Genomic DNA, 72089 nt, shown 5'->3' with positions numbered 1-72089 from the left:
TTTTTTCCCTATTTTCCTCCTCTAAAACCTAGGTGCATCTTATGGTCTAAAAATATGGTACCTTTTACAGATAACAAAGGAGAAGATGTTGCTAATTACTTCAAAGAAAAGGATGTTGCAAATGCAAGGGAAAAAGTGGTTGAACTGGTTACACTCCATCCTCAGGAGGTTTAGCACAGACTTTAGGAAGTTACTTTAAAGATATGCAGTAAACATTTGCTGCCTCATTCAGGGTGAGGGAGTTTTAGCAAAAAGCAAGTGTCATAGCAGCCTAGGTACAATGCAGGCCTGGTTCCCCACGGGAAAACTGATCCATGGGCCCGGTTCCTGAGGGCCTGGGCTACATTCGCCACTGCCACACAGATAGGTGCCCTGTAAGGAGGCATTTCCTTAGGCACTCCTTGTGGCCTTCCAACAGTGGGACTAGAGATGGTTAAGGGGCTCCAATGTGCTGAGTACTTTAAAGAGGTCCTTGCGGCCTAACAAACACTGTGCTGTGCAGCAAGTTGTTGAAACTTCAGAAAAAACAAGAAAATATAGAGTGGTTCAGGTTTGCTTCTGCCCCAAGTGAGGTATGAGACTTATCAGATAACCTCTGGAGGTAACCTTGGTACAGCATAAGGGGTGGTGGCACAGTGTGGGGCTGTTACGACTCACCATCTCTTCCGAGTGTCCTGGAAGCAGGTGACAGAAGCATGCTGTAGAAACAGCAGCAAAATTACATTCCTGGTGCCACCCTCTCCAGGGAAGTCAAGGCTCCTCTCCACCCAGCCCACCCTGTACCACCCAGGTATCTGGGCAAATGGGAAACAGCTGAATGCCTGGCCCCTCCAACTGACTTTCCATTCTTCCCCATTTGTGACTAGGGTCTGACTGTTGGTTTCGATGGCTGATGACTGACAAGGGTTCTGTTACTTCTGCCCCCTCAGCTGCTGGTTTGGGGATGAGTCAGAGGTCCACACTGACTTCAGCCTTGACTACTTGGCTTTCAGAAATAAACAAGACTCGGGGAAAAGCTAATGTCCATAGGTCCCAAGAACGGACCAGAGGCTCTATGCCAAGATTAAAATTAAAGAAAAATATTTTTTAATTGTACTTTTGAGACATTTTAGGTATTGATGCATAGGTGACAGTGAACCTTAAAACCCCTGGAACAAAAATGAGGAGAAAACAGATGATACTCTCTGGTTTGGGGCCTGAGGCCACTGTCACTTAGAACTATGCCCAAGTCTACCTATCATGGTTCTTTTCAAGATCCTACAAGTTTACCTGTCATTGTTTCTACCACTAAAAGTAGTATTGGTATTGATGTAGTTACTACAGTACAGCCCTGCTAGCCTTTGCCTACAACCTATGACAAAAATTACTGTAGTTAAGGACATTGTAGTTAGGGACATTGTAGTTAGGGACAAAAATTACTGTAGTGTCAGGGACTGTGAATCTATATGACTCCTGTGCTATAGCTAATAGCCTTGACATTTGATTTGGGGCACTGGCAACCCTTGGACTGACATGTAAAATGATGCTTTCCTGCGGGGATGGGACATTTAGATAAAAATAAATTTGGCTCCTAATAAGCTTTTTGTTACTCATGTAGGATCACACTTTACACCCAATGAACCGATTGTGTTTGTGAACTAAGCACAGAAACTGAAGGATCTGCCCATCCAGAGCAAGCAGATGTGCAACAATCGTCCCCTGGATCTTCAGGAGGACAGCCTGTGAAAACTAAGACACCACCCTAAACTGGCCCTACATGCATGGACTGCCACTGTCCTCAGAAGATGCCAAAGCAGTGTGAAAAGCCTACTCCACCTTCCACCTTGGCTGGACAAGGCTCAACTGCCCAGGCACAGATTCCTGGCCCAAGAGTTTGGACATTATTGGTAGGTGAGTCACACTGAGCCTCTCACACACACAATACATTCTTATGATTTTTGCTTAAACAGATGTCTTTAAGGACATTTAAATAATAAGATGATTGATCAAATAATATATCATATAGTTAGCGTTTTAGTGACTAGCATTTTAAAGACATCCATTTCTTTTTCTGGATCTACACTACCTTCTTTTTTTTCCTTCTTTTTAAAGTACTTCTTTTGACCTTTGTTTTCATGAATGTCTGTCTGCTGTCAATGAATTCATTAGGTGTATGTAAAAAAAAGTCTCTCTTTGGTTTTGTTTATGAAGAATATTTTTGCTAGATACAGAGTGCCAAGTGTGTTGTTTTGGTACATGTTGCTCCACTGTCTTTCCGCTTGCAATTTTTTTCTGTCGCAGGATCTGTTTTCAATTTTGTTTTTGTTCCTCTGCATACAACATGCCTTTTTTCTTTAGTTGTGTTTAAGTTTGTCTCTTAATCACTTGCTCTGAGCAGTTTGAATATGATATAGCCTGGTTCAGTTTTCTTCAAGGCTCCTGTGCATGGAGTTCATTGGGTTTCTTGGATCTGTAGATGTATATTTTTCCTCAAGTTTGTAACATTTTAGGCATTATTTCTTTGTACTCTTTTTTGTTTCTCCCTCCCTGTCCTTTTATCTACACATATGCTAGGCCTCTTGTACTTCCCCCTCAGTTCATTGAATCTATTTTTATTTTCTTTTCTCTATTTAATTTTTTATTATTCCTACCAGCTATGTCTTTAAATTTACTAATCTCTTCTTCTACAATACGTAATATGTCCTTGTACCATTCAAAGTGTTTTCTATTGCACATATCATAATTCTCATCTCTAGAAGTTCCACTAGGAACTTTTTAATCTTTTTAATTGTTGTTCAAGTACAGTTGTCTCCATTTTCCCACCACTTTCCCCCACCCCACCCACCTCCACTTCCCACCCTCAATCCGTCCTCCCTTTGTCTCTGTCCATGGGCCCTTTATACATGTTCCTTGACAACCCTTCCCTTTCTTTCCCCCAATACCGCCCTCCCCCCTCCCTTCTGGTTACTGTTAGTTTGATCTTTGTTTCAATGTCTCAAGTTATATTTTGCTTGCCTGTTGTTTTGTTGATTAGGTTCCACTTATAGGTGAGATCCTACAGTATTTGTCTTTCACTGGACTCATCTCACTTAGCATAATGCTTTGCAGTTCCATCCATGCCGTCATGAAGGGTAGGAGCTCCTTCTTCCTTTCTGCTGCATAGGATTCCATGACTAGGAACTTTTTAAAATATCTTCCATGTCACAATGATAATAACTGTTTTAATATACACATCTACTACTTCTGCAGGTTGGTTGCTGTTCCACCCATGAATAAAAGGCAGATCTTTGATTCCATGATATTGGCTGCCATGGAGTGAGGACAGATTTTTATTTACTCTGACCGGCATAGTTCTGATATTCACAAGTGAACTTCTGCGTGTTGGTGAATCTAGATGGTGTTGCATCCCTTACCTTAGTCTGAATATTCAATGATTTGACTGAAGAAACTATAAAGGTGTTAGAATGAAGAGTAAGCATTTTCCAAAGGTATTACAATAATTTTAATACTTTTTTACTTGAAATGATTTATAGAGATATTGTTAATAAACACTGAAATCTATATAAACTTAAAATTTAATGTCTTAATTAAAACATAACAATAATTTTTATTTGTATATTTTTAATTACTTTATTGTCTATATTATTACAGGTGTCTCCACTTTTTCATTCTCTGCAAACTTCCACCCATCACACCCCTTCCCTCAGGCAATCTCCATACCATTGTCCATGTCCATGGGTTATGCATGTATGTTCTTTGCCTAACACCTTCACCTTCTTCCATCCAGTGACCCCCTGACAGCTGTTAGTCTGTTTGACGTACCCATGCCTCTGTTTCTATTTTGCTCCTTAGTTTATTTTGTTCATTAGATTCCACATGTAAGGGACACCATATGTTATTGGTCTTTCACTGACTGCTTATTTCACTTAGCATAATAGTCTCAAGGTCCATCTTAGCCTCCTAGCCATTTCAATAGGAAAGAATTCCTTCTCTTTTTTGCTGCTGTACAGTATCCCATTGTGTAAATGCACCACAGGTTTTCTTTTTATCCACTCATATACTTAATGTCTTATTTAAAACATAACAATAATTTTTATTTGTATATTTTTAATTACTTTTAAAGCATTTAGGCTGTTTCCAGATCTTGGCTATTATAAGTAGTGCTGCTATGAAAATAAGGGCATATATATTTTTCAAATTGGTGTTTGGGACTCTTAGGATATATTCTCAGAAGAAGGATTGCTGGATCACAAGACAGCTCCATTTTTAATTTGTTGAGGAAATTCTATGTTTTCCATAGTGACTGCATCAATCTACATTTCCACCAACAGTGAGTGAAGGTTCCGTTTTCTCCACAGCCTTGCTGGCACTTGATGTTTACTGACTTATTGATAGTAGTCACTCTGCAAGTTGTAAGGTGATGTCTCATTGTGGTTTTAATTTACATTTCTCTGATGATTAATGATATTGAGCATTTTTTTCATATGTCTCTGAGCCCTTGTATGTCCTTTTCAAAGTGTCTGTTCAAGTCCTTTGCCCATTTTTTAATTGGATTGTTTGTCTTCCTGGTTTTAGGTTATATATGTTTTTTGCATATTTTAGGAATTAAACCCTCACCAGATGTATATCAGAAAATGTGTACTCACGTAGACTTGGTTCCCTTTTATATTGTTGATGGTTTCCTTTGCTGTGCAGAAGATTTTTAGTTTGATGTAGTCCCATTTGTTTATTTTTTTCCCTTTGTTTCCATTGTCCTAGGAGATATATCAGCAAAAAAAATATTGCTATGCAAGATGTCTGAGATTTTATTGCCTACATTTTCTTCAAAGATTTTTATGGTTTCAGGACTCACATTTAAGTCTTTTATGTATTTTGAGTTTATTTTTGTGTACGGTGTAATTTGGTGGTCTATTTTCTTTTTACTTTTTTTTTTTTCCTTTACCAGTCCAATTTTCCCACCACCATTTATTGAAGAAACTTTTTATTAGGTAAGTCCCTTTACCATTTAATATAATAAGGGCTTGGTGGTGAACTCCTTTAACTTGACCTTATCTGGGAAGCACTTTATCTGTCCTTGCATTCTAAATGACAGCTTTGCTATATAGTGTAATCTTGGACGTGGGTCCTTGCCTTTCATGACTTCTAATACTTCTTTCCAGCCCCTTCTTGCCTGAAAGGTTTCTTTTGAGAAATCATGCTGTATCATTTTTATTCCTATGAGGCTCAAATAGTTTTTTTTCCTGTGGCCAGTAACAACCAATTCATTTCCTGAATCCTTTTGGAGTGCCCTTTGTTACTTTTTGAAACTCCCTTAGTTTCTAGAATGACAAATGTTTTACATGTCTTGCCTAGTACCTGCAGCCAGCACTTCATTCAAGCATCTCTGATGCACTTCTCTGGAAATACTTCTCAAAGATCACACTCTATGTGTTGGTGATGCTCATACTAGTTTCACCCTGATGCCCAGTTTTCCTCATTATAAAGGGCAAATTAATAAATTAGTGTTTCTTATAAAGTACAGTAATCATGAATTCATACTGAAACTTTCAATTCATATTCAGAACATAAAAGCTTTTACTTAACCATTTATAACTATTTCTCATTTGTCCCATTTTGAAAATGTGGCCCCCAACATCACTAACATAAATATCTTTGCTGTATCATACAATACAAACATCTATATTATAATATCTTTGATCATATAATAGTCTTAAAATAGCAATACCAACACTACTTTTAACTTTATGACAGTAATCAAATAAAGATTTTCTTTTTGTTCTAATTTGTTTATTTGTGTTGCCTTTTGGATAACTAAGAGTGTTTGAAGATATTTGAAATATTTTTTTCTATTAGACCAACCACTGGGTATACAGTCAACATAATTTCTCTAATTTTGATTTTAAGTTTTCTAAAGTTATTTTAAAGAAAATTTTCTTATATTGATATGCAAAATAGAATTATGATTACAATATTAACTACACATAGTTGCCCAAGAGCCGCCATCTTTATGTGCGTATGTGTGTCTCTGTGTCTGTTTATCACATGTGCAAATATATACATCAGCATAAGTATATGTAACAGATATTATGTATACACACATGATATATGTGTCCCATATATTCACTGTATGTGTATGTATGTATAATGCCCACCCACGATAAGAAAATATCTATAAATTCTTATGGTTATTGAATGTTTAAACATACTTAGTATTAGATTTGTTCAAATGACTTCTGTCTCTACAGGTATATCATTACATAAGGTTTTTTTCTTTGACCTACTAATATAATAAAATATATCTATGTGTTTCTAATACTACACAATGGAATAAACCTTACCTAGTCATTGTGTATTATTTTCAATATGTTTTTGTATTATTTTTGTTAATATTTTATTTAGTATTTTATCTCAATTTTCTTAAATTGGCCTATTTTTTGATACATTGTATTTATGTTTCAGTATTAATGTCATAGTTCCTTATGTAAAATAATTTTTAAACTTATAATTCTGTATCTATCTTCTAGGCAAGTTAGAGTAGATATAATTATTTAATTTTTAAACCTGTTGCAAAATACACCTTTGAAAATATCCCTGCCCGATAGTTATGTGAGTAATCTCTTTAGTTACTCTTTTATTTCTGCTATGTTTAATGATCCTTCTTATACTGATAGGCTATAATTATTGCCTACAAGTTTTCTTTTCCTAGAGAATTATTCATTTAATTAAGGTTTTCAAATGTATTGTGAATTGTGTAAAAATCTTCATGAGTAGTCTTAAAATGTATGTCCCTTGTAATTTCTAATATCTTTTTGGTTTTCTGTATTTCATCCTAATTAGATTCATTAATGGCTCATCTACTTTGTTTTTTCTTTCTTTTATTTATAATAATAAATTTTAAAATTTCACATACAATTTAAATGACAAACCTACATTTGAATCCTGACTTGGTTACTTATTTCCATTTTGTCAGATTATTTAGTAACTCTAAGTTTCTTTACTGTAATATAGTAATACACATTGTGAAAATGTTAAAGAAGAAATATAAAATTCTAAGCTCAAACTGGTACTTGAAAAGCAATCAATATTTGGTATTATTATTTGTGGTAGTAACTATGGATAATATATTAAAAATGAAAAAAATATATCTCATATGTATTTTAAATTATTTTAGCAGATTCACTTGGTTGTACTAAGATACATAGTAATTGTCTTATTTAGAATAGCTATACAGTTAGTGGAAGGAAGGTAAATCACTTCACAAAATTAGCATTGCTAAAATTATGAATATTATAGTTACAAATGATCACATTTATAGAATTGGTCATAATGATAATTTTGTTTTTAAATTTAGACTGATATTTCCCATAAAAACAAATTTTAAATTATTGGTTTTTGCTTATTACTCAACATAAAGAGACAAAAAACACAAACTAAAAAGTGCATTAAACTACAAATACTCTAGAAATGACTGTGAAATAATCTTCTTATCATATTATTATTCAGTTAATGTTTAAGATACTCTTAATGTCTACTTCAAATGAATGAGTGACCTTTACAGTATTTTGCGGAGGACTGAGAAAAAGAAAACAGAATACCAAATAGATTCCACATGTTAAGTACAAAATAATTTTTTCCTCCCACCCTACAGTATTGTGGAAAGGGAACTGGATTATTTACTTATGTAGAATCATATAGTAAAATTGTAATATCTAATAGGAATTTTAAGAAACTAATATATAGAGAGAGAAATTAGGAAATGAAGTTAACTTTTATTTCAGTGATAATGTAGCGTTGTTTTAATAGAACTGCATTATAAGAGTTATATTTACAATATGTGAAGTCCAAATTAACATGGGGAATGTTGTTACGGGTGTTTACATGTGGTGTGTGCATGTGGTATGTGTGTGAGAAAGAGAGATTTAGGAAATTCCAATGTACTAACAGTTATCCCCTGTTATATTTTTTAAAATTTTAACTGGAAATTATGAGTGTATAAGATACCTGCTAGTTTATATTATTTATTTAACCATTTTTTAATTATTACTATATGTCTGTAGAATATTAAGATTACACCAAATTAAAATTGAAATGGCAATATTTTATAGACAATTACCAATGTAAAACTATAATTAAAGTAAAATAAAAAGTGCTTCAATGTTTAAAGTTTGAGTATCTTAAGACTTATTCTAATAACTTATTGTCACATACTATATATATAGGTATATATCTCTTTACCAAAAATTATACTTCTAAAATTAAGCTTGCTATCTTTTCATTGTTTATAAAACTACATAATTATTTAAAAGTATGAAATACAATAAAATCGCAATAACCATGTTCTGACTATAGTAAACAATTTCAGATGCCTTTTAGAAATGTTCACATCATATGAGTTCAGACTGTGGGGAAATGACAACTTGTTTTTTCTTTAAAACTTGTTCTCTGATTTTATTCCCATTAACAATGGAATCTAGTGTGTTCCTGAGGCATAGGACAGAAGATCTCTTTGAGAGACTGGAGTATGTGGTATCGTTAGGTAGGATAGATAGTAAACCAAGGCAGAGAGGAGGAAGGAGACATGTCTCACCCACTAACTCAGCAGTCCTGAGCCTGATCCGATTATATTGCCAGGTGGACCAACATCACAGGAAACACCATGCTAGCACAGAAGGAGGGGAGCCCTTGGAATTCTGTGTGTATGATTTCCACTATCTGGGAAAGAAAGCCATTGAAACTGCATATTCATCCCAAGTTCTAGAAGGAAGATGAGAAGGGGGTCCACAGTGCTCAAAGAAGAAGCCCATAAAACAACTTTGGTTAATTACTCGCCTTTGGTCACTATCTGTTTTAAAAGGGGCTCCCTAGTGCTTACAGAAAGAGCCCATAAATAACTTTGGGTAACTGCCTCACCTTTGATTAACTGCCTCCTGTCACGTATCTGTTTTACAAGATGACCAAATAGGGTCTGGAGCAAGATAAGAATTTGGGCTAACAATCCCCCCCACATACCTACCTTTGGGTAGTCACATCCCCCAAGGGAAGCTGGCACCACCGTTACTCACCAATCAATATATAACTCCCTCACCCCCATCCCGCCAACTATGTTAGTCCTCAGGACAAAGAACCTGATGCTTTTGCCACTTTTGCTCTTACCGTCCTTGCTCTGGATGCCCTTGCTTTTTGCCTCCAATGCTTTTGCCGCTCTCGCCTTGTTTGTTAGCCCCCAAGCCTATGCCTTTTACCCCCACCTCGGCAAGGCCCATTCTCTTCCATGAGAGCTTAGCACTAATAAACCCTGCTTACATGCTTATAGACTTGCTGATCTGTAATTCTTTACTTTGTCCATGAGGAGAACCAAGTTTTTCCTGTAACAGTATCACTTGTGATAAGGAAAACTGAGCACTGCAAAGTAGGAGGAAAGGGACTATACAAAGGCTAACTTTGACTTTCAGAGTAAAACACTTTGTGTAATTTATTTTACCCGATTCCTCTTTCCCCTGTTCCCATTCCAATTATCTCTTTTATTCAACTCCTATTACAGATCTTAGCCGCTGGCAAAAGTTGCACATAAGAATGATTCCTCTGAGGCAGAAACTCATGCTCATCCCCAGATTGCTCAATAGTCCCTCTAAATTTTGTGGCTTGAATTCCCGGAGCACATCACCTTTACAATAGCAGCTGGTGACCCCAAAATGATAAGTAGAAGCAAAATGTCCCAATTGCTTATAGCAACTTTACTTGCCCAAGGTCAGAACAACCCAGTTATCTGTTTAGCAATCCCAAGTGAGGAATTGTACTGATTTTACCTCTCTTCTGAATGAGCCTGAAACTTCAAAATGCCTTGAAAAAACAGAACTGTGAATTTGAAAATACAAATCATTTTCACGGCAGCATTGTCTTTAATCTTAATTACTAGACTGAGAATTCCTTCAACTATAACATAAGCAATGATTTGCCTGAGTGAAAGTAGCTAAAAGAACATGCACTTTAGGCCCTTTGGGATTTAGTGACAGTGTTTCTTAAATAAACCTGGCAGGGGAAGTTGTAGGGTGGGAAGGGGTGGATAGAGAGTAATCTGGAAAGTAGCCAAATGAGGCAGGTCTAATCATTATACTAATCAAATAAATGGATTGAACTTCTCTCTTTTTTTTTTTTTTTCTGGAAGAGGGCAGTTTCTTTCTTAGATAACTCTTAATCATTACAAATTTCATTCTCAGCTAATAAAAGTTAGTGATTATCCAATTAGTAAGTGGTTCTACTGCTTATGTGCTTAATTAAAGATGTTTGACCTAATTTCTCTTTTCAATGTTATGGAAGCTTAAAATATTAGAATTCATATTGACAAGTCAGCAACTACAGAATGTTAGGTTTCTCCACCCCTCAGCATTACCCTCCCCAAATAGCTAATGTCAATAAGTAATAGCCATAAATGAATGCATGTAAAAACACACCTTGAGATATGCCTTCAAGACATACTTTTTTACGTGCATTCACATAATTCTCAAATAAGTTAGAAATCTGGTATTATTTTGCTATTATTTTCTTACATAGATTAAGAAACTAAGGCTTAAAATATTACATAGTTATTCTAAACTCTCATTGATAAAAAAAAGATAGAAGCAGGGCTTTGAAACCCAGGGTTTTCGCACTTGAAAGACCATTGTCTCTCTAATCTAAAGCCATAATTCTCATTGCTTTTTAGTCAAACCAATCTGTTAGTAAATGTGCATTATAATAAATGAAACTAATATATTAAAGTGTGGTGGTGCAAAGGTCAAAATTGTAGAAATTTATTGGCCTTAGTAGGGGAAATGATGACTTGCTAAATTATCTCAACATGTAATCACAATTTAAAAATGACTCACTAAGAATAAAATATTGAATGTTAATGAGAATAATAATGCTTCATGGGATTTATGGAAGGAAAATAAACTTAAACTCTCAACTGGCAGATTGATAGATGAGGTCTGTCCAGAAAGTATCCAGCCATGTACTATGAAAAATAGACGCATTTATTGAAAAAGATACATGATACAAGAAGTACTGTACAGAGGACAATGATGCCCCAGTCCCCTTCAAAGTAGACACCTTGGGACCTCACTCAGTTCTAACTGCCATCAGCTGTCCCATCACATTTTTCTGTATCTCATCAACAGTCAGAAATGTGTTCCCTTTCAAAGGCAATTTTAGTTTTGGGAAAACCAGAAGTTTCAGGGCATCAAATCTAGGCTGTAGGGGGACTTAGTCACCTGAGTGATTTGATATTTTGCCAAAAAGCTCTGCATGAGACGTGATGCATGAGAGGACTCATTGTCCTGGTGAAGCTGCCAATCACCAGTTTCCCATCTTTTTTTCTGAATCATTCAAATAGTTTCCGTGGAGGAATGTTCAGCTTAACACAAAATTTGATGCAGATTCGTTGCTCTTCTCAGTCATTTTGAATGCCATGGACACACAGTACACATGCCCACTCCATGGCGTTTACCATCCCCACTGACTAGTACAATGAGGTCATCATTGTTCACACATGCACACTCCAGTCCACTCCTTGGCTGCCAGGTTACATCAGTGTCACACAAACTGCCCTTGTTATATTAACAATGGCTGGACATTTTCCAGACAGGTTTCATCTATATCCTCTCATGCAATCATACATGTATATGTGGATTGTAGATGTGTGTAAATATATACATATACACACTATGCACTTGCATATGCATATATACTTTGTAATACACACAAACATTTAATGCAATTCTTTTATATTTTCCCTTTTAGCTACTATACAGTTATTTAATTTATGGTTCAACACAGCACTTGGATTAATCAATTAAACTAGGTAGTCAAATGAATTAATAGACTGCATACACTGACATATAAAATATAAAACAATATCTAAGTTCTGTTTTTTTAATAAAATTTATTGGAATGGCACTGATTATTAAGATCACACAAGCTTCAAGTGTACCTTTCTACAATACATGATCTGTGTGATACATTATGTGCCCACCACCCAAAGTCAAGTCATCTTCCATCACCATACATTTGAACCTCTTTACCTTTTACTGCACCTTCCCTCCGGTAACCGCCATAGCTTTCCATTTCTATTTTTAACTTGTATCCAGTAAAACTTCCAAAGGTCACTATAGTAACTGCTAAGAAGAGAGTATTTTGTTTTTAATTATCCCATATTACTTCTTGGAAAAATAGGTATAGTGAACAAAACTTTGACATGTTGCCTATCTAAAATCGTGGGAGATAATTTTTGTTAAATTACTGTATTTTATTTTTTAATGTCTTGAGACAATAATGATGTATGGGAAAACAGTCACCAATATTTTTGGATAGACCATAACTAAATTATTTTATTTTAGTGGGCTTATAGATGATTTTAATGTAATGGGACATTGACATAACATGTACCATACTATTAAATATAAATTTATGAGAACTTATATCTCATGTCAACTGGAAATATTTTGGGTAAGCAACTTTGGATTTATTTATTTACTGATTTTTACATTGTTTTACTGTTTCTTTTATATGTTATATTTGAAAACTTCCTTCTCTGCAAATTATATACCATCATACATTTTCTGGGTCAATTTACTTTCTTAAACTTAAATTTAAGCTATATTTTTAAAAAAGATGAAAACTTTTATAAAAAATTATCTTTAAAAACACATAAGGCAGCTCCCTTGTAGAAAATTTTAAACTTTTACATGAAAAAGACAACTTGGTATATTTTAGCTATATATTTTATTAGAGAAATAACTATTCCTTGTTAAGTAATTTTAATCATTATTTTGAACTATAGTCTATAAATTTTATTTTACCAATGTCTATAAATGCATAAAAACGAAATCACTTGACACCGGGACGTTCCATACCTCAATCTACATAACACATATTCATGTTCTTGGTGATCCTATATGCTGTACTGAATTAGTTAGGTACTTTGCAAACTATAATGCACACATGTTTTGTGTACATTATACACAGAATTATTATGGTATGTAATCATAATAACCATGTATAATGTGATCCTAATTTTTCCCTCAAAAATGGGGTGGGGAAAAACATGATACACAACAAAATACAAGTATATATTGCTGTTTAACAAATCACTCCAAAAATTATTGGACTAAACCAAAAATATTAACTTGTTATCACTGATGCTGTTCATGAGTCAAAATTTCAATCAGAAGAGAGCAAAGATATTTTCTCTGTCTGAGGCCTCAGGAGAGACTCTAAATACAGTAATGGTGGCATCTGAAGGCAAACTCATGCACACATCTGGTAGTGTGAGACATTTCTGAGCATTTGGTCAGGGATAAATACATATGCCTCTCTACGTAGCCTACACTCTCATACAATGTGGTGTTTCCAAGGATAAGTGTCCGAGGTGAGACACAGAGAGCAGGGTGAAGCACTATTTCCTTTCCTGTTGCAGTTTTGGAAGTCAAGGCAGCATCACGTAGGCAGTTGCACAGATTTGTCAAGAATATGTTTGAAGGAACAAAGACCCCCCACTTTCTCACAGAAGACTTTCAACATTACATTATAAGATTACATGGAATGAGATAATTTATCATAGTTTATTTTTTGATCCACACAAATATAATTAATTTCAACTCATTCCCCCCCACAAAACTCCAATGTTTTATGTAATTAAGGTTTAAGATTGCTTTTCTGCAGTACCTGGGATACAGCTTTTTGACTATAGTTCCTTGTATTCTAAAGACCTATGAAATTAAGATAAAAGTGAATATGGTCCCCTCAACCAATATACAGTAGTTATGCAAACATGGCATGATTTCAACAGACACCCCTACCCAGTAAGGGATAAAATTGAAGCCACACAAATATCACCAGTCCATGGAAATTATGAAATTCAGCTGAGCACATGATGCTTGTTAATTATTTGATTAGGTCTTATCTCCTGGGAATAATTTTCATTGGTTGTTTGATGCACACTCTAGTTTATTGACTACCTTATCAGCCATGATTTTATCTCAATAAGATGTGGCCCAATGCTTGCAACTGCCTATTTTTCTCAGCCTGCTTCCATTTGCAGGTTAGACTCCAAAGGCATATCTGTATTTGTACTATCTTTACCTCTGATTCTGATCTGGTTATATGTCTGTCAATATAATTCTCTTAAAATATTTGTGGGTCTTCTATGGGACTTACATGGATTTTTCCTTTAAAAAAGCCACATATAAAGTTTTGGATGAAATACACTTTTCTCTACATTGGATTTCCTATAAAGCTGTGGTTGGATAAAACTGTCTTAGCAGTATTGTTCTCAGGGGACACATTTTCTGCTTGAGGTACCAACAAAAACTTTCTGAGCTCTACACAAGACTTCTACAATCCCAGCATCAGCTTCATCTTTAGACTGCTTGTCACTAATGCCTTTTATTTAAGATTTGCTCAGAAGCCATTTTTTAATTTTAGCATCACTGATCATCTACAGGACTAGAAATGAGAAAATTCACTTTAGACATAGAAACCCATAGCTTTTTAATGTTTACTCTCTCATTCTTAAACTTATCTCTCTTCATACACATTTTAATAAATTCATTTTGAAGAATTAAGCCACTACCTTCATCAGAAATCTCCCTAACTTTATCATTTACCTTCCTTAGGTACATTTCTTTAAAGAAGCAACAATCTATTTGTTTATTTTTTGTTTGTCTTTTGTTATAATTTTCTACAACTATTCAATATACCATCATACTTCTGCTAACTTTTACTTCAAGGTCATTTTCAGTTTCAACTGCCATTTGGTCTCAGTCACTAACCCCAGTTTTAGGGTTGTGTGTGTGTGTGTGTGTGTGTGTGACTACACTCTTAGTTGTGTAGCAATAAATCATTGACCTATGTTAGTTATTTATCACTATGTAACACATTGGCCCTGAACAGTAATTTAGCAGCAATCATCTAACAATTTCTGTGATCGGCATTTCAGGCAGGGCATGACCACTGCTTTTTCTCTGCTCCACCGTGCCAAGTATCTCATTTAGGAGACTTGAAGCCTGGGTACTATTATCGGAAAGCTTATTGTTTAGATTTTTGGTAGCTAAGGAAAGTGGTAAGTGTTTGTTGAGTGACTAGCCAGAGCTATTAGTTAGAATGTATACACTTAAACCCTCCTCCCTGTGACTTTTGCTTCCTGCAACACAATGGCTGGGTCCCAAACAAGTGTACCAGGCAGAAAAAGAGACAGGCAGAAGTGATTTTACCTTTTACGACATTTTATTACCTTTTAGCTTCAGAAGTCATGCAGATTACTTCTGTCACCTTCTACTGAGTAAAGCAGTTATTCTGCTCTGAACAGTTTTGAGCAGGATAAGGAATCCTTTTAAGGTCGTGGTGTGTCAACGTCATAATGGAGGACTAGTGTGTGGGATTGGATCTAGATTAATGTGGTCATATTTGGAAAATGCTATCTTTATTAGTTAACACCATGAGCTGACATAAAAAAATACCAAGAAACTGAGGAATTTCAGAACTCATGAAGAGAAACTCATAAGAATGGCAAGTTGTGCCATAAAATTAACTTTAATTGAAGCACCAATATTTCAGAATATGTTGAAATACAAGTAAATTTTCTGTCAATAATTTCATGTGATGAATTTTTAATATTAAAGATTAAGGCATAGAAGGATATATGCAGTCTCAAATTACTCATAAAAAGATTTCATTTTATCAAGTGATTCCTGACTACTTTATAAAGAATGGAAAATCAAATATAAATAAAATTCAGTGAAGGTAAAATTTTACAGATGTGTATAATGTGCATATTTTAATAGCAATTAATCACAATTTGGGTCTGTGCAGAGATCAGGAATAAAACTGATAACATTATGTTATGTGTGGAATGTTTTTATTGAGTTCTTTTGGAATATAGTAATATAAATTATCATAGTGTCCTTGGTTTTCTGCCAGTAAAAGTCTCCATTCTGAGTAACCGGGGTCATAGTGTTTAGCTAAAGTTTCGAGATAATAATTCTGAAGCATGAATGAAAACAGTGCACATCCAAGGTTTAAGGGTCTACAGGAACTGCATTCTTCATTCATTTCTCTCATAATTCCCTGTGTGTTTCCTGGGGTTCAGTGAGAATATACTGAAATTATGGCCAGAAGAATGTTTCCGAAGACAGGAAGGCAAGCTGCTTGCCCAAAAGCTGTCTGGTAAAAAGATTAGAAAATTTGGATGATCTAGGATCTAATATTTTATACTCTGGTGGAAAATGTAGGCTGAAATATAATTTCTCACGAAGTCTGTATACTTGTATGCATACATACCTAAAGGTGAACCCAGGCAACACAGAAACAAACCAGTAAAGATTAAAAGTATAAGGCAATGGATTTACACTCTGGGTAAGGTGCAGATAAAAAGTGTTTTCAGAGTAAGAAGGCCTCATTTTTCTCACAAGAAGCTTTAACAATGCCTATCATTTATTGCATCCTTGGCACTTAAGATAGGTGAATGGTAGGCCTGACAAAAATCAAGTAACTATTATCATTATCATCATTCTCATTCATCAACAGTGAATCAGTGCTTTGTGCATATGTTGAATGAAAAAAATCCACTATTAAGTGTGGATTGATGGATAATTTTACCTACCTCACAGCTTCACCAGTGAATGACCTCTCAGAAGAGATTAGAACTCATCATAAACTCTGTCATTAGTGTAATCAGTAGAATTCCATTACACTTGCTGGTTATTTGTCAAATGTTCCAAGTGAAAGCTGAATGAAAAAGCCTCACATGCATTGCTTCCCACAGGTACTCAAGAAGCCAGCAATTGCTGTCGCTTCCTGAATGGCAGCCACTGAGCCTGGCAGATCATGTGTGGTCTGTACAGCATTCTGTGTTCTTCCAAAAGAGTGTGCAAAACTCCACAGAATTTACCTGTTTTATTTTTCTGAAAAAATTTGAAATCTTCCACTCTGTAGTGGGATAATTGTTTTTATAATGCATACCTAAAAAGGTGTTGGTAATGCTGACAGTTTCAAAATATTTGCTTTTCTACCTGCTGACTTGCCAAAGGGCTCCAAATACCTTTTTCTGATCATCCCATGATCCACATAGGAGTGTAAATTGGAACTGTGAGTTAGTGGACTTTCCTTGAGACCTGCTGTATACTATGTTCTCGGTGGTTATTTCAAAGTCCAACATCAATAAACATTCAACTCTACTTCCTATTAATGATAGTTCTCTAACCTTCACTATAAGCCTCAGGATGGTAAAAAAAAATTACTGCTGCTGACTTTGAATTTGAAAAGAGGACATTAAAAATTCAAGCTACATTGTGTGTGGGCAAATTTTATCCAAGTGGTAAAAACAGTATGCTAAGAAAGACTTTCCTGCTGCTGTTGTTTTCCTTTGCTGATTATTGTCTTAGTGTTTTCCATACTGAAAGTACAACATGCATGTGGACATAGGCTACTTGAGAGTACTAACAGTAAGAGCGACCACCCTGAACAGCATCCTCTTTACCCTCGTGAGCCTAAAAGGGAGCCAGAGCTAGGGGTCTTGCTCAGGAGATTATGAATTCAACGGGAAACCAATAGATTATAATAATCTTCTCTACTTTTAATATTTGTACAAAATAAGTAAATTTCATATCTAGATATTTCAGGAAGACTATTTGTGGTTAAAAGTATGGGGGAAACACTATTCATCAATATTGCCATGATACACTATTTTATCTATATATCAGGATGTATAAGATAGTGATATTTGCCAATAATGACAAAAATTAGTGATTGGTTCAAGTGAATCAATAATTTCATCATATATGTGTGGAATATTTCCAAGTGAACATAGTCTGAATTGTTTAGCATTAACTAAATTTCTATGAGTAGAAAGTCTTGTATATTATTTAGGTAATGTTTCAAATAGAAATTATATTGAAAATCTATTTTCTTTTAAAGCTGTAAAAAGGAAAAATATTAATAAAATTTGATTAATTTTAGTGTATGAGGATTAAATTTATCACAACAGTACAGTGATATTATCCAAGATTATTAATGTTCTTGATACATCCCTCCATTTGTACCTAATACATCATATAAAATTCAGTAGATATTCAAATAGTCTTTGTAGGGTGATATCAATGTACAGAAAGAAAATATCCAAACTTAATTTGGTAAATTACAATAAAATCTATCTAAATCATCAATGTCAGTTATTAAAAATAGTCAATTAAAGCATGAAATTATAAATAATTACACAATTTACACATTTTATGTTAAAATATATAAATACATATTCACTGTATGATCATGTGTTTTAGAGAGTGTTTTCTTTAGAAAGTTGGGTTTTGGTTTGTTTGTTTGTTTGCATAAACAACTTCCATAAAGGGTTATCTATAATTTTATTTTTTATCTAAAATAATCAATGACAGCAACATTTTAGTTTTTCACACAAGTTTTACAAAGTGTTTAACTTAGTTCTTCATGAAAAAGATAATTCCATTTGCAATTATCATTTTCATCTTGTTAAAATATTTAATTAAAACAGAATTATGGCATCAATCGTAACTGGCACATTGTGACTTGGAAATAAATGCAGCTGACTGGAAAGAGCATGCGGCTCAATCGGTTGGAGCAGAAGTGCACGTGGGGTCCTGAAAGAAGCATGTTCATTATTATTCTCAGTGCATCAGGAGCTTGTGCCAGTAGGTATTATAAAAAAGAATCAAGATAAATGGTTATCACAAAAGGCTAATGAAGTCAGTGATTTTGTTAAATTGGAGTGCTAATGTAAATATTGGTGGACATGATTCCCTCTGGCCCCCAGAAACAGCATTTATTATGGTGCAATGTGTAAGGTAGGTGTTCAATAAAATTTAAGTGAGTTATTCAGTGATTTCCTATTGGCTAATGACATAGTATAAACAAACCAGAGACATGCACTTTTTAACATATGTCTACACACATTGTCTATTTTTAAGGTCTTAGGATGGCAGGCTAATAGTCATTAAGAGGCACTGTTTTCTTTTTTCCTGGAGTAATTGTCTTAGAGGGTAACCATTTAGATTGGACATTGGTGTCTGGAATATCAGAAGAAAAGTTGTCACTAGAGAATGGAATTGATTGCAGAATGACATAAAAGTTAAAAAACAGAATAAAAATAATGTAATAGAATTGAAATTAAAATCTGTACACAAAAGAAAAGTCATACAAGAAGACAACAAATAGTTTCTTGGTACTATTGACATTTTGGCCAATTATTTGCTGTGGGGCTACAAAAAGTTTAGCAGCACCCCTGGCCTCTACCCACTAGGAGCTAATGGCAGCAGATAGCCAGCATGTTCAAGATATCCAAATCAATAACATTATTGGTGACAATGAAAACTGTGTCTTTTATTTTATGGAAAAAATATAACAGACATTTTGCCCAACCAAATATTACAATGGCTGAAAGCAAAAAACAAACACAAAATAAAAAAGAAAAAGTCAGCTTAGGATTCTAATTAAGTAAAACTATCTTTTAAAATGCAGGAGAAATGAAGACACTTCTAGATAGACAAAAACACAAGAAATTCAATACTACCTACATCTGCCTTACAAGAAATGCTAAAGAAAGTCCTCCAGGTACTGCAAAGCCAAGCATATGAGGACTTGAAGATTTGCACTAACGGCAAATGCATGAGAGAATACAAAAGCTAGTATTATTGTAATCTTGGTTTGTAACTCCACTTTTTGTTATTCATATAATTTTAAAGACAGATTCATAAAAAATAAGTCTTACAAATAATTTTTATACACTTAGTAACCCTTGTCTTCAAACTCTTCAGAAATCCTTAGTTATATATTCCTTAGATTTATAATGTCCAACATAGGAAACAGAGCCCTCATATATCTCTATGGATTTCAACTGTAAAAATTAATCCTTAGTCTGTGTTTTTAGAAGACCAAAATAGCCCTGGCTGAAGGGAACTCATGGTCAAAGGCATGGGTAAAGAATAATGTTAGGCTTTACTCAAGACTTAGCCGGAATATAAAGGGAGAAAACAAGGCTTGAAAAATGAGTCAGCAAGGGGAAAGAGCATCCCCAATGACAAGCTGAAAAGTGCCTGGTTCTGAAACCTAGTATGGTGGAGGCATGGACCAGCTGGGGAATGCCTTGACTCAGGAAAAGAACATAAAATCATTGTATTGATCCACTAAAAAAATAAACGCTACACAGTAACTCTCAGCCTCCCCCTTGATTACATTTCTGAACACAGATTATGGTTCCGAAGTACTGGTTCTCCACCAGCAATCCAAAGGAATGACTTGGTGAATGATTGCAGATCCTACACTACCTGTTCTATCATCTGTAAAGGAGAGCTGATTGAGTCCACAATGGTGTCAGGTGACCACCATGCCAATGCCCTAATTAAAAATAGTGCTTGACTACTAAGTGAAAGCAGATGTCATAGATGTCCCTTCATGATCCTTTCCTTTTCTGTTTCACCACATTTAATTACACTTGCATACATCTCCATATATTATCCATCTGTCAATGCAATACATCATCATTTCCTGAAAACCCATGGTGAAAACCGCTAGTTTTCTACCCAAAATAAGCTCTTCCTGTTTACTTAGTAACAGAACTCTCATCTTACTCAGGTGGCAATGTAAACAGCTTTAAACAGTTCGTCCCAGTCCACCTTACAGATTCATATGGCATGTAAAGTAAGTGTTGCGGATACGTTAAAAAGCAGCATGTATTGTATGGGACGCTTGAATAACTTCCTTAAAAAGGTGGAGGAGAGCTCTCCCACTTCTTACTTTCCTGCTTAGAATCTGAAAGGATCATGAGGCCGATTTGAGAATGGAAGACTGGTCTAAGGACAACAAAGCAAAAACAGAACAGGACATATGTTTCTTGTAAATGAGCTATTATACCATATCTGAAATGCATTCCTCTGGATTTACTTACAAAAGAATCAATTAATATACAGGGTTTGGCAGAAGTAAACCTGCTTGAGTGTGGTTGGTAGGGTAATAATATGGCTGTAATATATTTTTAATTTGGACATTTCACCTAAAATGTCATATGGTGTGCTTGAGTGTGATATTGTTATGTTACAGAGTCGCATGCTTATGATTTTGTAATAAAATATTTTGTAATAAAGGGGACTTTATTTGTTCCAGACCCTGTATTTTAAATTATATATTTTTCTGACTATTGTTACTGGAGGTAAATGTCATTCCTGTCATATACACAGACTAACTTTTAATAAAAATTAAATAATCCACTTTAATTTCAGAATATTAATTATTTTGTTTTTATTTTAGAAGCTGTTTTTCCCTCTCTAAAATGATTTGATGTAATTAATTTCTCCTTCCTATAAATAAATTTGCCAATATTATTCACCTGAAAAAATATTTATTTAATTATTTTGGGCCTGGATGGAATATCACATAAAATATAAAGACTTCCCAAATGTTTCTCCTCCACTCATTGCCACATTGCAATGACCTCCTCTGCTTTGCTCTCATAATTTCACCACTTTCTACTCTAAATTGATTAGCTTTTACACATGAGAATTGTATGAGAATTTTGAAGATGTAAACCATCTTACCTATTTTGGATGTAAACACACAACACATGTCAATTTAGGTCATCCACAGATGCACAATATATATTCAATATTAAATCTTAATTATTTAATGTCTGTAAGTAATCCTGGGAAGTGTTCAAAATGTCACCAATATTTGAAATATATATTATTTATGTATATGTGTCTGAATTATATATATTACATGCATTTAATATATATTATAAGTATATTCGATATATATATAATATCAACCCTACCCCTAAAAAGAACCACGATTTTGGTGAGAGTCCTGAAATAATACTTAATCATTGCTTATTCATTTCCAATCATTTCTAAATTTAAATGAAACATTTTTTAAATGTTAATTAGCTACCTAGACAGTTCAGCTGGTTAACCACCTCAATTTTAAAATGACATTTAATCAAGGGAAAATGTGAAAAAAAAAAGTGTATTTCTTTCCAGTGTTCTTCTTTTCTTGAATGATAAAGTACTTAAGGAACTTCACAAGTGAATTAATTCATCCACGATTTACCAAGATCCAGATGATAAACATTTTCACTTGAAACTCTCACAATTCTCATGAATTTAAACTGAAGTTAACACTACCCAGACCAGTTCATATTCCATTGTCTTTATTTTGTGTATTACTGTTTTAATCTCTTGGTTCATAACATGATGAAATGTCACTTTGTTACATAAATCAATTTTGTCTGTCACATCTTTCTAATTATCTTCCATACCCATCCTACTGTTTCTATTTCTAGAGTTACTATGCTGGTCCATGGCCTCAATTATTGCATTATTTTTACTGGTTTATACCATGTTACCTAACCTAGAATTTACAATGACTCTTTGCTGCATAGAGATAAAATTCCTCTGACTTAAAAAGGCCTCCATATTTCTTCCTTGCAATTTGTCACAGTGCTAATTTACACCCTCTTTTGAGTCCCTAAAACTTTCATATTACTTTGTTATCCCAAAATATATATGTTGCTGTATGCTGTACTTCATAATCTCATATTCCTTCTTTTAGGTATGTTTTTCATTCTTCTGAGGATCTCAGATCTTTGTGCTGTCTTAATGTCTTCCTATTTCCTAGTCACTTCTTTTAATGTTAGGAGTCATCTTCATTATCTGCAATTTCTCACCTCTTCTAATCAGTTACCTCATTACACAGATAACAAATGGCCAGAATGAATGGCACATGAGTGGTTTTCTGTCTTTTTAATGGGATTTAATCTGTGGACTTGATGGGCCTCTCATTCAGAGGCTTTGCTCTCAATGTCTGCTTGCTTGTTGTGTTGTGCTGTTTGTTTGCCTGTTTGCAGATTATTAGATGTCTGAACACTTGTTTGGAAGAAAACAGAAAAGCCAGTTCAATAAAAAAAAAATGATATAATTTAGGAATAATGATAAGAGATATTGAATTCATGGACATATATTTAGTGGTGGTAATATTGTCAATGTTCTCAAGGATCTTTAACGTTATCTAATAAAATATTCACAATAATATTTGAAATAGGTATCATAGTTTTATATTTAAAGAGGAAAAATTGAAATTGAGAGGTTATTGTTTGCATAACTCACTTACTCTGCAAATGGTGGTACAGTAATATGCACTGAAATCTATTTCACCGGAAAATTTATTCCAATGCAAAGCTGTGATTTTGGTTTAAAAATAAGAGAAATTTAAAATATATGTTGAAGAAGTTTTTTAGTTTTTCTTGCTCACTATGGTAGCATAACAATTAGAAATCCTAGAAAGGAGGAACATGAAATACTGTCTATTTAATATAACAAATAAATCAAAAGGAAGTATTAGTCTCCTTTGAACTGGAACTTTCAGGGAGCTGAACTCTGGCCAATCTCTCCCTTTCACTTTTGGAAGCGATAGCAGAGCATAAGCAGCTGGGTGAACGTGGCAGTCACTTATGTGAAGAAAATAAATTTCTCATTTGTTTCAAAAGTAATAACCAAAAACTCCTTTAATTCTTCATGGACAATTTAGAAATATGATGAAGATAGGATCACTGCATAATTATTGTTATTTTTTGCAGCTAATAGACACAGGTTGATTGCACTTACAAAGACAATCACACGTTAACAAGCTAACCCTTATGTAATTAACCCAGTACAAACACACAGATTAATCAGTCCTCTCCATCAGGGCAGCCTGGTTTGGGAAAAAAAAAAAAAATCCCTCACATCTAAAACCAAACAACAACAAAAGAGAACATGGAGAGAAAGATATAATTGTGTTGCTTTTCTAAGTCATTTTTAAATGACATATATGAGCAATATAAATATAATTTTTTAAAAAACATATAGGGTTTATTGTTTATATTTTTCTGGGAAATTTAGATCTTTTACCAAAATATTAATGGAATTTTACATAATAAATCATGGGATTGGTCTCTGTAAGTGTAGTGTAAATCTCAGCCATGCTCGAGGGCACTATGAGTCATTTACCCAAAATGGCCAAAATCAGCATTGGAGGTAGCAACTATAAGATATCACATGTTAGGATATGGGAAGTATAAGTAATTTGTGGAAACATTTGCTTATACTTTTTCATTCTTCTTTTTAAAAATACTTATTTTACTTCATTTAAGTAGAGTCAAAAAGAAACTTAAATTACTTTACTTAAATTACTCCCTTAAAATCTTCCTCCATTACCTATCACCAGCTTTTATAAATGAAAAAAACCCCAAAAAACTCACAAAGAGGGCTTGAATTGAGAAGTTACATCTTCCCAGTCATAAGTATTCAGCATCAGTGGTAATTCCCTCATGAAGATATTCTGTATGTACAACAAAAGATGTCAATTCCTTTGATGGGGTAATATAATTCAACAATATAAAAGTGTTAGAAAAATAAACACAATTGAAAAGGAGTAACAAAACACATGTGGAAATATGTTGATGTGACATTTATGACTCTCAATTTAGTTTTGACACATTTATAAAAATGTTAAATGTTAGGAAAAAACATAGTTATTTCCCAATTTTTCTTTATCATTATTTAGGCTTACTTAGTGCTGAAATTAAATTAATTTTAACCTCTTATAATTAAATCACATTCAGTTTGGGGTGTCCACATGTCCAAGCTACTGTGGAACATAAGACTATATAGTAAACAACAATAATTTAAGGTTATAAGGACCCTGAAGAATAACATACTAGCATCTTTCATAGTGAACATGGCAATATCCTAGGAAGTTAATCTAGCCACTATCACAGAAGTATTTATTGTCCTAAACTAACACCTCTAATTCCTTTTACTTTGTTCTCTCAGAACATAATCATGCTGCTCACCGAAGCAATTTGTTATTCTGCCGTGACTAAGAGATTTCAGTTTTTCATCTATATTAACACTACAGTTAAGGAAGTATTTAGATTTTCAAACCCTTAATTGGAATCGATTATTCCATTTTCTGGCAACCTGTATCTATACCTAAAGGCATAGTCAATCAAGTCCTGTGCATACTCCCTCATTGTGAGGTGTGGTGAAGAATATGTTCAGAAGAAGAGAGGAAGAGGAAGCTGTAAAGTCCAATGTATTTTCAAACAGTGTGTTATTTTTCTTAAATGATCTTTTGTCAATGTGTCATGTCAAATCATTTCATTTTTAGCTTGTTATGATATATTTAAACTGCAGTAAATTAAGACATTCATACCTAGTTCGCAACACTACACATTGCCACTGTCACCAAATCCTGTTCATGTCACTAGTTGCATTGTGCTAAGTGATAGGATGGTTTCTTTTTGTCACAAAAGTTGATTAAGCTGCATTTATATATTCAACCCAACTGTATCACTATGATAAAATATCAAATGTATCTTAAATTAGAAAACTCGGTAGTCTTCTAATTAGAAACACCCACAGTTGATGAATTTCCTACTCAAATTAGAGAATATTTTCTTCTCCACTCTAAATAACAAGCTTTACCTGGAAAATATATGCACAATTCGATATTATAAAGCTGTCTACTTTATTTTAAACCCCCTTGTTGATAAAGAACAATGGTGGACATAAATAATCAGAGATGATCTTATATTGCATGAAAGCTCATACATGTTCTACATAGCCATTGTGGTTGCAGAGGAATAAGTCTCAGAGAGACCTAATCCCAAATGAAACTCTTTGTTTAAGGAAAACAAAATTCATGAGTAGCATCACAGTGCTCTAGCACTTATATCAGTCAGAATATAACCAAATAAGTATATCAGTGAAAGTCTTTTAAATAAAATATGCACATTTAACAGCAAAGAATGCAATACAATATAATTTTGAGCATTAGACCAGTGTGAAAAAAAGTAAACTAATTTTGGATTCATTAACCTAAATGCTATTGTTGACGTAAATGACTTAAGTTTTTAGCATGATGGTTACCATCTAGGAGACTGAGAGCGCTAATTTTTAAATAATTAAAATTTTACTTACAAGTACACTCATCACATTCTATACGCATATATTTTTTTGAGGTTGATCTGAATTTAGTCACCCTGTCACTTTTCTGTAGCAAATATACAAATCTGATTACTATGGTAATTTTGAAAAACACCAAAATATCATAATAGCTATTAGATGAAAGGCATAAGAAATCATTTGTGATATATTGATAACAAGCCTGTGCTACAATATATAATTGTATTCAAAGATGTTTCCTTAATATATCAAAATATTATGAATTCTAGGTTTATTTCTAAATAATTGGGAAGTGAAGTTTTACATATAGTATTGTTTGATAGAAGAAAGTATTTTTTGATGATCAGATTATCAAATTATGACATAGCTCCAAATTCTGCTATTTCCTCCTTTGTGTGGAAATATAGTGAAAAATCACCGACATCAAAGCTCACTGAGTTAAATTTTATTATGCCTAAACAAGGGACTTAGATCAGATACCGTGTGGGACAAAAGTAGGTTTACAGTTGTTGATATGGAAAATAATGTAATAATTAATAAATAAGAATACAAGAATAATGTCTGTGTTTTGCATACTTTAAACTGTAGAACTACTTTTGCTTCACCCTATATTATGGTTCTTTATTTTTTTTTTTGATTCTAGAAGACTTTTGCTTCTTAGAATATATTAACATCACCCAAAAAGCCATAAAAATTTAGCTCCTCAAATGGATATAATGTAAAGTTATATTTTTGTGGTTATTGTTGTGCTTTTTGTTTTTTTTTAAATAAGAAAAAAATTTTAAGGTTAAAAAGTAAAATGTGAGATCTTGTGAATATGAACTCAATATGCAAAATCAGAAAGGAATAAAATAGTTTATAACATTTAGAGAAATAAAATAATTTTAGTATGATGAAGGCAACCAAGTTTGTGTTTAAAGTTATGTATACTGGGCTGGAGTGAAGAATTTGAAAATATCTAGTTAGAAAATACGCTAGAACCAGATAATGATAGACATTACATGCTATGCTATGGAGTTTGGACTTTGACTCTAATGCCTGAAAAGAAAATAATTGTGAATGGTTCTAAATACCTACTCAACATATTAACATGGTCAGGTTTTTTAAAAAATATCTTCACTTTTAACTCTTAAAGGAAGGCAAACATAAAACATAATGAAATCTACATTGATTATTCATTGTTTGGTTTTGTTAGAAAAGAAAATTACACAATAAATTTAAATGAAGTAATTGAATCTTTGGATATCTGCCTTTGATATCATGGGAGCTAAATTTAATCTCAAATTCTACCCATTTCTTTATATTTCTTAATAGTTTCCTTTAAAATAAGAAGAGAAACATTTATTAATGGTTCCGTAAATGATCATATATTTTGAATTATAATGTAAATTTTATTAATAAGTAACATTGTTTAGTTGATTACTGCCTGCGGAGTACAGTGCTTTGGTCTTTGTATCAGTTTTGACCCGTGGAATTGTAACACTACTCTAAGAAGATTTCAGAGATTTAACCTCCCTGCATGTAACCTATTATAGTGGCTGAAGTGAAAACACAGTTAAACTTTCCTCAAAAATGATGCATTTGCAATTCCAAGATGGCTGCAGAGTAGATGGAAGCAGTGCCTACTTGCTCCCAGCCTCAAATTGCATTTACAACTAGATTACTTATCAATCAATCTGAAGACCCAATTGCAGGCTAGCTGATCTGAACTATAATGACCAAGGATTACAGGTGAATTTGCCTAGAGACTGGTAAAAAGGACAGATATGTGAAAAGGGATAAACCCCATGCAGGTGTGATGGTGGCTGAGAAGCCAGAGGGATATCACAACTGCAGAACTCCTTCCCTCTAGGAGCATGTGGACTCTCAATCCCATACCGGACTCCCCAACCCAGAGCAACAGAGATGGGAAGTGGGGCCTGTGTTGCATCTGGCAGTGGGAATTAGTGGGGACTTAGTCCTACTGGGAAACTCAAACTGCACCCTCCCAGGAACAAACTCTCTTATTGTTACAGCACCTGGGGAGTTCTCTGTCCAGATTCCAACTGATGGTGAGGTAATTCTTCTGTTTTCATATACTACAGAGTGGGCTTCTGACTGCACCCAGAAGTGACTTTAAGGGGGCTTCTACTTTCTGGGAAGACCCAGACAGTCACTAAACTGTGTGTCTTGGCTAAGAGGACTGGTCCCCCCAACCCCAAGTGCACAGTGAGCACCCCTACCACCACCACCTACTTGAAACACTCAGCCTGTCCTGTCCTCCAGAATTTGATCACACAGGGATAGGACTTTAGACAATATTCTGCTGGGGTTGGCAGCACAGGGGAGCCATGCTGGGTGAGAGTTTTGGCACTGCCCTCTCAAGACCAGCCATGTGGAGAAATCAGTGTTTTGCACAGGGCTGACATTTAGCTCCAACCTGCTTGGTTTGGGGAACTGCACAGAGCTGGGATTTTTAGACTGCTCCTCCTGGGAAGGATCTGTCTGGAAGCCAGATAGGTGAGTTCTGGGCTCTGTCGCTATGTTGTGGGAAGACAAACCCAAGCCCAAGCTCCCCTGTGAGGTCAGCCATGCTACACCAAGAAGGAGTGGTGTCTGCCCTCTTTCTGCAGGCTTGTGGGAACCACCCTCTATGGGACACAGATTGGATCAACCCTTCCAACTACTGGACACACCTGTGGAGTACAATTCCATTAAAGGTAGGAGGAGCTGCTCAGAGTGTGGATATTAAAAGTGTGAAACCCTGGGAGGGGATCTCTCTGCATAATCCCTAAGTATGGGACAGACTAGCTCTATATAGGCTAGTCTGGGCTCATTCTACAGTCTCTCTTTGGAAGGCTCTGGAGGAAGACCAGGAAACCTCAGAGGCAGGCAGAGTAGCTGACAGGTGGAGGTGGATCGCAGAGACCTTTAGTTACTTTACAGATCTATTCCCAGCTCTAAGCAGGAAGAAACTGACCCTTTTACATAGATTGGCCCCTCCCATGTACACTAAGGTCAAGTAGGTGCAGACACAAATAGTGAACACTGTGGTAACTACATACAGGCATCTCAAGGCCAGTTATACACAATGTCTGACAGTGACCTGTGTCAGAACACCACCCAAGTGGACCCAGAACCAACACAAGTAATGGTGGGCTTCAGACCACACTAAAGATCAATGAAACTTTCCACACATATGGCACACCCAAAGGGATATTCTGGAAGGCACCAGACCTGCTGGGAAGAACCTCTTCTCAGGTGCAGCAGCCACACAGCATCTCATGCACAGTGATTGAGGTTCATTGTATAATCAACCAGACTGAAGAGTTAACTCCACCTGCTAAAGGGCCAACAACATTCAAGCCTCAACTACAGCAGAAGATGCACATCACCCATAAGAAACATTGTTGAGTCATGAAGCTTAGGTGATCAGCTCAACAAAACACCATCATCATAAAACCATCATAACAGGTCTGGGAGTCATAGCAGATCTACCAAATACACAGAGAAAAAACGGGGAGATGAAGAAGAAGAAGAGAAATCCACCCCCCCTCCACACACACACACACACACACACACACAGAGACACAACAGAATGATGAAGTGAAATGAATAAAATGGAAGCAACCAAAACACCACACGCAGAGTTTAAAAGACTGGTTTTAAGAATGCTCAAGGGCCTTAGGGAAAGAATGGGTAATCTCAGTAAGAATTTAAATATTAAAAAGAACACATAGTCCAGCAAGCACATAGAGTCCCAGATAAGGTAAACACGAATAGGTCCACACCAAGACACACCATAATTAAAATGGCAAAGGTTAAATATAAATAGAGAATCTTAAAAGCAGCAAGAGAAAAGAACTTAGTTACCTACAGGGAAATACCTATAAGGCTGTCAGCTTATTTCTCAAAAGACATTTTAGAGGCTAGAAGGGATTGGCAAGAAATATTCAAAGTCATGAAAATCAGGGATCTATAGCCAAGATTGCTCTACACAGCAAAGCTATCATTTAGAATTAAAGGGCAGATAAAGATCTTCTCAGACAAGAAAAAACTAGAGGAGTTCATCCTCACCAAACCACTATTATATGAAGTGTATAAGGGATTTATTTAAGAAAAAGAAAATCAAAATTATGAACAGTAAAGTGGCAGTAAACACATACCTATCAACAACTGAATCTAAAAAAAAATAAGCAAGCAAGAACAGAGATAGAATCTTGGATATGGAGAGGATTTTGATGGTTGCCAGATGTGAGCGGGTTTGGGGGAATAGGTGAAGGGGTGAGGGAATTAAGAAGTACAAATAGGTAGTCACAGAATAGCCATGGGGATGTAAAGTACAGTATGGGAAATGGAGTAGCCAAATAACTTATATATGTGTCATGCATGGACATGATCAAAAGGGTGGGGATTGCCTGAGGGAGTGGGGGGTGCTGGGTGGGGTGGGGCAAAGGGGGGAAATTAGGACAATTGTAACAGCATAATGAATAAAATATAATTTAAAAAAGGACATATAAACCAAAAAAGAACCAGTCAGAAATGGAGAATACAATTTCTGAAATGAAGAATACACTAGAAGAAATCAAAAATAGGTTAGATGAAGCAGAAGATCAAATCAGTGAATTAGAAAACTAGATAGCAGTAAGTACCCAAGCAAAGAATGGAAAGGAAAAGAGAATCAAGAGATATAAGGAAAGTCTAAGAGATCCCTGGTAAAACATCAAGTGTAACAACATCCACCTAGGAAGGGTATCAGAAGCAGAAGAGAGTGAGCCAGAGAAAAAAGAACCTGTTTGAAACTTATTTCTTCTGGTGAAGTAAAAGTCATACAAGCTCAGGAAGCATTGAGAGTTCCAAATAATATGAATCCAAAGAACCCAAAGTAAGGCACAACATAATTAAAATGGGAAAGGATAAAGACAAAGAGAGAATCTTAAAGGCAGCAAGAGAAGACAGATAGTTACCTACAAGGGAGTTCCCAAAAGGCTGTCAGCTGATTGCTCAACAGAAACATGTTAGGCCAAAAGAGATTGGCATGAAGTATTCAAAGTGATGAAAAACAAGGGCATACAACCAAGAATACTTTACACAGCATGGCTATCATTTAAAATTCAGGGTGAAATAAAGAGTTTTCCATACAAAAACAAACAAACAGAAATGAAAGAAATTCATTAACATCCATCTAGTATTGCAAGAAATATTAAAGGAACTGTTTTAAAAAAGAAGAAATAGAGAGAAAGGAATGTAGGAATAAAGAAATAAATTGTAATAAATAAGTACTTATCAATAATAACCTTAAATGTAAATGGATTAAAATCTCCAATCAAAAGGCATAGAGTAGCTGAATGGAAAGGAAACAAAAGCCATATATATGCAGTCTACAAGAGACCTACCGTAGAACAAATTATGCATACAGGCTGAAAGTGAAAGGATGGAAGAAAATATCTCCTGCTAATGGAAACAACACAAAACAAAAGCTGGGGTAGAAAAACTTGTATCTGACAAAATAAACTTCAAAACAAAGGCCATAAAAAGATATAAGTATGTCACTACATAATACTAAAAGGATTGATTCAACAAGAGGATATAACTTTTCTAACATATATATACCCCATAAAAGAGCACCTAAATATTTAAAGAAAATCTTGGTGGATTTTATGAGATAGATAGACAAATTATGCTAAGGAATTTTCACACTCCACTATCATCAACGGACAGATCTTCTATACTATATATATATATATATATATATATATATATATATATATATATATATATATATCAACAAGCACACAGTGACCTTGAATGACACACTAGATCAGATAGAATTAAATGATATTTACAGAGAATTTTATCTCAAAGCAGAAGAATATACAATGTTCTAAAGTACACATGGCTATTCTCAAAGATAGAACACATGTAAGAACAGAAAATAATTTTAAGAAATTAAAAAAATAAAATCATATCAAGGATCATCTCAGATCACAGTGGCATGAATCTAAAAATCAACTCCAATTAGAAAATACTCAAAAAACATTCAAATACTTGGAGGTTAAACAGCATTTTACTAAATAATGCATGGATTATCAATGAGATCAAGGAAGAAATTTTTAAAAATTACCTTGAAGAAAATGTAAATGAACGCTAAAAACACCAAAATCTATTGGACACAGTAAAAGCAGTCCTGAGAAGGAAATTCATGTCAGTACAGGCCTGCTTCATAAGACAAGAAAAATCTCAAATAAACAAATTAACACCATACCTAAAAGAACCAGAAAACAACAAGAAATATATCCCAGGAGGAAGTAGAAGGAAGGAAATAAGAAAGACCAGAGTGGTAATAATAAATTATAAAGAACAATACAAAAGATCAATGAAACAAAGAGCTGATTCTTTGAACAGAAAAACAAGATTGACATACCTTTAATCAGACTCATCAAGAAATTAAGAAAATGGACCCGAATAAATAAAAACAGAAATGAAAATAAGTAACAACTGTTAATACAAAGGATTATAATTACAATAGTCTGAACAACTACAAACCAATGAATTAAACAATGTGGACAAAATGGATAAATTCCTAGAAACATACAATCTTCCAAAAATGAATCAGGAAGAATCAGAAAATATGAATAGACTGATTATAAATAATGAAATTGAGGCAGAAATTGAAAAACTCTCAGTAAATAAAAGCCTTGAACCAGGTGGCATCACCTGCAAATTATATTAAATATTCAAAGAGGACCTAACAGCTATCTTTCCCAAACTATTTCAAAAAATTCAAGAGGAGGAAAAACTCCCAAGTTCTTTTTTAAAGAGCCCAGTGTTATCATAATTCCAAAACCAGATAAAGAAACAACAAAAAAGAAAATAATTGGCCAATGTATCTAATGAACATAGATGCTAAAATTCTCAACAAAATATTAGCAAACCAGATCCAGAAAAATATCATACACCATGATCAATTGGGATTTATCCCAGGATGAAATATTGGTACAATATTAGGAAAACCACAAATGTTATACATCAATACAAAATGAAAGACAGAAATCATATGATCATATTAAAAGAATCAAAAAAGCATTTGATGAAATCCAGTACCAATTTATGATAAAAAAAAAAAAAACTTTCAGCAAAGTAGGAATAGAGGAATCTTACTCAACATAAAAAGGCCATATATGAAAAACCTACAGCCAACATCACATTCAGTGGGCAACAATTAAAAGTGTTTCCTGTAATATTAGGAACAATACAGGGATATCTTTTTACACCATGCTTATTCAACACAGTACTGGAAGTCTTAGCCACAGTGAATATACAAGAAAAAGAAATAAAAGGCATCCAAATTGGAAAGGAGGAAGTAAAACTGTCATTATTCACAGATGATATGATATTGTACATAGAAGACCCTGAAGAATTCACCAGACAACTACTAGACTACTAGACCTAATGAATGAATTTGGCAAAATACCAGGATATAAAATCAATATTCAGAAATCAATTGCATTGGTACACACTGATGATGAACTATCAAAAAAAGAAACTAAAAAAAAAAATCTTATTTAATATTGCAACAAAAAGTAAGTTCCTAGAAATAAATTTAACCAGGAGGTTAAAAACCTGTACTTGGAAAACAGTAGGACATTGAAAAAAGAAACTGAGAAAGACACAAATAAGTGGAAACATATACCATATTCATGGTTTGGAAGAATTAACACCATTAAATGTCCATACTACCCAAAGAAAAATATAGATTCAACACAATTCCCATTAAAATACCAATGTCATATTTCACAGACCTAATACAGATATTCCAAAAGTTTATATGGAACAGAAAAAGACCACAGGTGGTCTCAGCAATCTTGAGAAAAAAGTACAAAGTTGGAGGATCACTCTACCTAATATCAAATTATAATACAAGGTCAGTATAATAAAAATAACCTGATACTAATATAAATACAGGCATACAAATCAATGGAACAGAATAGAGGGCCCAGAAATAAACCCACATCTTTTTGGTTAATTACTACTTAACAAAGTTTGCAAAAGTATGCAATGGAGTAGGATAGTTTCTTCAATAAATGGTGTTGGGAAAATTGGACAGATACATGCAAAAAAAAATGAAACTACACCACCATCTTACAAAATACATAAGAACACACTCCAAATGAATAAAAAACTTAAATATAAATCATGCAATCATAAAATCCTAGAAGAAAATATAAGCAGTAAAATCTTAGACATCTTGCATAGCAATATTTCTGTGGATATATCTCTTCAGATCAGGGAAACAAAGGTAAAAAATAAACAAATGGGACTACATGAAATTAAAAAGCTTCTGCATAGCAAAAGAATAACCATCAATGAAATGAAGAGGGAACCTAATATATGAGAGAACATATTTGCCAAAGATATATCTGATAAGTGGTTAATCTCCAAAATATACTAAGAAATTATGGCCTGGCTGTTGTGGCTCAGTGGTTGAGTGATGGCTTGTGAATCAAAAGGTCACCAGTTGGATTCCAAGTCTAGGGTACATGCCTAGGTTGCAGGCCAGGTCCCAAGTAGGGGTCACATGAGAGGAAACCACACATTGACGTTTCTTTCCCTCTCTCTCTTCCTCCCTTCCTCTCTCTAAAAAATAAATAAATAAAATCTTAAAAAAAGAAATTATGCAACTCAACACCAGAAAGACAAATAATCCAATTTAAAAAAGGGCAAAGGACATGAATAGACACTTCTCCAAAGAGGACATATAGATGGCCCATAGACAAAGAAAAGATGCTCAACAACTCTAATCATCAGAAAAATGCAAATTAAAACCACAATGAGATACCATCTCACACTTGTCAGAATGGTTATCATCAATAAATCAGCAAACAGCTAGTGCTGGTGAGGATGTGAAGAAAGGGGACCATAGGCCACTGTTGGTCGGGAATTCAGACTGGTGTAGCCTCTGTGGAAAACCGTGTGGAGTTTGCTCAAAAAATGAAAATGGAACTGCCTTTTGACCCAGCAATTCCAATTCTGGGAATATTCTCTAGGATTCCTGAAACACCATTCAAAAGAATATATGTATCCCTTTGTCCATAGTAGGATTATTTATAATAGTCAAGAACTGGAAACAGCCCAAGTGCCTATCAATAGATGAGTGGATAAAAAAGCTGTGGTATATTTACACAGTGGAATACTACATGGCCATAAATAAGAAGGAAGTCTTACATTTTGCAACAGCATGGATGGACCTGGAGATTATTATGCTAAGTGAAATAAGCCAGAGGTTGAAAGACCAATAACATATGATCTCACTTATATGTAGAATTTAATGAACGAAATAAAATGATGGACAAAATAGGGACATAGGCATAGATACATGATGCAGACTGACAGCTGCCAGAGGTGTGGGAGGAACTGGATGAATGAAGGTGAAGGGATTGGCCAAAGGACATATATGCATAACCCATAGACACAGACAGCAGTGTGGTGATGGCTGGAGGAAAGGGTGGGGAGAGTGAGGAGGGAGGAGGTGGGTAAAGGAGGGAAATGGGGACATCTCTAATAGAGTAAATTAATACAAATATAGCATAAGTAATAAATGCAAACAAAAATCATTTGTATGTCATTGACTATTGTGTACAACATAATTGCTTCATTCATATATTAGTTGCCTTTTTCACTACCTTTAAGTTTCTGGTCCATTTTATTTTTATAATGTATAATGCTAGAAAATCCAGCCGACTAGGGGAGCCACCTAAGAGCATGTATTTTCCTGCTATTTGGGTGAAACAAAGTGAGGACAGAAGGATAAGATGAAATTGCTCATCTTCCAGAGAGAACAGCAAATTTTGTACTCTTTTTATAGTCGATCAGAATGTTGATAATACCTGGAGCTTTCTGTCATTTTACTTTAATTCTTAATTTAGATCTAGTGGTAGTACAATAATTTAATATTGAATAGTGTTTTAAATTATTGTTTAAACATTTTTCTATAGTACCCAATTCTTCAAAAGCTAATGCTTATTATTAGTAGAGTAAGGTGAAATAATGGTCTATGGATACCTTATCTTTGAGCCCTGTATGTAAGAGCAGAAAAGTTGAATGTTTTGAAATATATTTTATTGATTAGGCTATTACAGTTGTCCCATTTTTGTCTTCCCCTTTACCCCCCTCCACCCTGTATACTTGCTCCTTCCACCATCCCTGCCCCTTAGTTCACGTCCATGTGTTGCACATATAAGTTCTTTGGTCTCTCCAATTCCTATACTATTCTTAACCTCTTTTTATCTATTGTATGCCTACCAATTGTGCTTCTTATTCCCTATACATTTTTTCTCCATTCTCCCCCTTCTCCCTCCCCAATGATAGCCCTCCATGTGACCTCCATTTACATGATTCTGTTCCTGTCCTAGTCACTTGATTAGTTTTGTTGTTGTTGTTGTTGTTGTTGTTGTTTGGGTTAAATTATTGATAGTTATGAGTTTGCTGTCATTTTACTGCTCATAGTTTTGATCTTTTTCTTAGATAAGTCCCTTTAACATTTCACATAATAAGGGTTTGGTGATAATGAACTCCTTTAGCTTACCTTGTCTGGGAAGTGCTTCATCTGCCTTTCCATTCTAAATGATAGTTTTGCTGGATAGAGTAATCTAGGTTGTAGGTCCTTACTTTTCATGACTGAATACTGCTTTCTAGCCCCTTCTTGCCTGCCAGGTTTCTTTTGAGAAATCAGGTGATAAATCTCATGGGAACTCCTTTGTAGGTAACTCTCTTCTTTTCTTTTGCTGCTTTTAAGATTCTCTCTTTATCTGTAATTTTTGGTAGTGTAATTATGATGCCTCTTGGTATGTTTCTCCTTGAATCTAACTTCTTTGGGACTCTATGAACTTCCTGGACTTGTACTTTCACCAGGCTGTCAAAGGTTTCCTTCACTATTTGCTCAAATAAGTTTTCAATTTCTTGCTCTTCCTCTTCTTCTTCTGGCACTCCTATTATTTGGATATTGGAACATTTAAAGTTGTCCCAGAGGTTCCTAAGCCTCTCCTTATTTTTTTTTAATTCTTGCATCTCCATTCTGTTCCAGTTGAATGTTTATGTCTTCTTTCTGTTCCAATGTTTTTATTTGAGTCCCAGTTTCTTTTTTTTTTTTTTCATTCTTGGTTCCTTGTTTAGTTTTCTTTAACACTTTGTATAGCCTTCACTTCTTCCTTTATTTTGCATCCACACTCAATCATTTCTGTGAGCAGCCTGATTACCAGTGTTTTGAACTCTGCATCTAATAAGTTGGCTACCTCCTTGTCACTTAGTTCTTTTTCTGCAGTATTGATCTGTTCTTTCATTTGGGCCATATTTCTTTGTCTTGGCACACCTGTTAGGTTGTAAGGGGTGGAGTCTTAAGTATTTGCCAGGGTGGGGCAACACAAGCTGAATACTGTTGCTGAATGTGGGGCAGGGGTTAGAGAGGGAACAATGCCACTTGCTTGCTTGGCTCTTTTCTGCTTTCAGTCACTTCTCTCACTTCCTACAAGTGGATTGTGACCTTTCAGGGGCTGATTCCCATGTGAGTGGGTTTGTGTACTTCTAGGATCCTGTGGGCTCCTCCAATAGACTTTCCTTTGAGACTGGGAGTTTCTCCCACCACCATAACCCGCCCCCCCCCACACACAGGTTTTTATAGCCAGAGATTTTGAGGCTTTAATTTCCCATGCTGGATCCCTGGGTTGAGTGGTTTGTCTTGCTCCCCACTCGTTCCTCCCGGCTTATCTGCATGAGAATGTGGGACCTCCTGGTCTGCCAGCCTCTGCCTTGCCATGAGTCTCTGCCCCTCCTACCAGTCTGGATGTATGTTTTTTTTAACTCCTAGGTGGTCTCAATTCCATACAGTTCATTTTTCTAGCAGTTCTGGTTGTTTTTTGTTTTTAAATTGGTTGTTATCCTTCTTTTGGTTCTGTGAGGAAATGAAGCATATCTACCTTTTCCTCCATCTTGGCCAGAATCTGGAAAATTTTAATTTAAAGTCCTCTAAATAGTTTTTTCTATGATGAACAATGCCCTACATTTTCTAAATTTTGTACATTCTGCACTCTCTTCTTGTACAATTTTATGTTCATTGTTGTTTTCTACTCAACCCATGTTTCTTTCACTTCCAGACCTGACTATCCAAATCCCGACTTTGAATATCATCTTAGAAATCTCAAAGTTATTTTCTAAGGGGGGGATTAATTTTACACTACTGATATTTCTTTCTACGTGCATAGATATCCAATAGTGGGAAGAATCCTGACCTCATTCCACATTTTGTATCATAGCAAAGTTAATTTACCTGATTGGATAACCGAATACTTGTTATGTATAGACCAGATCCAGCTTTCTTCCCAGTGGAACCAAGGAATCATCAGGGAGTATAATTTCCTCTTTGCCCATGCCCAGCACTTCACTGTGTTCTCTTTTCATTGTCACACAATAATACAGAGGGTCAAATTTAAATTCATATATAGTAATAGAACAGAAAAAGTTTTAAGGCTATAATTTGCTTTATAATCCAAGCAATCGTAGAGAGCAAGACAAGTGTTGCATAAAGAGTAAACACATTTTTAAATCCTGCAAACCTTAGCAATCAACATGATTTAGCTGACATTACAAAATGACACATTCAGCCTTCAAAAGGTTAATGCTTTAGTCTGTCAAATAGGCATGAATTGATTAAATGAGGATAAACTAGGATAAATTAAAATTTCACCCTTAGCCATGATATTCAATCTTCCCAATCTGACCTATCCATCTCCCATTTCCTCAAACTACACTCTCAAAAATAGAGAACACATATTTCAAGTTAGCTCTAACAATGAGGGTTAGAGTTCTATTCAAAAGAGTTTAAAACAATAAGAATACAAAAGTGTTTCAAGAGCATAACATTCCCCACAGGAGATCTAATTAGTTGCTTGAGGTCATTCTGAGCATTCTAATGAATATATCTGTCTTCCTAGAAGTCCAATATCCCTCCATCTTCTTTGTCAGCTATATTCTTAAAGGTTCCATCAGCAACTTGAAAAATTTCCATCAGCAACTTGAAAGCTTAAGTCTTTAAATAGAAAATTCAGAGAACTGTATGAAACAAATAGAAATAATGAAAAATATCTCTAATCAATGAGGTATTAAAAAGAATTTGGTAAACTATCAGAAATATAGGACTGATTACATTCAGAGAGTTACGGAAAAATATATAACATGTTCAAAGTAGAAGCTCCATGAAGCACCAAAGCATGGGAAGAGTAACTGTGTTGTAATGTATATAAAACAAACAAACAAAAAAACTACTGCAATGAGATGGTTTACATGTCATTGTGTTGATGACTAAAGCTCTAGTGTTACATTTTAATTTCACTGAGTCTACTTGTAATCCAACTTTATATTCTGTTGGTAATACAAAAAAAGAAAAATATCGTGCCAAATTCTGGTACAGTATATAAAGTCTCATTCCTGATACATATCACCCTGCCATCAGAACACTCCATCCAAATCAATAAGTAAATAACTCCAGGAAAATATAGTTGGAAATGAATTGAAACAGAGTTAAAGAGTAGAGGACAAAAATAAATCATTTAACAATGCTGCAAGATTTCTGCATTATTTCAACCATGGAAAGCATCTGCATATAACTCACTTAAAATTATAGCATTTGTGAATTAAAGATCTTTCACACATGTGAAATACTGGTAAAAAGAGGCACATACTTTATTTCATTCCCCTTAAATAGTACTTTTTAGAATTTTTAAACAATAAGTCAGAAGCAGCTGGATTAAAAACAACATTCAACAATCAATATTACATGTCAAGAAACTGAGGTGAGTTCTTTATATATTTTGGATATTAACCCCTGGTTGGTTCTGTTATTTGTAAATATCTTCTCCTATTTGGTTGGTTGGTTTTTTTGTTGTTGTCTCATTGGCACTTTCTTTTGCTGTACAGAAGCTTTTTTGGTTTTATATTGTTCCATTCATTTAACAATCCAGTTTAAAAATGGGCGGAGGACCTGAGCAGACACTTATCCCAAGAAGACATAGAAATGACCAACAGATATATGAAAGGATGCTCAACTTCATTAGTTATCAGGGATATGCAAATCACAACTATGATGAGATACCACCTGACATTTTTAGAATGGCTATTATTGTCAAGAGAAGTAATAACAAGTGTTAGAGACATTGTGGAGAAAAAGGAACCTTCGTTCGTTGTTGGTGGGAATGTAAACTGGTATAGCCACTATGGAAAGCCATCTGGAGGTTCCTCAAAAAATTAAGACTAGAGTTACCACATAACCCAGCAACCCCTCTTCTGAGTATCTACCTGAAAAATTTGAGAACATTTAGTCACAAAGATATATTCACCCCTATGTTCATTACAGCATTATTCATGGTGGCCAAGACATGAAAATGACTGAAGTGTCCTATAGACACGATTGGGCAAAGAAGATATAGTACATAAGCAGTGGAATACTACTCAGCCATAAGAAAAGATGAAATACTGCCATTTGTGACAACGTGGATAGAGCTGGAGAATATTTTTCTAAGCAAAATAAGTCAGTCATAAAAAGCTAAGAACTGTATGATTTCCCTCATATGTGGGGCATGAACCTGAAACTCATCGACACAGATAACAGCACAGTGGTTACCAGAGGGAAAAGGCCATTGTGCTGGTGAAAGGCAAGTGGGGGCAAATGTATGTTGACAGAATATGATTTGACTTTCAGTGGTGGGCACACAATGCAATGTACACATCCCATATCATAGAACGTGTACACCTGAAAGCTATATAATCTTCCTGTAATCCCCTCTCCTCACTTACTATAAAGGACACATGGACAAAATCAAGGGGGAGGGTGGAGGTGGGGGAGGGAGGTGGGTACAGCTGGGGTGGGGGGGAGGGATGGGGAGAAAAGGCATACAACTGTAATTGAATAAAAATAAAAATTAAAAAAAGAAAGATATATAATCTTATTAACCAACGTTACCCCTATAAGTTTATTTTTTAATATGTGTGTGCATATATATATATATATATATATACAGATGCTTATTATACACACAAGCACATGTATGTATACACATATATTTGTGTGTAATATATCACTGTCAATGTATGGAGGTTTATATAAAATATACATGTACATATATACATGCATATGCCTGTGTATGCATATACGCACACATGTGTACTTACACTTAAGGTAGAGAATTGAATATACATAGGTGGGCAAAAGTAGATTTACAGTTGTGCGTATGCAAAACACATATTTTATTATTGTATTATTATTTATTTAGTGATTATTTTATTTTATTATTTATTATTATTATGAACCAACTTTATTGAACTCTGCATTTTGAATAATGTTAAACTGTCAGGGGACAAGAATTAGGGAAAACTAACTTAAAAACTAATATATTAATTAAAGACCGTCTTTGTAGCAAAGAATGACTTTAAACACTTTTAGAAATTTACTATTATTAAGTCCTGCCCTTTCCCTCAGCAGCCATACTCAGTAAAAAATAAAAAATTGTCAATATAATAACTTAACTGTAAATATATTATGTATACAGGTTAAACAAGTACTTGTGTTTCTATGATTTGATCACATTCTCCTAGTTTAATCCCCAAATTAAAAGTATTTCCTTTTTAATCTCTCTCTTAAAATATTAGTATATTCCTAAAATGAAATAGGTATTGTGCTATAGTAGTAGTTTGACCTTCTAATTATTTCTCATTAGCATCAAATATTTCAGGTTTTGTGTCATGGAATTCACAGAAAAAATAGTTATAAAAGGAGAATGGAGCGTCAACATTTTATAAAAAGTTGTGTCCCACAGGTTTTTGGAAAAGGTGGAAATTGCTGTGACAATGGAATGCACACCTGGCTGGTGTGGCTCAGTGGACTGAGTGCTGGCCTGAGAATGCATGGGCCCCCGGTTCAATTCCCAGTCAGAGCACATACGTGGATCGTGGGCCAGGTCCCCTGTAGGGGGCTCAGGAGAGGAACCACACTTTAATGATCTCTCCTTCTCTTTCTCCCTCCTTTCCCTCTCTAAAAATAGAATGAATAAAATCTTAAGAACTTAAAAAAATAGCATGCACAGAACTGGAACCCAGGTAGTAAAACGATTCTTAAAAAGATGGGAATAATATTCAATTTATACTCAGACAAAACAATTAAAAGTAAAATAATAGCAATTCCATTTTTATTACATGTGCTCAAGGACCCTATATGTGAAAGGATATCCATATCTATTAATTAATCCAAGTCCTGTTCTCTATAGTGAAGAGAATGTCTAACGGTAAGTCCATAAAATGTGACATTATGTGAGGTTCAGACTTCAGAAAATAATCTTGGTTTCTGCCTGTACTATATTATATAGCCTCACATCTGTGAAATTCAGCTGCTTTCCTCTAAAATGCGGACAATATTTAGTAGCTTTTAAAGTTTAAATGAAAGATAAAAATACCTAGGTTTTATGGCTAATCATTCAACAGATAACAATCCAATACTATTATCCTTCAGATTGATGAACTGCTTTGTGAATAATCTACATAAGATTTTTTTTTAATTGTACTTCTCAGTTATAATACAGTTGTTATTTAGTCTTTCACATATTTATTACCAAGTTAATTATTTCTAAGGTTCAGTTTTTGTTTCCTGTGATATTATTTTCCTGTCTATCAAATGTTGAAACTGTCAGAATTTATTCCAGTTCTATATTCAGATATCAAATCAGAAGCATGATCTTTGTAATTTTTAATTCATAGCTTTCTTAATTCCTGCTTTTGAATTTGGGTCTATCTTCAATGCTCTTGCATTTCCATTTTGAAAAAAAGGTAACTGAAGAATAGTTGGCAAGAACTGATTATAATTCCTAACTACCTGCATAATCACATCACGTTGTAAAGGTCATATTTGTATGTTAAATTTTGTAAAACAATTTCAGTGAGTTAATGCTATTATCTAGGTTTTATCCACATTTCCATTGAATTAAAGTACTCACAAGCTGAGTGTACTCACTGATTAAGAAAAATATATGCTTTGAAAATATATACTTAGAAAAAGGAGTAGCAAGAATGCCCTATGTGGTGTGTATTGCCATGTATCAAGGTGAAAAAAAACGTATATTTGTGTTGGCTTAAAAATCTGCATTTAGCCACATAAAAAGATATTTGATGACATACCTTGTCATGCATGTTTTTAATAGGCCAGTAGTTCAAGATATATCTGAGCTTCTACTAACTTTTCATCCTGTACTCCATTCTATCTGAAGAGAGTACAGGATGAAAAATTAGTAAAGAGAATTTAAGATATCCATATCCGTGTGTATAAATCTGTGTGAGTTTGTGTGTTTGTGAGTGTGGAGGGTGGTAGTTAGACTTTAGAATTTGCTTGAGGGCTTTGGTTTGAATAAATATTTATTAAGGGTAAACTACTTCAATTGATACTTGTTTGCATAAGTTGTCCCTTAGGGGTTAGGTGCTTAAAGTCTCCTTCAGGGATATTGCTTTGCATAAGCTGTTTGCATTTAGATACCCTTTAGGAGATGTTAATTGCTTTAGCTGTCATTAAAGTGTGAAGATTTAGATCCTGGTAAAGTAATAACCCAGAGTGTGACTGAGAGGAAGTGCTGAAGTAAACCTGAATATGTTTGAACCCTGAAGGTTTGCTAGGATTATAGCGGGTCCCCCCCAAAAAACAGAAAACTCCCATAGCTATGGTTTGGGGGCTGGAGGAAGCAGAACACGGACATTGAGAGTTGCTTTGCATATCTGAAGAACTTGGCCAGCGTTTTAGTAACGTTAAATGGCTGCGCCTGCTTGGATCCAGGGAGATGGGCAGGACTCTAACCTGTGATGATGCCATGTAGCTGGAGGGGCTGCACCTGGGAGAGAGCAGAAAGGTGGTTAGCTCTGTCACAGGGCCACATTTGCCCAGACTAACAATGGCAGCTGAGAAAAGCAGAAGAAACCAGAGTGCTAGCAGGTGTAAATAAGTGTGGATGGAGTCCAAAATTAGGTTATAGAAGAATGTGTGCAACAGAATTTAAACCCAGGTGTGGCAGCAGCCAGACTCTGTTTCTCTGTCTCTCTGTCTCTCTGTCTCTCTGTCTCTCTCTGGCATGCTCTCTCTCTCTCTCAGCTGTCCTAGAGTTAAGCCACATGGTTTAAGAAAGCAGCAGGATGTAGCAGCCATGCTTCAGCTCTGGACCATGTGACTTGGAAGGAGAAGAGAGTCATGAGAGGTGCTCACAATCTCTCTCTCTCTCTCTCTCATCTCTATCTCTATCTCTCAATCTCTCTCTCTCTCTCTCTCTCTCTCTCTCTCTCTCTCTCTCTCTCTCTCTGTCATACAGGGGTCTTGGCCATGTGGTTTGAAAGGATGCAGAAAGATCCTCCCCAGCCTACCATGAGAATGTGGATTTGAATTAAGAGCAGGAGCCTAGCTAGCCCAGCACAGATGACTGGAAGAAGCCAGAATACAGATGGGAATCTGCCCAGCTAGGCTATAGACTTCTATTTCTTTTCCTGAGACATGGTACATCTGAGTGGCCTGGTTTAGTAAGGGGAGGCAAGATTGTGTAATTATGGGGTTTTTTGTTGTTGTTTTGTTCTGTTTGTTTCTAAAGGGAGTGGTGTTTAATGGTAGAATTCTGCCATTATTCTAAACTTGTATTACATTTGAATAGTAGTTCCTTTCTTTTTCATAAGACTCTGGCATTGGGAGTCATGGTTTTTGTTGGTGGTGGGCACTAGAACCCAGAGCAGTAGAATCCAGTGGTTCTGTCACAGGAGGGATGCAACAGGGAGTGAACTGTCTCACTGCACCACTAGAAGGTAAGCTCTATGCAAGCAGACATTTTGTCTCACTGAGACAGGATAGGAAAAAGCTGGGAATATTCCGTGGCAAGTGGAATGGGGAAACTGAGACAAGAAAGTTAAACAAGGCCAGTCTGAGAAATTTACAACCAGCTGATGAACTGCAAGACCTTATCTCCCCTAACCAAAGACACTTGAGAGCAAATGGTGTATACCTCTCCTCCCTAACCGGAGAATACATAACCTTCTTGGCCATAAACCACTGGTGTCTGGGGAAGAGGGGAATGCTAACACAAATGGAGAGAAAATACCAGAACAAAGGGAGTGTGAACTTGGGGAGCTTGGGAAGAAGCTGCACAAATTCCTTTTCAGCTCCCCCTCTCAAGAGAAACAGCAAGTCTGTGCTCCCCCTAGAAATCCCCACTACGAGGGGAAATTTCCCCCATTTCCCCTCTGAGGGGAAACACACATACACACAAATGGAATAAAAACTGTGTATTTACTCTTACATGTTTAAACTTTAGTCACCTTCAAAGTACTCTCCATTTGATGTGATATATCTACTGAGATTTTTTTTTCCACTACCCAAAACAGTTTTTGAACTCATCAATTTTGATGTCATTTAGTGCTTTTGCCTTGTTTTTGTTTAATCTCTTCCACATCAACAAAATGTTTCCCTTTGAGGACTTGCTTCATCCAGAGATATAAAAAATGTCTCTCAGGGAAAGATTGGGTGAATAAAGAAGGTGGGGCATTGGGGTCATGCCATTTTTGCTCAAAAACTGCTGAATACTCAGCCCAGTGTAGGCAAGTGCACTGGTAAATGACCCATCGTGAAATAGGCAAACACATGGAGTCTTCAAAAAAAATTTACTGAAGCCAAAAGCAGCCTCTCACAACAGCGCTTGCTTGTACACTGATACCGATGGGAACTAGGGTTGGTTCTGAGAACCCTCACCTAGCTGGGGAAGCCTGCACTATAAGGGGCCACCTTCCAGTGATAATTCCAGTTTTTTTGAGTCACCCCTCATATAAAAACTTGCTTCTGAAAGCTCAAGTTAAGGTGAATGTTAGGGGTTTTACCTGCCACCTTCTCAGATTGCTGGCCTTTGATATTGATAAAGGTGCAACTTTAGTCTAACCTCTTTTTCTTCTTTATGGCAGCACTGTGATAGACGGCACAAGCCCCGGACTTGGTTGCCCGCAGGTTTCATCATTAGTGATTTACATGAACATACCTACTTATGGTAGGCACTTAATTATCTGTTAGGTGACGGGAATGAGTTAGATGATGGATTTTGGGTAAGCACTATTTATCTCCAATCTGCTATCCATTTATGAATTTAAAAAATTTAATAACAGAGATTTTATACTTTAAATATTCTTTATACGATGAGGGCATTTTCATCTACTTCTGTGGTCTTCATCATTTGGTGCTATGATGAGCATACTCATCTTTTCTTTCTCCTCAATATACCTTACGGTGATGTTTAATATTATGTATCCACTAGGCTGGGCAACAGTATCCAGAGTTTGGTCAAACATCAGTTTAGGTGTTCTGTGAAGTGTCTTTTTATTGTTGTTGTTTTGTTTTGTTTTGTTTTAGATATGATTAACATTTATATTAGGAAACTTTGAGAAAAGTAGTTTATGCTCCATAATGTGTGTGACCCTCATCTAACTAGTTTATGCATTTAAGAGAAAAGACCATGGTTTCTTGAATAAAAAAGAAACTCTGCCTCCAGAATGGCTTTAAATTCAACACAGTAACATCAACTCTTGCCAGCCTACCCTGGTAATTTCAGACTTGCCATCATCCACAATCACTTAAACCAATTCCTTAACCACATGTCCCTACCTCTCCCTGCTATTTGTTCTGTTTTACTGAAGAACCCAGACAAATAGACTTACTTTAAGTGATTAATTTGGAAATGGTTATTCTACATAGGAAGAATGAGCACAATTGAAATGCTTTGTCTTTATTCATTTTTTTAAATAATAATCTAAACTATATTGCAGTCTAAATCTGACAAGGCTTAGGGACAGGGTAGGACACGTTTTTATTGGACCAGGACAACTCTGCCCAGCCCTCCTATCCTCGGTTAGTAAGATAGGCTTAACAACCACGATGAAATTGTGGGCTAGACCAATGCCAGGTGGTTTTATCTCTACCACCTATTTCAATAGTCAGGTTCTTCCTTAATTAAGTAGACACTTAATAATTTAGCAATGCATTAGAATAAAGGCTATTAAAAATTTTGAATGTGAAAATTGAGAAATATTTTATATGACAATAATAAACTGAATAATACCCCTCTCCAATGATGTCTATGTTCTAATCCCTGCAACCTGGGAATATGTTACCTTACATGGAAGGTAAAATTAAGTTTTCAGATAAAATCCAGGTTTCTTACCTGATATGGCCCAGATCTTAAGAGAGGGTAATTAATCTGAATTATCCATGTGAGATTAATGTAATCATAAGGGTCTTAAATATGTAAGAGGGAGGCAGAAGTGCAGGCGGGAAGAATTTAACATACCAATGAGGCTTTAAAATTGGAAGAAGACACAAGCCAAGGAATTAGTTCTATAGTGAAATGATCCAATCAGAGAAAGACAAATAGCATATGATTTCACTCCTATATGGAATCTAATGAACAAAGTGAACTAACAAGCCGAACAGAGACAGGCTGATAGCTGGAGATCAGAAGACAGCTAGTGGGATTGGGAAGTTAGGGGGTGGAGGGACTGAGCAAAAAGGATAAAGGACTCGTGAACATGGACAACTGTGTGGTGATTGCTGGGGGGAGGGAGTATAAGGGGACTAAATGGTAATGGAAAAAATACAAAAAAGATTAAATTAAAAAATTAATATAAGATAATGCATTTATGTTGTTTTGATTCACTAAATTGATGGTAATTTTTAAAAGAAGAAATAGAAAACTAATACATTAATTATGATTTTAAAAGTAATAATTATAATAAAACAAATACATGCTATAATATTTACCTATATACTCTATGCCAAACACATTTTAATATTATTGGAGAAATACCCTATCTTTGCAGACCAAATTTTATTCTCTTATATCTCATAAGATTAAGTGAATGATGCTGCCTCAATCATCAGGATCTATTTGTTACTTCTTTTTAAACAACATTCTATTGGTCATAACAGTATATTATACTTTACTAATACCTAAGAGAGTCCAGGTGGTGTAAGGTTCTATTATTTTCTATAATATACTTTTCTCATGTACTACTTTAAGGATAGAGATTATATTTTGATTTGCCATAACCTGGAATGTATTGTTCCAGTACACCTGCACCCATTTTTAGGTTTAAGATTTCAAGTTCTTCCCTACAACATCCTTTAACCTAAAATTAATTTGGGGGTGTTTCTTTCCTTATTTCCTTCCTACTTTTCTCCATCCTGCCTACCTTCCTCCTTCCTTCCCTCTTTCCTTCCTCCCTTCATTCTTTCCTTCTATTTCCTTCCTTCCTTCCTTCCTTCCTTCCTTCCCTTCCTTCCTTCCTTCCTTCCTTCCTTCCTTCCTTCCTTCCTTCCTTCCTTCCTTCCTTTCTTTTTCTTCCTTTTCTCTTTCTTTTTCCCCTTTCTTTCTTCCTTTTTCTTTCTTTCTCCTTTTCTTCCTTCATATTTTTTCTTTTTTCTTTTTTCTCCCTATCAATCTATCTACTCATTATTTCCAGTGCTCTGTCAATTTTATATTCAATTTACTGTTGTTTAATTTATTCATCTATTAATTCATTTATTCAACAAATATTTATTGAGAATTCATAACAATTTAGAAATATCCCAACTGTTAAAGACAGAGCAATGTACAAAGCAAACAATGTTTTTACACTCATAATATTAATATTCTAGTAAGAGAAACACATGACAAGTAATTGTGGAGGGGTCATAGAGGGAAAATTTGGGACAACTGGAACTGCATAATGAATACAATATATTTTTTAAAAGAATTGAGTTACTCTATACAGCAGTTACTACTATAAAGGAAAGAAAAATGCATAATGAGTAAAAATAGGTACATGTACGAGAAGAGATAGGAGAGCTGATTTTAAAGAGGATGAGCATATATAGTAAAATATATTTTTTTCCTTAAGAGTTTGGATCGAGTTGTTTTCAACAAATAAAACTAGTTATTAAAGTTAAAGGATTCATTTGTTATTACAGAGAGCATCCAAAATTTCCTGGCCTCTATCTCTTGCAAAGAACTGGCAAGGCAATTATACTGAAACTTGGCAATTTTGTATAGTATTCGAATCTATTTATCCTTAGATATTAGGCAAGGATGGGTAGTGAATATAATTTTTGCCATTCCTATTTTTAAATCATTCTCTAGTAGGGACTCTTATTTGTTCTGCATGCCACCTTTTAGTCTTCTTAATTTTTTTCCAGTTTTCTTTGAAGTGTCCAGCCTGCCCTAAAATAGCCTGTATGCTTCACTGTGCATGGACTTCCTGTGGTCTCATGGGTTGCCTTCATTCATCTAAGAGTAATTTCGTTTCCATTGTACATGACACATCCTAGAATGCGGACCTAATGCATACAGGCCAGAGGTGCATTTGAGATTGTTCTTGAAGAGGTGAGACTGTAGAGACCGCTATCTGTCAAACAAAGTCCATTATTTGTTTATTTGGGGGGAGCACATAACTGAACTACAATTCTAGGCTTCTCTTATAGTTGTGTGCATTTGATTAAACTTTTTCTAGTGATACATAAGCCAAAATGGTGGGTGAAATTCTACCTCTCACACTTAAAGGATTTTTCTGATGGTTAATTCTTTCTCTTTTCCTCCATGCTACATGTTGAAATGTTGGAAACAGTGTAGTTAGGGAAATCTTAAAGTCACATGTTAAAGGTAGCAAACATGTTTTTCTCTTTGGATTCTCAATATATCATGTGGAGGAGAGAGATTTTCCAGCTTGACACGTTCTCAGTGAGCTTGTTAAATGAGAATGAAATAATCTCCATAGTTTATATCCACTTTAAACCATTGGACTTTAGTGGTATTTTGTTATCCCAGTGAACACGGGATGTGGCACTGATGCAGTTAGTAAGATTTGAAAGGAAGTTTTCCAGAGGCCTTTGTGTTGAGCGGATTCCCTTAGGAGAAAGCCACCAAAAACACAATCTGTTTTCCAGGTGATCTTGTTATGTTTGGACATAGGCCTAAAAATATAGTCATTTTGCCACCTGACTAAAAATTAGGGCAATATGTAGCTGTATTAGTTTGCCAGAACTGCCATAACAAACTGACTAGATGGCTTAAACAACAGAAATGTACTTTCTCGTAGTTCTGCAGAATAGAAGTCTAAGATAAGAGTTTTGTCAGAGTTTATTCTGAGGCTTGGTTTACATATGGCTATGTTCTCCCCATGTCTTCACACGATCTTTCCTCTTTATGTACCTGAATCTGAATTTCCTCCTCTTATACAGATGACATTCATTATGGGTAGAGCCCACCCTGTTGAACTTATTTTCACTACTTACCTCATTAAAGACTCTGTCTTCAAGTACAATCCCATCACGAGACCCACGAAGATAATGTAGTAAAATGAATCCAGAAACTTGAATGAAGTACTATATTATAACTAATAATATATCTATCTAAAGAATCCTAAGAATTTTCAGTGATATTAACTAATGAATCCCCTTGTTTTTATATAATCTGCTTGAGTGTGTTTTCTTCAATTTAAAATTATTATTTCAAAAATTTTAGAAACATCATAATCAACTGGGGATCTAAGAAAAAAGAATGATGCCCAGGTCACATTGCATATCAATTCAATCATAATGTCGTGGTGGGAGTCAATATCAGTGTTTTCAAATAGTGTCAATAAGCAACTAAGTTTGGGAATTATGTGTTGAAGGCTAATATACCTTACACAATTGTATATGTCACATCATAGTTTCGACAATCTAATATATTTTGTTTAAGTTTATTAAGGGATAATTGATAGTTAAATATAGTTAAAGTATACAACATGATGTTTTGATATATGTATACAATGTGAAAGGATTTTCCCTATTAAGTTAATTAATACATCCATTATCTCACATATTTACCTTTCTAACTCATTTGGGGGGGGTGAGGATATTTAAGTTCTCTCTTAGCAAATTTTAAATTTAAGTAGGGTTACCAACCGTAGTCACTACATTACACCTTAGGTTCCTAGACCTTACTCATCTTACAACTGAAAGTTTGTACCACCTTACTAACCTTTCCCTACTTCCCCAGCCCCTCTTCAAAATCTACTATTTGATAAGTTGTTGTAATTTAATAATGTTAATATATTGAAAAATTTTAAACCTACTTTTTAAGAGTAAAGGAAGTATATATTTTGGCTATTGATTTTCTAAACTTTAATATTTTTTAAATTTTTGCATTAAAATATTTTCTGATCATTGAATAAGTCATTATGGAAGTGTCTCAGTCTTCAGTCCTCAGTTTTTTACATTGTAATTCAGTCAATTATCTTTATTAAACTTGAATATATGAGTTATGGTAACTGTCACAAACAGTGCTAATTGCACTCTGCATTTGTTTTCTTTCTTCCTCAGTGTTAGAATCCCTGATATTTACATGGGCACATTCTGCATGGTCACCCAGAATATGACATTTCTCACTTTCCTTCACATCTTATTTTGACCTTGTGATTCATTAAGATTTTGCCGTAGGATTTAAATAGAAGTGCTGCATGCAATATCTAGAAAGTTTTACAAAGACGGGCAACATAAGATTCTTCTCCAGATGTTTCTTCTTTCTTGCTAGAATGTAGTCAAGAGATGTTTGAAGCCCGAACAGCCACCTTAGACCATATTCAGTGCTATGTGTTGAGAGGGCAAAACAACCAGATGAAAAAACAAACAAACAAATAAACAAAAAAATGTTACTTCTGATGTTTGTAAATTTGCCCTATCATCTCTGCACTTGGTTTTTATAAAATTGTATTTGTATCATATATAAGGAATATTTTATTGAAGTTTTTTAATCTTGCTGTCAACCAGGGCTTCTATTTTGCACAGCTTGAAGGGACACCATTAGATAAGTGAGGAGACTATATTAAAATCTTTCAAAGTTTCTCCCCCAGTTTTAAGTGGATGCATTTATATAGTGTGCAGATGTTCCCTGGAGTTGTGCATTGCAGAAACTTTACTGCCAAATCAAATTTTAAAACAATTAAATTATTATAATCAGTTTTTACCTTGTTACATGCTGACATATTGGACATTAGACAAGATTTGTTAGACTCTAAGAACCCATCAATCCTATAAAATTATAGTGATTGAATTCCATGACAAAAATGACTTTGAAACTCTTTATGTTATGCTCGGTATTTCACTGTCATTACTGACTTGTAACCCTCATTAAGATACAATTTGCTCCTCTTCAACTATCATAGGACCTAGAAGAGCTGTTAATGAATACTTCAGCACTGATACCCATCCCTTGTATTGATCTTCTGTTGAGGCTCACTTTATTAACAGGGTACAATATCAGGTTTTTGTTTTATTTTCATCATAAGGAAAAGCACTAACAATTTGCACACATATTGCTTTTAAACACTTTTCATTATATAGTATTGAATGGTATGAGTGGCAATGATATTTTGATTACTGTTTTATGTATTCTACTGGTATGATTGTTAACTGAAATAAGATAATTTAAAAAATAAAGATAATCTAAAATTCCTCACATCCCCATGTATATTAAATCATTCAACCTGTTCACTGAAAATTTAGAGATTATTAAAATACACATTTATTTCTTAGCTTTTATCTGTAATTCATGATCACTAGGGATTTTAATTCCATGCAATCACCTGTTTTTATAAAATTAGACTTCAATAATGTGGCCTTTACCATTCTCTTTTTATGCAAACATGTTTTTAACAAAGATTAGATAGAAAAAAAACAATAGAATTTATGAGAAAAAATACACTAACATTTTGCTCTTTTAGAATATGAAATAATTGTTTAGAACTTGATAGTTTGGAGAATTTCCTTGCAAGACTTTCTTCATTTTTTAAGTCACATGTAAAAAAATGAAGAAAGAAAAAAATGTCAGCCTCAATTCAGCAAGATTTTGCAGAAAAAATTTATCATACTTTACAATATCTCCACACTCTTATGACCTCTAATATATTATGGTCATTATTCCCTAAGGAAGCTAGAGAAGCTAATAACTCTACAAAGATAGTACTTAATGTTAGATAATAGAGTGCTTACTATTTCCCAAACTCCTAATGGATCACTTTTCACTGCTTACATGAATTATCTCTTAAAAAATGCAATGTGACACATATTTTTATTCTCATCAGTGGACAGATGAAGAGAATCACAGCTTAAAGTAAATGAATACAAGCCTGCGGTCATATTTTTGACTAAGTTATGGTTCTGGGATTTAAATCTAGATGGTTGAAATTCAGGCCTTTCTTATAAACCATTGCACCAAGAACAAAGAACAGCCTGGAAACTCAGCAAAACAGTTAGCAAAAAATAAAAATAATAAAAATATATATGTATATATATACATACACACATGCTTTAATTTATATAAATAGCTTAATGGTTTTGTTCACTAGGCAATCAATGTATATGTTTTTTTAAAATAGATTACTGATGAATATATATCAGCGGTTAGCAAAACATGGCCCCAGGGAAAATTTGGGTACTCGCCTGATTTTATCAATAAATTTTAACAGAACACAGCCATATTTGCTAATTTAAGTACTGTCTATGGCCCCGTTTGCATCACAGGGGCAGAATTTAGTAGATGCAGTAGAGACCATATGAACTACAAACTTTAAAATATTTGCTATCTAGCTCTTCACAGAAAATGTTTGCAAACATCTTTTATCTCATGTCATATAAGAGTATAAATAAGGCATTTAGTTTTTATAATAAGTTGTAAAACTAAAGACACTTTTCAAAATTACCAATAATTTAAAAATATCAAACAATCTTATTGAAAGGAGTAGATTATCTTTCTCATCTTCCTGTGAAAAAATGACATTAGAAATTTTTGTTATATGAAGAGATAAAAGAAGTTGTAGTAAGAATGTAAGAAGTATATTATATAGGTATATCCAGAAATCCAATTTTTAAATATTATGTAATTTTCAAAATACATGTTTATTTGTTTATAGTATGCTTTTCCCACACTTTTGATGAACATTTGGCACATAATAGATGCTAATTAATATCATTGATGAACAAATACATTTATTTAAAAGCATCAATCTCCACTATATTTATATGTAGGGTAAACAATGAATTTTCCAGACAGGATTAACCACTACTAATTTACTTACCAAAAAAACCAAAACAAAACATTGCATATTGGGAAGAAATAAAGAAAATTTCTAGTATGATACACCCTTGAAACTATACAAATTTAGGAGAAAATAAAATAAAAAGGGACTCTTGTGAACAGGACTTGTTTGAGATAACAGATTAAATAAACCTAAATATAAGGGCAAAGCATAACAGACACAAGAACAGCAGAGTCAGATGAAGAAAACCATTGAAGGGTAAGAAATTTCCATTGAAATTTGAGAACAAGATCATATCTTTATTTTCCATATAAAATATAAAGACTGAACTGTTGTCCAAGGAGTTCATAGAGTTATCTAAAATAATAAAGCTATGGTATCTTTGTAACAACAAATATAAATTTTTGTCTTTAATAATTACAAAATGTAAAGGGAAAGGTAAGGAAGTCTCTGTAATGCCATGCCCGACAGAATGATGATAAAAGTCTCATTAAACTAAAATTAAGAATTCGAACATGCATATGTACACTTACATAGAGAACTAAGTCAATTTACAAATTAAAATTTGTTTTACTAGAGCTGATCCAATATTCAGGTTAACAGTATATATAAACTTGTCTTTAAAAAAAGATTTGGGGACCCCTTTCCCCAGCTGCCACTAAAGTGTTCGGTCCTTCCGAGGAAGCTAAGGCCGCGTTGGGGTGAGGCCCTCACTTCCTGCAGCGACTAGCACCACTCCCGGCAGCGCTCGCCCAGCCTTCGCCTACACCAAGGCCTCCCTCTCGGAGCTCGCCGGCATCTACTCGGCCCTTACCCTGCCCGACGTGAGGTGACGGTGACGGAAGATAAGATCAATGCCCTCATTAAAGCAGCTGGTGTAAATGTTGAACCTTTCTGGCCAGGCTTGTTTGCAAAGGCTCTGGACAATGTCAACATTGGGAGCCTCATCTGCAATGTAGGGGCTGGTGGACCTGCCCCAGCACCTAGTGCGGCACCAGCAGGAGGTCCTGCTCCCTCAACTGCTGCTGCCACAACTGAGGAAAAGAAAGTGGAAGCAAAGAAAGAAGAATCTGAGGAGTCTGAATGATGGCATGGGCTTTGGACTATTTGACTAAACCTCTTTTGTAACATGGGCAATAAAAATCTGAACTTAAAAAAAAAAAGAATTGGGGAATGTGGCCACATTACTGACTCAATTTCCTACTTCTTCTTGACTATAAGAGAATTTCTGTGATAGTCCAGACTATTTTAAGTAATTAATTTAGGAATGATTGGGGAAAACAACACCAACATTGAGTGCTGCTTCAGCTGTTACCTGGCCCCTCAACTAAAACTTAACTAAAATGAGTTAAAATGTAACTAAAATACTTATGGGTTATAACCAGATCTTAGCCCACTGTAAACAAGTGAGAAAATCTGAGAGGACTTTTACTTCTTTTTTAAATTCGTTTAAGTCGAATTTATTGGGGCAAAATTGGTTAATAAAATTATATAGGTTTCAAAGTTACAATTTTATAATACATTATCTGTATATAATATTGTGTGTTCATCACCCCAAGTCAAGTTTCCTTCCATCACCATTTACCCTTCCTTTACCCTATTCTCCTTCCCCCAACCTCCCCCGGCTTTCCTTCTGGTAATGAAGTGACTTTTTCCTTAAAGAAAAAGAAGAAAAGAAGACACACAAATATTTAAAAAACAATATTTTACTGCTTTGTTTTAAACCCATTTCACCAAAGAGAAATTCCTCCACTACATTGAATGACAACATCCTAATCTTCAAAGAAAATGCAGCCATTTGTTGGAGAGCCAATAAAAATCCCAGGGTAATTGCAGCCTGTTATAAACTGGTCTCTATGTGTATTAGACACCGATCTCATTTTCTGGGACTGAAACATTTCTTACTGAACTCCTAAATTTCATCTCATAAAGGTATCAACATTCTGCATTTCGTGTAGGTACTTCTACCACAAATAATGCGAATTGATCGTAGTTATAAGCAATAGGACCCTTTATGATTTTAAAGCCTGGTTCATACTGTAATACTTGTATTTTCTTTCCTGAAAAGTGAGAGAAATATTGCAAATAAAGTTTTTAGACCAGAAAAAATTAAGGTAAAATCTCAAAATTACATAGATCTTGTTTTATATGTAAAATTTTTGCAGAACTTACTTGAAAAATCATCTAATATAATATTAATATTTTAGTTGCAATTTCAAAACTGTATCAATTAATGTAAATTAACTCAGGACATAAGAAAATGTAAAACATGTAATTTATTAAAGTATTATGTGTATGTTGCCTACCGTTTTACATTTTGAGTTTTGTTTTCGATTTTAAATTGTATTTATTATCTTAGAAACAAAGCAAAGCCCCTCATCTTAAGTTAAGACAAAGGAAAAGATGTGCATAAGCTGTTTAGGGGAGTTATAAAAGAATTATTTGTAACTATTATTTAAAATTAACTAACTTCATTATGCTTTAAATATATGATAAACAATAAACACCAAGGTTCACTGACTTTTTTTTAAAGCAAATATAGTGCATATTTTACCTTTGTATAAGTGTCAAGAATTTGTAACTTCTATCTTGATGTCCATTTTATTTTTTTTATGTAAAACTGACAATTCTGGGAAAAAATTATCATGGAACCAAATTATAATATATTTAGCATTTATTTTGAAGACATGTCATTCTGATTTAGTCAAAGTTTACCACAGTTCTTTAGCCCTCTTAACTCATCACATCTATCACAAGCATTAGTATTTAAATTTGGGAAAAATTTATTTTTGTGATCCTTGACTTTATTTTCACCAAAACAGTTCTGAAGCAGGGTGCAGCCAAGAGGAGGGCCCCAAGAAGGGATTTGTGATGGGGTCCAGGACTCGGGGTGTCCAGGAAATATTGGAAAGATGTATGTAGGATGTCTTCACCCCCACAGGCCTGAGCCAAGGGGGATGGGACACATGGAACAGGGCCATTCAGAGCTGTTTTGGGTAGCAAGAGCTTTGCAGCTAACCCCTGGCACAGTCATTTAACATATCTATAACCTTTAACTGGTTTCATGGATGTGTTAAGTAGCTGTGGCCATGCTTTGAGCCAGGGGGATGGGACCAAATTCCACCCAGGATGGGACTGGGAAGTAACTCCCTCTGGTTACAGGGCCTGCGTGAGAGCGTGGAGATGATTGGCTCCATGCCATGGGGCCACACCTGCCCAGACTTACTATGGCAGCCCAGTAAAGCTGGAAGAATACAGGGATGCTGGCAGGTGTAGCTGACTGTAGGAGGAGTCAGAAATGGGGCTGCAAAGGAAGATGGGCACTGGAATTTAAACCTAGGCCCGGCAGCCATAAGAAGAGAGACCACGCGGCTTCAAAGAGTAGGGAGGACCACAAGGTTTTGGGGGAGAAAGAAGAGACCATGCGGCTCTGAAGGAAGGAGTGAACCATGAGGCTCTGAAGCAAGTAGATAGATAGAGGTCCATGTGGTTCTGAAGTGGGGAAAAGGACCACGCGGTTCTGAAGGAGAGTAAAGAGGACCACGAGGTTTTGGAGTGCTTCTTCTTGCCACGCGGCTTAGGCAGCAGGAGAGACTTTGCAGCCATAGAGAAAGGGGAGAAAGGACTCTTGCTGCTGGGCCGTGAGAAGGTGCCACATGACTTTGGATTAACTGGAGATCGCAGCAGCCACACAGCTGATGGTGCCGGGAGCCTGAACCACGGACTTCTACTTCTTTTCCTGAGACATGGTACACTGGACTGGGCACAGGGAGAGGGAAGGACTGTGCATCTGTGGGTGTTCTAGAGGACTTTAGCATCTTATTGAAGACATTAGGTCATTATTCTAAGTTTGTGTAACTTTTAAATAAACAATTCCTTTCCTTTTCACCAGTCTCTGGCATTGAGAGACGTCTTTCCTCTGGCGGCGGGCATTGCGAACCTAGCAGGTGGGCGTGGGGGGAAGGAACCTCCAGAGACAGAAAGGCGGAATCCTTTCTGTAATAATTTATCGTGAACCACCCCCCCTCTTGCTCTGTAACAGTTCTACTGTTTTCATGTGTATTTTATGCATATTTGTACATTGTATTGAATTGGCTTGAAATATTTGGCCTACTCTTTATATTTATTTTTTTATAAGAAAGGCTTTCATATAGTATGTTTCAAATTCTTATTAATAATTGTTTAATACTTATCAAGCTACAAACAAGCCCCAGGTAAAATCCTAAGGGCTTTATTTTCCTAGAATCTGTCAATCATTAAGCTCTGGGTACATTACCATGCATTACCATGATATTACCCAGTTGAAGTTACACTGAAGTAAAATAACTCCAGTTTCTGATGAATCATGGGAAAGTACCAGGCTTTCCCATTACACTGAATTTCCTTGAGGCCTTCAGGGGCATTTCCTTGTGGTTAAGACCAAGCTGTTTTTCCTTAAGCCTCTAGTATGTAAAAAGAGGCATTGCAGAGGAGTGAACTTGTAGACTTTGCAGCTAGACTGACTTGTGTCAGAATCTGGGTTATGCCACTGATTAATTTGGGTTTACAATACTTAACAATATCAAATCTTACATTCTTCATCTGTTAAATAAAATTAGTTTGAAAATGCAGACAACTGTAAGTGAACAACAATAATTTTTTTTAAAAATTAGTGTAATAGATGAAATATAAAATTCAATTTATGACACCATTAGGCAATTAATAAAATGTTATGTATTCTTGTTTAGAACACCTGGTGCATCATCACATAAATCTTTAAGTACACTTAAACCTTTCCTTTACTTTTCTCTGCATAATTAATTCCAAGGAAGTTAGAGTACTACTTTCAGATTATTAATGTAGTTCTAGATTTATGAGTTAATACATAAAGAGGGATAATTAAGAGTTAATACAGATAATTAAGAGCATAATGCGGAGTTAATACATAAAAAGGGAATGAAGCACTGTGATTTCTGTTTTACTTTTGGGGGGGCAAGAATAATAATTTATTCACTTCTATATGTTTTTTTCTTTTTTTTAATTTCATGGAGCTTGGACACATTTTAAGTTCCCAAAATACATTTATGTGCTGAACAAATAAATTAAAAACCATTCAAATAAATGGCCTCCTAATTTTATTTTTACTGGAACTAGCAACCAAAAAGCAGTGCATTTTTAAGCAGTGGCCTTGAAGTCAGACTGCCAGGGGTCAAATTTTACTTACCAATTCTGTAACTGGCTCAGTTGACCACTGTTTTGTTCAACTTTTTTCTTTGTAACAGATGATTCCCAAATCTCAATGGCTCACAAACACAAACCTCAGTTCTACAGGCTTACATGGGCTATGGTTCTGTGCAGCTCAGTGGGGTTTGTCTGTGTCGACTCCAGCACCTACATTGTGTGCTGGTCAGTTTCACATTCATTTCTTCCTGGAACTCAGGCTGCGTGCAAGACTTCAGGAGGATCCTGGGAAATGCAATGAAGCTGCTTAAAGTTGTTGTTCATAACTGAATCGCTATCACTGTTTTTCATACATTGCTGGCTAAAAAAATTTATATAACTCAGCCCAAAGTCACTAGGTGTGGAAGTATACTTTTCTTCTTTATTGGGAGGCATTGAAAAGTTCCAAGTCAAAGAGTTAAATATTCATATTGTAAGGAAGAGGGAGACTGGTCCAATTACCAACACTAGTCTGGTGTCTTTTTCTCCCTGATGAGGTTAATAAAGTAACCAAATTAATAGGATTACTATAAGGATTAAATATGATAATATACTTCAAGTATATAAAATACTGACTGGCAGAAATCAAGTACAATATTAATAATTCTTATTGATATTATGTGTTATTATTCCATGGCCTCAGTAATATCATGTTCTTTCTGATTTGGCTCTCATAAATAGTGAACAGTTTGTTAAGTTTGGGGCATATGGTATCTAAGCCCACATGTTCTCTGCTTTCTGAGTCATGCCCTTATGCATAGTATCCTTCCTTCAAGGATAGATGTACAGTGTACATGCTGAAAGAAGTTATGATCTGAAATATATTGGCAGCCTTTTGCTTACCTGATAAAAGGAGGTGGTATCTAATTTCCACCTCCATGGTAATGTAACCAAATGAAATATGCATTCACTTAATCTTTACCAGCTTCTTGTAATGTAATGTAATGTAACCAAATGAAATATGCATTCACTTAATCTTTACCAGCTTCATTTACATCTTTTTCATATAAATTCTGTCATGAGGAAATAGTATTAATATAACATGTTTCACAGGCTCATACCTTATTAAATGGTATTTAATATATCATATTTCATAGCTGTATCTATTTTGCCTATTTAGAAGTGCCAAAAATTATAAATCCCAAGGATTTAATAAAAAGAAAGATCAATAATAAAAAATAATAATACATAGGTGTTTTCATCCACACCAAAGTTTTCTCCATCCACAATTATATTTTGTGTGCATTTTCTCATTTATAGATTTCCGGTGATTAACAAGACCTGAGAATTAATCTTGTCCAAACTTGTAGATGGATGATGGTCTAACTTCTTCTTGAATACTGAAATATCCAAAGTTCAGCACATTGTCAGGAACGATTGGATCCTATAGTGGGGCCCCAGTAAGAATTCTCTGTTCAGACAACTGTAATTGAACAACAATAAAATAATTTAGAAAAAAAGAATTCTCTTTTAAACATCACAGTTCACTTAAAAATTAGAGCTTGCCTCACAATCTTGTATTACATTTCTGTTTGTTCTTCTCCCTCTGAAATGGGTGTTTTCCTACAGCAGTATAATCATCCTGCTGTGTTCTAATGAGTAAAGTTTCTTTTGCATAATTTTTGGTTTTGATTTTCGAGGACATTTTTTTCACATTCTTCAAAGTTTTGAAAGGACAAAAATTGCATCTCATAGTTTTGCTTCTCCAAGAGAACTACTTCCTTAGCCTTCCCCCCTACCTTTTTTTTTTTTTTTTTTTCCATTTATACTCTATGGTCTCATCTGTTCCCATTTACGGTAAAATGAAATTATTTTCTAAGTGCACTTCTGCAGAGGGAAAGGGAAAGGGGTAAAACCTCCCTCAGGTTACCATGACCTCCTCCATGCATTCTACATGCATTTAGGCCTTACTGAATTTGAATCTAAAATAAGTAGACCCCTGAGGTGAAGAACAGCCTTTTATCCAGATTACCCAGCTTCCAATAGAGTGGGGCAGAGGGAGTGAAGGGAAGTTATGTTCTTAGGGAAGTTTTGAATATTAATCCCCAAAATGAGGTAGACAAAAATGTTGGATTATTTTTTTCTGAGTCAACCTAATTTGATATGAGTCCTCATTCTATGGGACTGATGAAAAGTGGGATATTGGTTTCTTCTTTAAGTTTCTATTTTTCAGTTCCAACTCCACTCTCAGTGCTATATCATGCTCCAGCAAAATGATTTCATTTCAAGAATAAAGGAAAGGCTATATACTTCTGTCCATATATGAAAATGACATTTCATTTATTGCCCTCCAGCAGGTGCTTCTTCCAAGTATACTAAAACCATGGGAAGCTCTGGTACGCTTGCTTTGACTCAACTTGCATCTTTCTACTTTAGTAGGGGATGCAAGTTGTATAAAGGTCAGTTTTGCTTCTGGAACTACACCTTTCACTTTCTTCCACCAAGCTGAAAGAAATCTCTTCCTGCAGTTGAAGGAAGCCTTATACTTCAGTGTTTCACCTGGAATCTCAGCCACTATCCTCACACTTTCTCTTTTTTGCCTCCCAAACAAAAATTCTTAGATCTACTTTTGATAAGGAAAGTCAGAAAACCTTAAAGACTACATTTACTTTCCACTGTGATACCTTTCACTAAGCCAGTTGGATGGCAAATACTTTCTTACTTAAATTTAGAGTGAGGTAGCAGGTTTAGAAAAAAGAAAGTTCACTACAATATTTACATAGATAATATATATTATATATAATATATATTATATATAGATAATACACAGTATACTTGCTTTAAAAAAAACTCTAACATTCCCTTTGCTTTGAGTGCTTTATTGAAAATTACTTTCAAACATCTCAGCTGTGATGCACACCTCCTATTCTCCCACCTCAGTGTCCTTGAACCCCCTTGCCTTAAATATTTCACCTCAATGAGGTATTTACTTTATTGGCTCTCTCTTGTACATATTTTATTTTTGTCTATTTATATGTCAAGTTTATTTTTATAAAAAATCTCAATAACTTTGAGTCTTCTATTGGATTTAATTGGTAATCTTAATCTTTATTTTTTTTTTAATTTTACATATATATTTTTAGTGAAGGGAAAGGAGAGAGAGAGAGGAAAAAAAAAAAAACATAACTGTTGTATGGTTGCCTCTCATGTGCCCCCTACTGGGGGCCTGCATCCCCCTGACAAAGAATCGAACCAGTGACCCTTTGGTTCATAGGCTGGTGCTCAATCAGCTGAGCCACACCAGACAGGACTAAATCTTTATTGAACTGAACTATCCTTTGACAGTTACTTTAATCCTGTTTTCTATTTTTTTTAATCAACATCTTCAGATAGTTATGGTTACTGCCTCACCTTTTCTTCATCACATTACAATCTACTATAATCTCACTCATTTGTTCCCATTCTTGTTTGTTAAAATGGATCAAATGTCCTCCTTGTTAAGGCCAGTTAGTTCTTTTATTTTTCTCTGTACATATTTTGTTTTTCTGCGTCTTTTCCTAAATTGTCAGTCTCTACTAGAGCATGGATGTCAGCAGGCAAACCCCGGTTTTCTACTTATATCTCAAAAAATACATATAATGAGTCAATCAATAGACCTGTTGACCTCACATTTCCTCCTGCCTACAGCCTTATATCAGATTTAATTCACAATAAGAGTTCTGAAAAATTAGGTACCTTTGCATCTTACTTCTTTGTCTTTCTGTTACTCTTCAGTCTTTTGAGTCAGATTTTCATCATAAGTGTTCCTCCAAAGTCTCTCTCCTTTGATTTATACATAACTGTCACACTACAAAAAGTAATAGTCAACACTATCCAAATTCAATGAACTCTTCTTGACTTCCTTACCCCTTTCCTTTCTTATTTTTTTCTTAAAACTAAACACTGTCTAACATGCCATCTACTTTTTACATTTTATATTTTTCTTGTGTTCTGTCTGTCTCCCTTCTCCAGAATATCATCTTCATAATTGCAGAAATGTTTGCTCACTCTCTTTACTGCTGGTTCTCTGGTACCTGCAGAATCTTTATTGTAAGATAGGTTTTAAGTTCATATTCTCTATGGAAAGATTGAATAAAGGCATACTACTCTATCCCGTCTTTCAATAGCTAGGTTTTTTTTAGATTTATCGACTACTATTAAATGTTTTTTTTTCCTCTTAGCTTTTAAGATAATACACCATTTTATGTTCTAGCTCAAAGACTTTAACTTTTCAATGTTCTTTGCTGAGGTCTTGTTTCTCTGTTTTATTTCAAGGTTGAAGGCTATATCCTAGGAATTTTTTTGCATATATTTGCCCTAGTAACTTTATTTGTATTTGTAATAAAATTTAATTAAATACCGAAGAATTTAAGTAAATTACTTATGTGCCAGACCTTTCCTGGATTCTCCAGACTTGTTTATCTATCTCCCTACTTGATGAATCTATTTGGATGATATTTGGGTGCTTTAAATTTAGCAAGACCATGGAAGAAATTTTGATTTCTGAAAATTTGATCCTGTACCATTCACCTAGTGGCAAAAACCAGAACCCTTGGAATCTTCTGTTATTTTTCATATAGGCTGAGATTGTTAGTGGTGCCTAGTGTGATATGTGGTTATAAGTGAAAATGTTAAATTCCCACTTCTTATATACCCCAAATGTGTGTGTGTGTAATCAAATGTGTTCACTCATCTCATCTTACCTATAATTTCACTAACCCAAACTATATTGCCTCTAGTTCTAAACCACTATATCATGTTATTACTGTTTATTTTACTTGTTATTTCTTTTCTATCTTTACTCAGCAGCTAATGGGGGTATATATAACTGATCATTTGATTTACATGTTTAAATACCTTCCAGCTGGTCTTGATGAAATTAAAATACTTCATGAAAGTTTGTGAATCTTCCTTGACCTGGTTTGAGAGCTCTTAACAAATTTATCTTGTGCTTCCTTTACTGGGCTTGTTTCAGGTATACTTTTCTTCTTAGAAGTTCTTAAAAGAAAGAATCTTTTGGGAAAGGAGCTTCAGTGTACTTGAACTTGTTTTTTCCATATGCCTATAACCTTCTGTTTTCTATTCCCTACATGGCTGATATTTCATTTTATAAATCCTAGGTAAATGTATCCTTCTTGAGAATCCTTATCTGATACATAATTAAGAACAAACTGACAGTAACCGGAGAGGAGGGAGAGGGGGATAACCTTGGAAAGAAGGGGAAGGGTCAAGTCAGAGAAATGTATGAAGGGCCCACGGACAAAGACAATGGGGAGGGGAGAGTTGAATGGTGTTGGTGGGGAGTGGGTAGGTCAGGGGAGAATAATGGGGGGAAATGGGGACAACCATTATTGAACAACAATAAAAAAAGAAAAAAGTAAGCTTTCTATCATTCTTTCTATGAAATGGCATGCTTCCTTCTTAGCACATCAAAAGCTATACACTTTTAATTGATTTTCTTTGTTGTCTGCTACTAAATCTAATGTCAACTCCATTTTAGCCAGACCATGTCTTTCATATTCACAGTAGAATCTCCAGCACCTAACCTTATATTTGGCTTATGTCAGAGATTACTGACTAGTTGGAAATAAAATAATAAAAACATTTTTATAATTGATTTACAATAATGATAGTTTAGAAACTACTTCATAGCTTCTGCCAAGGTAATTTATATTCATGAACTATTTAAGAATCCTAGAGAGTAGACCTGCTTAGCCATATTTTTCATTACAGAACTAATGCTCAGAGAAATTCAGTTAATGGCACCTAGGGAGAAAATGATCTAGGCATGGTATGAATTCAAAGGCTTACAATATACTGTATGATTATAAGCTTAAATTTCAAACCTCTACCTCTAAAACAGTCAATATTATTGAAAGAACTTTTGCCCTTCATTCTACTTCACATCTTTATTCTTTCTTTCTTATAGTCATGGTAAAGGTGAGCACTTTTATGCCTTGACATTCATTGATATGTGAAGATTGTTATAAATAATTTAAAATGCTAAATTAGGACTTTGAAAAGTCTCCCATGGAAAAAACTTACTACTTATGGCAAAGTACTATTGTAACTTGATTATTTGTCTTGCTACGTGAAACTGAAATGGTAGTTAAGCAAATGTTCTGGTTAAATTAAAACTTATTCATGTTGCTTTAAATGGTTCTGTCATCCACAGTTTTAAAGCCTTTAATATAAGAGAAGCTACTTGGAAAAACACAAATTGATTTTCTTTGTCAGTACTAACATTTTTGCAATCTTCCAGTGAATAGATACTTAAAATTAGAAGACAATAAATGATAGCGTTAACATTACATTTGCTAGATAGAATACCAGATACGTTATCATATATATTATATACATTAATTTTTACAACATTTCAGTAAGATAAATATAATAAGATATACTTTGCATTGGACATATAAAAATTGGTAGAATGTTTAAAAGGAAAATATTTTAAAATGAAAAATTATAAAGTCAAAAATGTGAATGAAATCATAAACATAGAGGACTAATTCATAATAAAAGAACATGCATGATAAGACATTGTAATACAATTTACAAAATAAGCATAAAAAGATTCAAGACCAGATGAAAAGATTCATTCAGCATGCATTTTAGGAACAAAAATCCACATCAAGATATATAATTTTGAAATTAAAACAAAGCAAATAAAATAAAGTTCTTTCAAATCCATAAACAACATATCTTCACTTTTATAATAATAGCAACTATAACATTTTTTGTTACAAAGGAATTAAAACCAGGATGACTTTTTTCTAATGAACTTTGCTGTTGCTAGAGACCAACATTGTCTTTAACAAGTTATTTTGGACATGTTCCAATAAAATCAGAAAATAGGCCAGTGATGAAAATAACTAGAACATTTCAAAACACAGAAAGTAGGTAAGAATCTGTTCAGTAGCCCAAACACTATGTATGAAGATGGGAGTAATAAAGTTGAGTTCACTGAATAAAGATTTTGAAGAAAAAGAGTAATTTGAAGATCTGGCTACATGCTTGGACAAGCTCTAAATGTTTTTTTGTTGAATAAAAACAACAACAAAAAATGGTAAACAATGAATTAATTACAGTGCATTAGTCGGCTTTAAAATAAAAATATATACCTGATAGCAAAAGTGAGGGACAAGAATATGTCACCCCAAAACATGTCACTTTGGCATAAAACTGACAGTGACCAGAGGGAAAGGGGAGGGGGAAAATGGGGGAAAGAAAGTGTAGGGTCAAGTCAAGGAACATGCATAAATGACCCTTGGACATGGACAACACTGAGAAGAAGACTGAAAATGGATGGTAGGGGGTGGATAGGGCAAGGTACAGTGATGGGGGGGGAAATAGAGACAACTGTAATTGAACAACAATATTTTTTTTAATCATATATAAGAAGGGTACTCTATCTCTTCCCCCTTTTTTTCCTTGAAAGCAGGAGATAAAACCCCCACAAGGAAGATGTCCTTCTTATATCAGAGGGAACATAATCTTATCATGACAAATTGGAAGTTAAAACTAAGAGAATTCTGTAGAAACAGACCTTGTAAAAATAATTCTTATCTTCTTTTAGCCTCCCCACATAGTTCAGTAATGTTTCCATGGCTGTTTGTTTGTTGGTTTGTTTTGTTCAACCTAGGATAAAAGCATTTAGTCTTGCCACTTTTTCAGGTCTTCTTTATTTCATTAGGAGAGATCCTGTGTCATGTAAAACTTTTATTAAATAAATGTGTGTGCCTTTTTCCTGTTGCACTCTCTTCTGTCATTTTAATCCTCAGGCTCATCCAAAACCTTAAAGAGGGCAGAGGAAAAATTGCACCTTCTCTACAATGCTATACAGTGTCTTTTTATCTCCATCTTTTAGAATCACTCAATATATCTGTGACTATAAACTAGTTGCTAAATAAAGATTCAGTAGAAAATGTGAATTTCAGTCATTAGTACCAGAAACATCAGAAATGAAATGTCTAAACCTGTAGACAATTTTTATGAGTTTATTTGAGCCAAACTGATGACAATTGACAGAAAGCAAAACTAATGGATTGAGAAAATGCTCTGGAGAATGGCAGTTTTATAGCTTATTTTATACATTAGAATCAAAGGAGGAGATATGTAAGTGGTACATAAAATCCATTGGTGGTGGATGAGGGAGGAGGGAGAAAGAAAAGCAGGAAAATCTCTAAGACTGCATAAAAAGTGAAACACTGAGGCACATACTTCTTTTACATTGGTAGGTATAGGATACTTAACCATTAATTTTTATAGCACATAAAAATGGTATCCTGGGAACCAGATGACAGTAAGGGTTTTTGTGGTCTGTTCTGGGGCGAGGCTGTTCAGTAAAGGTTCTGGAGAAAGGGGATTACTCTGACATTCCAAGGGTATGTTATCTTAAATGCAAAACGAAAATAGAAGTAATGATTGCACTTTGTCAAGGAAGCTACAGGCCTGTGGTGTGACTATCCACCATTAACTTTTTTTTTAGTTAAAATTTTTAACATTCAGATGATTCCAAGTGGTTACTTTAGTTTTATGACTTTGTAAGTCTGCACACAGGCCTCAACTGAGCTTGTCAGGTTTATTAAGTGGATACTTCTTATGTCCAGAGTGTGTTCACATTTTAATTATTGAAATATTTCACATAAAATATATTGTTTCCAAACTCAAAAACATCAGAAGCTATGAATTTATATTTCTATATATCAAAAATAGATGGCAGTAAAATAATAGCCGTTTTAGCTGAAATTTGTCTTTTCCAATTTTTTGTAGTCCCCACACTATTAGCCTCCTTCAATAAAAGTAAAATGATTTTTTTCATTAGTATTGTTCTTAGTTTTATATTTTCAATAAAAAAGTTATAATGAATTTTTTTATACACAAGTGTATTAGTTTCATATTGCTGCTGTGAAATTATTACAAACTTGGTGACAAAACACAGAAATTAATTCCCTCACAGTTTTGTAGTCCAGAGTCCAAAATCAAGGTGTCAGCAAGGCCGAGGCCCACCAAGGGCTCTCAGGGAGAATTATTCCTTCACCTGTTCAAGCTGCTGGTGGATGTCGAAGCTCCTTGTCTTGGGACTGCATCACTACAAGTGTGAGCCTGTCTTCACGTGACTTTCCTCTTGTTTATCTGAGTCCCAAGTCCCCCTTTGCCTTTCTCTTGTAGAGAGAAGGATCTAAATGGCACACCTGCCATTGGATTTAGATCCGACACTAAATATACCTACACATACCATTTTTCAAAATAAAATCCCATTCACAGATTCCAGGGTGAGGACATGGGTATAGCTTTTGGAAGGCAATAATTGAGCCCCTTATGCCATACTAATAATATTAAAAAGAAACTATTGTTGGAGTAAGATGTTTCTTGAAATTGGGAGACATCATACTACTTGGAGGAAAAAAGATAATTTTTACATGTTTAATTTTTAAAGGGTTATATGCACTGAATGACTATAGCTTGAATCACATGGGGAAAAATGTAACTCACGTACAGAAATAAACACATAATGCTAAATTCAATGTTATAAAAGGGAACTGCAATTATGATTATAAAAATAACATATGACCTACTGCAAAAATTCAATTGTATATTAAGTAAAAACTTAATAAACTGTGAGTGTATAAAGGAGTGTCTGATGACTATAACAAAAACCAGTTGTCCTAAATACAATCATGCATTTGTTAATGTAAATTAAACTACAAATTCTTTGAACTTTGTCTCTGGAAAATATGGATAAAAACTTCCTACTAAAATTCTGTGAAAAAGATAAAAAGAAATTCAGTCACTTTCTATTATAGCTGATGGCTACACAAATATACCAATGGACTATATGACTATATTGAAGTACTAAGTTTTATGTAGTTAAATACCTGTTGGACATGCCCAAAATACTTAATATTCTAATATACATATATATGAAAAAGTAATTAAATCTTCATTTGGATCTATCAAACTAAATTTTAATAGAGATCAAATGTAAGGGGAAAAAAAGCCCACAGTCTAAATCTGGCCAAACCTGTGACAAGGAGAAAATTCTGCTATGTCTTAATTTACATTACAGCAGTTCAGAGGCTGGAAGGAAGAGACAAGAAGGGTTTAATCAGTTAACGACCGCAGGACAAAACCAGCAAAGACCGCTAAAACTCCTAAGAGGATATTGGAACTCTGGATAAGCTTCCAGGTAGTTGTTACCACAATTACCTAATAAAGAATAGCCAGGAGCCACTGCACCCCAGGCGCCTCTGCTTAAACTGTCCAGACTGTTGCCCACAACCAATCCAAAGGAGCAAACGCTTCTTTAGGAATTTTGTACCTATTTCAGAACTAGCCCCACTTCACCTTATTTTGCTCACCTTATCTGTAACTGATGTAAATTTTCTTCTAAGTAACTTAACTTCTTCCCCCTACTTGAGATGGAAGAGCCCATCAACTCCAACACAGCAGATGTGTGTCTTCCCCACTTAACCCTGCTGCTGGTGGTTTAGACTTCCTGCTCCAGAACCTCATCTTTTGTGGCCCAATAAACCCTTAAAAAAACAGGCTTTTAGGCATAGAAGTTAAGTGTTTTGTTTTGTTTGTTGTTTGTTAGTTTGTTTGTTTTACACCTGCTGGTGTAGGTAAAGTTCTATTGAAACACAGCCAGACTCCATTGCTTACCTGGTGTCTGTGGCTGTTTTCCCACTACCACAGCAGAACTGAGTAATTGTAATGGGGAACAGAGAGCCCACAAAGCCTAAAATACTTAATACCTTGCCTTCTACAGAGCATCTTTGCCATCCCCTGCTATTGTTCCTCACCGTGAAACACAACTTTCTAAGATAATGAAAATATTCTATATTTGTGCTCTTCAGTAGAATTGCTAAAAACCACATGAGGCTCCTGAACATTTGAAGTGTGTCTAAGATGACTGAGAAACTGAATTATTAGTTTAACCTACAGTAATTTAAATTTGAATAGTCACATGTGGCTAGTGGCTAGTGACTATGCTATCAGGGAAGCTCTGTAGATGCTATTCCAGTTGTAGAATGTAATGCCATTTTAGTTAAGAAACCTAAACACTTTGTGACAGCATTTTTTTTCAAGCATTCAGGTTATAAATACATTTGTTGCGTTACTCATAACTAATTATTTCATGTTAAAAATTAAAAATTTAATAAAAATCCTTGAATGTACTAATTAACACTGTGTTACAGACCTTTAAAGTGTCACATAATTATTAATGCTTTTCTGGATATGTTATATGCACACTGTGACTGATTATTATAAACAGACTGATGGTTTAAAATAATGTTAAACACATTTTTTTGACTATTGAAAGAAATAAAGTTGCCCCTGTCATCAGGTAAAAATACATGCATTAGTTTACTGAAAAGACGGAGGTCAAAATTAGTGCTTTTTCCCCCCCATAAACCTATCTAAATAATTTGAACATGTTTTTAGTAATTACCCATAAGCACATACACAACATGTATAATTCAGTTTGCTCCTTATTAGTGAAAAGCTTTTTGGGGGAAACTAATTTATAAGGAATAATCTGACCCAATTTCATATGCAGATATATGTTTACAGAAATGAAAGTAATACCTTGAATCAACATTGTTCAATTCACTTCTGTCAGTGAATATTGATAGTGTGAATGAAAAGCTTCGAGTGCCAATTATTTAACTAAAATAAAATACAATACTAAAAATTAAATATGATAATGCCAATATAATAGAACTGGATAAATACCTTGAAACAATTTACAATAAGTATAAAAAAATGTGAAAATATTTTATCCATCTTTGGAAGCATTTATAATGGTGAAAACTGTACTCTACTATAAAACTGAAAATAATTATGTTTCTGTGTTAAAAGATTCAAAGCTGACTTCTTATTGCATACTATCAATGACACTGGTATTTTTTAGTATAAAAGAAAAAGTGGCATATAGCTAGAACCCAATAAAAGGAGTAATAGTTATGAAATATAGTATATGCCCTCTTTAAATGAGTCTATTTTCAATTTCAAATGTAAAATACATCACAACACTCAATATTATATACTATAATTGTATTATTTTACAGTAAATAAACCAAATAATGCCTTATATATAATAGTATACATATCAAATAATAATAATAAAATAAAAAGTTGAATTTTATTTCTGGTAGTAAATTTTTCTTATTTCTATTCTGGTTGACTAACAAGGTGGGGAAAAGTAGGTTTATAGTTGTCTGTATGGAAAACAAAGCAATAATTAATAAGTAATATTATAAGAATAAACTTTTGCATGCTTACAACTGTAAACTTACTTTTCTTCACTCTGTATTTATGTCAACTACATTACTTTTGTAGGTATTTGATTTTACAACTGACAAAATAAAGATGACTTCAGCATGTTCTCAGAAAGAATGTAAATTATTAAACATGAGTGTATATAAAAGTACAAATGATAGTAGTTCTGAGATTATAAAATAAAAAGCTATGTTGAGAAGTGTAGAAATGCAAATACCCTATTCTTACAATGAATATAGGGGAAGGGGTAGTATCTAGATTGCTAGAACAATAAAGTACAGTAATATTATTTATATTTATAGTTATGAGTATAAATGAATTGAAAATAACATTATTAAATTAGAAGGGGTGAGTTTAGCTGTGTGACATAACGAGTAATAAGTCCTTATAACTAAAGTAGGAACTTGAGACAGTAAAAAATGGAATAAGTGTGTGATTTAAAAATATGGAAGAAAACAACCTTAAAAGAATAAATTCCCCACAGGAGGTTGACTTGGGCTTACGAGGAACAAG

At 34.6% G+C, this 72089-nt stretch overlaps 1 pseudogene; it reads left to right on the top strand.

Moving 5' to 3' along the window:
• The first annotated feature begins 18583 nt into the window (after positions 1-18583).
• On the top strand, positions 18584-55225 carry LOC112311065 (large ribosomal subunit protein P1 pseudogene; annotated as a pseudogene).
• The last annotated feature ends 16864 nt before the right edge of the window (positions 55226-72089 follow it).

This window comes from Desmodus rotundus, chromosome 13 (genome assembly GCF_022682495.2).
Source record: "Desmodus rotundus isolate HL8 chromosome 13, HLdesRot8A.1, whole genome shotgun sequence".
In the NCBI taxonomy this organism is placed as follows: Eukaryota; Metazoa; Chordata; class Mammalia; order Chiroptera; family Phyllostomidae; genus Desmodus; species Desmodus rotundus.
Note: the sequence above shows the minus strand (reverse complement) of the source record. Positions and strands in the feature narration are given on the sequence as shown.